Below are 72,089 nucleotides of genomic sequence, written 5' to 3' on the forward strand. Positions count from 1 at the left end.
CTCATTAAGTCAAACATAAAGTAACCTTATATATATAATCCTTTTTGATTAAAAAAAATGAAGGAACAAAATACAAAGATAAATTCTCTTCTACAATATTCCCATATATGTGTAAGGAGAATTCTTTCAACCAAAAGTTTGTCAAATCTTAGTTATATTCTTTTGACAATTCAAACTAAAAAGAAATTTCATCTATTTTTATTTATTGAGGCATGCTTAGTCGTCAGATTTAAGTTGTACATTAAGATTGTTTAATTTTTATACAGCCATTAAATTTTAACATATGATAACAGGTTAATTTTTATTTTTACCAGGTTATCCATTAATACTTATATATTCCATTGAGATTTACATATAATTACCGTATAAGTGATCGATTGTGGAAATATTTTTTACAGTAACAATTTACTCCCCAAAGCTTAAGTAATTTATATTTGTTTCCACAATAATACATAGCTTGATATAGTTACATAAAATCTTGAAATATTTAATTTTTAGATGGATTTTCTTTACTTCTTACGTACTAAGTGCACGTGAATATATTCTACTTTGTTTCTCCAAGTTGTTTTTAATGTGTGAAAGTATAATATAAGGTGTGGTAGAAAATAGAAAGAGAAGTGATGTAAAGCAAAAGTAAGAATCATTTGAAGGAGGAGGGATTCCATTTGGATGCATATATATTTCTTTTTCACTTTTTGCACTATATATATATATATATATATATATATATATATATATATATATATTTGATCTCACTTTTATGAGGTGGGTCATGTGGAAGAATAATATGAATCCATGGGCAGCCATCATTGGATTCTTTAAAGGAAACAAATGGGAGTTTGTCTTAGAAAGAACTAACTTCCAAGAAAGTACTATTATGGTGGAGTGGTAAGTACTATTCCTTTATTCTTAACCAGAGGTCTCGGGTTTGAGTCCCTGAATATAGAGTCGCTTTTGTTAGGGAACGCTTTACTCTCCCAATGTGGGATTTTTCGGCTCATTTCTGAATTTAGTCGGGCTCTAGTGTGATATCGGACACAGAGTGAGAAACCAAAAAAACCTAACCTCCAAGAGAAAAGTATGTGTAACCCTAGAAAAGGATAAAATAAAGAGAAATGAAAATAAATATGTAAAGAATCTAACTTGTATATATTGATAATGTGAAAGATTTTGAAGTTGGTTGCCGGAACAAAGCGAGGAGGAAGTGAAGCTGTCTACGAAGCTTTGATTCTCCCCTTGTAGTCGTAGTACTCGGCTCGTCGGCTGTCATATTTATCGATATATCTTCATACTGTCCTGGTTTCACGATGTGAATTTAAACCATTGCTTTTATTTATTGTCTTGAGTGGGTTAGTCATCCTCCTTAAGTCACATAAATAATAACTACAAATTAACTATTCATAAAAAGTAAGATTAATAACCTGAAAAAATAAAAATATATTATCTAATAAAATATAGTATAATATACTCATAATGTAAAAAAATTTATACATCGTCAGTGCATAAGCATTTAGTCCTTAAAAATAAGAATAAGAAAACTAGTACTCCACTATTTTAGTCACAAGTAGACCAAGGAGTTGTACCAGACAATGCTACCTGTTGTTTCTTTGTAATTTGCATATAATCATAAGCTGTCAAAATAGCTATAACTAATTTATTAATACATACTTATTTATACTTTGCCAAATTGGGATCTTATCTTAGGGGTAAAGGCAATTATGTGTAGTTCTATGAGAAGACAATTTCTCAAGAAGGTGCTAAATGATTGACACCTAAAAGTACAAAGCATGATTATATGTAATTCTTGAACTTTCATACCATGCTAAATATATATAATGTTCTACAATTAATAATTAATAAAGAAAAATATCTATCTGGAGCCAGATATAACAACGGGCTTCTACTTATCTGAATTATGTTTACATCATACCAATAAATATAATATATGTCTTTTATCAGAGGTAATGCAGTTTTTTGGTACCAAATTTATCTGCACCTGGTACTTTTTATGGGAAACATAAATCAGTGTAAAAATTCATTAAAAATAAAAGAAATAGTAGATATATAAATAATTTTAAAAATATAATGGGGTTCAATGTTGAAAACCTTAGGATTAAACCCATAAAATTTAAATCCTAGATTCACCTTTATCTTTTATATGCACATTTATCACTTAATCATGAATAAACAATATATTTGTTGAGAGAACATATTTCACTCTCATCAATTAATTAACAACCAAACATAAAAAAGCCTCAGAGTCAGAAAAAGATGCTACTCTTATTATCTATTTTTGAAGCTTTTCTAATATATAACAATGGGTTTTAAGTTGTCTAATTACCCCTTAAAAGACAAGAAGTAGTAGATGTCATAGAAATATTTATTTTTAAAAACTGTCTTTCAAGACATTGACATGTGTGATAAAAGCTTAGTCAGTTAATCATCAGTTGAAGTCATACACAATCATGTTTATGTTGAAGCTTTATGAGAATATATAGTAATTAATAATGTAATTAGTGCTGGCATAGTGTCTTATATTATACCTAAGATAACATTAAAGATAGGTAAACCAAAGCTGTCCAACCAAGCAAAATCCTTATCTTCACACTAGAGAAACTGAGAAAGGAGATAGTGGTAAGATAGATGGCTAAGATTAATAATCTTTTCTTCATTGTTTATTTTTATTATATTGGAGGACATTCTTGGCATAACGATAAGAGTTATCGTCATTTGATTAGAAGATTACAAATCTATGTCTTGAAAAAATATAAGGCAAACTTGTGTATAATAGACTGATCAATATGATCCGACCCCCCTCCCCGTATAGCGAGAGCTTATCACACCAATTACTGCCCTTCATTTATTTTTATTATTAATTTTAAAAGGTATCATCATCGTTTGATGACAGTATGAAAGCTCATTATATTGGAGGATAATCTTGGCGCAACGGTAAGGGTTGTCGTTTGATTAGAAGATTACAAATCTAAGTCGTGGAACTTCTTACAAGATATAAGGTAAGACTGCGTACAATAGACTAATTAATGTGATTCGACCCTTCACCGCACTTTGCTGCATAGCGAGAGCTTAGTACGCCAAATTGATCGTGTGTTATTTCTATTATTAATTTTTTAAAGGTATCATCGTTATTTGATGACAGTATGAAAGCTTATTATATTGGCGGGCAATGTTGGCGCAGCGGTAAGAGTTGTTATCGTTTGATTAGCAAGTTACAAATCTGAGTCGTGGAATCTCTTATAAAAAAAATAAGGTAAGACTGTGTACAATAGACTAATCAATATGATCTGACCCATGGCGACTCTTATAAAAATATAAGGTAAGGCTGTGTATAATAGACTAATCAATATGATCCAACTCACGACGACTCTTATAAAAATATAAGGTAAAATTGTGTACAATAGACTGATCAATATTATCCAACCCTTTGTCACACTTTGCTGCATAGCGAGAGCTTAGTAGACCAAACTGCCCTTGTGTTAGTTTTATTATTAATTTTTTAAAGGTATCATCATCATTTGATGAAAGTATTGAAGGCTTATTAAATTGTATGTCTTTTTTTTTGTTTGCCTAATTTTGTCTCTGATGTGCACATGATTTGTCATTTTACTGCTTGGTCAAGCTAAGCTACTTCCACTATTCCACATGTCTGAAAGCAGTGGTTATTGTACAGTAGTGGTTATTGTACAGTACAAGTCTGTTGTTTATTCTGATCTGTTTTCTTGTGTATTTTGAGGAATAAAAAATAATAATTTAAGTCATATACGCTCACAATGTATTTGTTTATAATTAATGCAATTTATCTTATATTATAGTAGGTTAGTTACTTTTTATTAGATCACCAATAACTAATATCTATTATAAAATATTATATGTTATCTAATAATTAGTTTGATCGCATACAAATATTTTAAATTGTCAGCGCATAAAACTTAAACTCTAAAAAAAATAAATGATAAGAAATGTTAAATAAAAACATAAGAAAGGGAAAAGCAACTTTAAAGAAAACATGGCTTCGTGTCTGCTGCTCTTTGTTCGTGACTTTTAATCAACTCATTCTTCCTAATTAATGTTAACCAAAAATTTCTATAATTGGACAATACCATGTGCTTCAGCTATTAAAATAACATTCACCAGATGACAAGGCCACAGCAAAACTACCAAAAAGAAAAAAGGAAAACTTGCTCTTTTTTAGAATTATTAATCTCTTTCTCTCTCTCTGTAAATTTGATTTTCAAATTGCAATGGTTAAGTTTGTCTAATTATTTTTTAGTAAGAATGGAACTGTGATATGCATTCACTTTCTTAACCTTTAGCCTAGGCACTCATCTTTTTTTTTTTTTTGGCTTTTTTTAAATAAAATATATATTTGGAGGTTGGTTAGGACCCTCCGCTTGTTTCAGTCAGAATGAGTCTTCGAGACCCCGATACATGAGATAACAAAGAAGGCCGATATACGAAGAATCAAATTATAGAGATAACAAATCTTAAGAAGTGGAAGCAAAAAAACCTCGACAATTTATTTCAACAAAGAAAGCCTTCTCTTTCCGACCAACCAAAATAACAAGTATTGGAAGTTAGAGGATTAGAAGCTAGATTAGGAGTTAGTTATCATTGGGGCCCAAATATAATTACTAGGAGTAAGGGGTTCTTTTATTATTTAATTTTCACAATTAGTTGTATATAACTGATTGAGTTAGCACAGTAAATACAGTTGAAAAATTTCCTAATTCCCTCTTCTTCTTCCTCACGTGTGCAGAGCTCTCTAATGGCGGTTTTTAACATGGTATCAGAGCCATAGAGATTGATCCGTGAGATTGTGGAATTTTCTCCAACTAATCGACAGTTTGATCCAATTCATCTTCTCATTTTTTATTTGAATCAATTTCTAGTTTTATATTCTACATAAGCGTCGATGGCGGCAGAAACACCAGTGAAAATCGACCACACTCATCCACTCTTCCTTCAATCTTTAGATACGCCTGGAATGATTCTAATTCCGATTCAATTCACAGGATCGGAGAACTATGGATTGTGGAGTAGATCGATGAGTCTTGCTCTCAAGGCCAAGCGGAAATTAGGGTTTGTAACAGGAGCATGTGCAAAAGAGTCATTCGAGAAAAATCTCCATGAGGAATGGGAGACTTGTAATGCGATAGTGCACAGATGGATTATGAACTATGTTTCGAAAGATCTGCTTAGTGGTATCATCTATGCATCAGATGCGCATGCAGTTTGGGAAGATCTACAGAAGCGATTTGATAAAGTAAATCGAGTTCAGATTTTTCAATTGCACAGATCGATTTTGAGGCTATCTCAAGGAGCAGATTATGTGGCTGTATACTTCACCAAATTGAAGGAGTTGTGGGCTGAGTATGATATTTTGGTGCCATATCCGGATTGTGGTTGTCCAAAATCTAAAGAACACATGACTCATTTACAACAACAAAGACTTATGCAGTTCTTAGATGGACTAAATGATACATATGATCAAGCTCGTAGACAAATTTTAATGAAGACAACTGAACCCACACTTAATCAGGCATATGCACTCATAACACAAGATGAGAGTCAGCAATGTACAGGAGGTGGAGTTCTAGGTCACAAGTCAGATCCCTTAGCCATGCAAGTAAGTAAAGGTCAAGGATTTCGTGGAAGGAAATAATTTCTGCAGTGGGAGCAGAAGGTGTGCAAGCTGAATAAGTCCCTATATGGTCTCAAGCAAGCATCTAGACAGTGGAATTTGAAACTCACAGAAGCATTGGTGGGAGCAGGCTTTGTACAAAGCACTCATGACTATTTTATGTTCACTAAGAGGTCATGCAAGGATATTGTCATCATCCTCATCTATGTTGATGACTTGCTGTTGACTGGAAGCAATAAGAATTTGATTGATGAAGCTAAAGCAGCTTTGTATCAGCAATTCAAACTCAAGGACGTAGGAGAACTGAGGTAATTTTTAGGGATTGAGGTGCTGAGATCTAATCATGGAATATTACTTAATCAAAGAAAATACAGTTTGTAGCTGATTTCTGAATTGGGCTTAAGTGGTGCCAAGCCAGCTTTAACACCACTTGAAGTCAATCAGAAGCTTACAAGTGTGGAATATGACAGAGCTATTGGGATACAAGATAAAGATCCCTTGGCAGATGCAAACATGTATCAAAAACTGATAGGGAAATTGCTCTACCTAATAGTTACTCGACCAGATATCAGCTATGCAATCCAGACTTTGAGTCAATTTATGCAACTACCTAAGAAGTCACACATGGAGGCTGCTTTTAGAGTAGTGAGATATCTGAAGGCTACACCAGGAATGGGAGTTTTATTGAAGCGATGGAATGTAGATACATTGACAGTCTTTTATGACTCCGACTGGGCAGCTTGCCCAATGACACAAAGTTCTGTTAGTGGATATGCAGTCAAACTTGGTGATTCATTATTTCATGGAAGTCTAAGAAACAACACACTGTTTCATGAAGCAATGCTGAAGCAGAATATCGCAGCATGGCATCAGCAGTCTCAGAAATAGTATGGCTGTTGGGGTTATTTTCAGAGTTGGGAGTGCAAGTCCTTAAGCAGGTTATACTATTCTGTGACAACAAAGCAGCAATGCAAATAGTTGTGAATCCCATTTTTCATGAACGTACCAAACACATCGAGATAGATTATCATTTTGTTCGTGAACGTATCAAGGATGGCACCTTGGTCACACAATATGTTTCTACAAAAAAACAACAGGCAGATCTCTTCACCAAAGGGCTTTCATTTGTGCAGCATAAGTTTCTACTCAACAAGCTAGGAGTATTGAACATCCTCCACCCTCCAGCTTGAGGGGGAGTATTGGAAGTTAGAGGATTAGAAGCTAGATTAGGAGTTAGTTATCATTGGGACCTAAATGTAATTACTAGGAGTAATGGGGTTCTTTTATTATTTAGTTTTCACAATTAGTTGTATATAACCGATTGAGTTAGCACAGTAAATACAGTTGGAAAATTTCCTAATTCCCTCTTCTTCTTCCTCGCGTGTGCAGAGCTCTCTAATGGCGGTTTTTAACAACAAGGAGGAGAAAAGACCTTGAAATAAAAATTCAAAATATTTCAAAAAATAAATAGTATAACTAAATGCTAATTACAGTTTACTGTAGCAAGAAAAGGGAGTTAGAAGAGGTAGATGAGTGAAAGCAAATTATATAACATAAACTTACCAATAGTATGAGTGACTACTAATCATTTGGAGCTAAAATATTTAATTTTAGATATATGGTTGGTAATTCAAAAGGAATGATGACCCCTTTATATATAACTAATAATATTAACCTTTTTGTTTCTTATTTGGACTGAATTGACGAGTTGGTAAAGTGTCTCAATGCTATTCTCAAAAGACACGTACAAAGATGCCCAAGTTAGAATTATTTCATTAGTATTAGATCTATAAAGACAGCCATGATTTCCTCCTACAACTTATGCAGAAAAACTAAACCTCATATTACCTCCTATAATTTGGAGGTAATGATTAGGCTAATCTTGGTTAAGGTACATATTATATGAGTCAAAAGAGAATAACTAGAAGATACATGCCTAATTAACCTATGGTTAGTTACTAAGTTAAAATATAGGCTAAAGGAAACTATAAAACTAATATTTGAAGAGAAACATCAAAAGGGCACTTCGAAGCACAAGGTATATTACATTTACATAGAATCCGGGGAAGGGCCGCACTCAGAGGCGGACTCAGGATTTGAAGGTGGAGGGGGGCACATGAGCGGACTGCTCAATCAATGTCCCCATCGGTTTTGATCTAAAGGGTTCCAAGCAAAAGATATGACCATTTTTAACATATATACACATATATATATATATTCAAAATTTGTGCCAAGGTTAACGTGGTCTGGTGACCCCTAAAATATATACATAGATCTGCCTCTGGCCATACCGCAAGAGGTGTGATGCAGACAGCGTATCCCCAATACAAGTATCAATGATTGATTTCATAGTTAAAATCCGTGACTTATAGGTCACACGAAGAGAACTTGTTTGTTGTTCCAAGACTCCCTTCCAACTTGAAGAGAAGCATCATTTTTGTTAAAAAGAGAGTTTAGATACCATTTTGGGTACTCAAAAAAAAAAGTGAAAAGAGAAATTGGTCATGTGCTTGTTAATGAAAATCACATGATCATTTGCTAATAAAACCAAGAAATAATGCCAAAAGAATAAAGTAAATTAAAGCAAAGGGTTTTTGAGGTTCTTTTATGTAGTCACTATCATGGAAGAATATGCATCCCTCCTGTTAAACCTTAGAAGACAGGTAACACTACAACTCATGAGCTGTCACATTTGGATTGGTTTATCAGACAGAATATTTGAGAATGGGATGCACGAATGATGTTTGTATGAGCTCTTCAAGCCAAATGTAGCAGATCTACATTTTGAAACCTATTTTTTATTTATTTAAGTATTTAAAACTTACTGGTCTGACTAATCCAAATTTAGACGGGTCCGACTAACTGAATATGCATCGTGTAGAGGCCCCTAAAGGGGAAGCGTGCTTGCTACTAGAGTTTTCTTCATTTTCAAGGTTCGAAATCGAGACATTTAGTTAAGAGTGGAGGGATTTAATTTATCTCACAACACCCCCTTGTTGATCGTCCTATTATTCATTCGGAACATACTGGTATGATTAATCTGAATTTATACTGATCCGACTAATTCAAATTTACAGTGTGTATTGTATACTAGAGGTTTCTCTGTTTCTGGGGTTCGAACCTAAGCTTCTGGTTAAAAGTGAAGGGACTTAATCCATCCCACCATACTCCTTGTTAAATGCCCTATTATGCGTTCGGAACATACTGGTCTGACGAATTCAAATTTACACTGGTTTGACTAATCCGAATTTGCAACGTTTATTGTCTATTAAAAGGAGAAACGCTTTCTATAAGGAATTTTTCCATTTTTAGGCTCGAACCGACTCCTCTAATTATACGTAAAGGACCTAACCCATCCCACCGTAATCCTTGTTGGTGGTCCTATTTTTCTATTAACCCTTTAAAGTGCCTTTAGTACATAGTATAATCTTGCTTGAAAATTAATATATATACCACAATGTCTACATTTTGTGTCATTTAATTCTATCTCTCATTTCCTCTTCCCCCATACCAATCTAGCTAAAACACCTTTACTGGATTTCTAATGGAGAATCAGTCTCTTAAATCAGAATCCTTAATCCAAAAAGAATTGCCAACTTGTTATAAAGAAGTGGCCATAGAATCATTATCAAGATATTTCAAGAATCCTCACATTCTGGAAGGTCTAAATGATGAGAGTTCTATAACTTCTTTTCCCAATATGAAAGAAAGATTGGTTTCAAGTTCAGATTCAACTTCTTCAACAAAATTCTCTGAGTTTTTTCCTCTTAATTTCCTTCAAAATGATCAAGGGAATAATAATAGTATTATCCCTTTGAATAATTTTCTTGAATCTTTTCATCATCATAATCAAGTGTCTGATCATCAAACATGTTCTTCACCAAATTCATTATCAAGTAATTACCCAACTTTAGGATTGTTTCTTAAGGAGCCTTCCATTTTAGAGATTTCAAAAAGAGCAGAAGAATCTCTAAACAACAAGAGCCACAAGTATGACTCTAATTCTTCTTTATTTCCATTTTCTTCACTAATTTTTCCTTTATTCCTCAATCTTTTTGGTAGTGTGTATATATTTCACTGCTATATAATGTCAAATATAAAAGGTCAGTCCGGTGCATCTAGTTCCCGCTTTGTGCGGGGTCCACCAAAGAGCCGGACCACAAGGGTCTATTGTACGCAGTCTTACCCTGCATTTTTGCACGATGCTGTTTCCACGGCTCGAGCCCATGACCTCCTAGTCACATGGCAGTAACTTTACCAGTTACGCCAAGGCTCGCCTTCATTATATCAAACAGCGTTCTGTACATATTTAACAGTCATTAACAAAAGAAGAGATTGCATAAGTTAGGTGCGATTATGATTATGATATACATTCAAATAACTTTATAACAGTCATTTTGTATAACAACATGTCACGATAATGACCAAGTTTTTCTGGAACTGATTTTTTATGTTATCTTATATTATATGTTCTCTGTAATACCATTTCGCTATTTTGACCAAGTAAATGTCGGGATAAAAAATACTGTTATAAAGAGGTTTGACTGTATGTTCAAGCTCTCAAAATGTTTGTTTTTCTTTTTGGTCAGGACATCAGCTGCCATATTCCCAATGTCTTCACTAGATGAAAGCCAAATTTATCAGCAGCAACAGGCTGCAGCTACAACAAGTACAACAAATTGGCTGAAAATGAATCAAACTTTAACAAATTGTACTACCACAAAAGGTTTTAGTGACTATTGGCTTAGTACTACAAAAACTCAGCCAATGAAATTCACAACAGGGTCAAGAAAATCATCACTTCATTATAATCAAGGTAATCAAAAGTCATCGTCATCATCTTCTTCTTCTTCTTTGATCGCGACGTCTCAAGGGAAGTTATTTAGAGGAGTAAGACAAAGACATTGGGGAAAATGGGTAGCAGAAATAAGGTTACCAAGAAACAGGACAAGAGTTTGGTTAGGTACATTTGATACAGCTGAAGAAGCTGCTATTGCTTATGATACTGCTGCTTATATTTTAAGAGGAGATTATGCACATTTGAATTTCCCACATTTAAAGAATCAGTTAAAGGCAAATTCTATAAATGGTAATACAGCAGCCCTGCTCGAGGCGAAAATTCGAGCAATTTCATCACAAACAAAGAAGGCTAATGATCATGATCAAGCTACAAAAGTAGTAGTATTGGCTACTGATGATTCAACATTGAAAATCAAGAATGTGATGAGTCAGAATCAAGAAATGGAAAATTCTGAGAAAAAGGTGAAGAATATTAATCAAGAAAGGTTATTATCAGAAAATAATATTGATGGAGTTCAATTAAGTAGAATGCCATCTTTGGATATGGACATGATTTGGGATGCACTTTTGGTTTCTGATTCATCTTGACCTTCAACAGATGTATTGTTTTCTTTTTTCTTCATTTTGACCAACATTATATTTGAGAAGGGAAGCTTGGATAACGGTAAAGTTGTCTCCGTGTAATCTATAGGTCACGAGTTCGAGCTGTGGAAGTAATCATTAATGCTTGCATTACGGTAGGCTGTCTACATCACATCTCTAGGGGTGCAGCCCTTCCCGAATCCCGTATGAATACGCGACGCTTTGTGCGCTGAACTACCCTTTTTATTATATTTTAAGATCAAGAGCATACTTAGGTGTTTTTTATTTTTTGGAAGATTTATATGACACTGGTTGGATTTCTGTACATGTTCAAGAGGGTGTTCAGCATCTTTTTTCATCATGTAATTTTTGTTTTTAATGATTCTATGTTTGTTTTGTGTGTGATTTATCAGACTGGTGCTTTCGGTTGTTAATGTTGGTTGTAAAAGACAGACGAATTAGGATTTAAAGTTTACGGTTCCGACCTCAAATTAATATTATAATCATATTTTTATCGGTTTTATTTTATATAATACTTTTTACTTTTCAAAAGTTAATTTGACTAATTTTTGAAGTTAAATTAGATTAAATTAACTTAATTTTTATGAAAGTTAAAATTTAGATACTAAAAAATTATATGAAAAGTACTACAAGTTGCAATCATTCTCACACCACGTTCGAAAAAGATATTTTAAACTTTTTCGAGCACTATAGTTTTTTTTTAAAACAATAAAAAGAAGATTCAATTATACGAGAAAAAAAGTATACGTGTTGTTAAGAAAAAAGAGGAGGCCTCCTATTTTCAAGACAAATTTGTAACTTTTTATATTTTTTGTTATGAGCCCGCACAAACTTATGCGTACCTCAACTAATTTCATTATTATATACTATACCTTCCACCTATACATATACCAGGTAACTCTATACCATTAAGACTTGGACAAATATAAAAATATTACCTAGTATTTTTTTTTTGTGCCTCCGCTCGGGTTTTAACATGAGATCTGAGGTTCTCCTATACTCCATTGATCACTAGGCTTTTACTTACGAGTTTTTTAAATTTTTTTACTAATATATAGGTGGGAGGAAAAGGATGTCAATTAGAACCAATTTCGACGGAAGGGGTTCAATTATTATAAATGGTTTGCTAGGTCAGTATTTCATTAATGTACCATAATGTTTTTCACATAACATCACAAATACAAGCTTTGGTTGATGTCGTTAACCTATTTGTTACCCATTTTTCAACAAATTTCTTATTAATGTGTTCTTAGAAGTAAAAGTGAAACTACGATCGACCATCAAGGATTGTGGTGGACGAATACGATCCTTTCACCCTTAATTCGAGGTTTTGAGTTTGAGTCCTAAAAATAAAATAAAAAATCTTGATAGGGAGCGCTTCCCCTTTAATGGACCTTACGCGACATAAATCTTAATACTTAGTCAGAATATTATTTTAAAAAAAATTCCCTAGCCCCTATTTCTAAAAGAGGGAAAAGACTTCATGCGTTGAAAGAGAAACTAAAGTGTTTAATTTGCTGTAGGATTGTCATGAGCCATGATATTCCAACTTATAACTTATTCATCATTATCATAGTGGGCTAAATTCGTTTACTTTGGAATTTTACTTATTTAAATAAAAGTATAAAAATCGAAGTCAAATACTTATTGTTTTTTCAACCCATCTCAAGGGGTTGACTTTATCATTTTCTAATAATAGAGTGCAATTTAATTTTTTTTTTCCTTTCCTTGGTCATAAGACTTTTGACTTTTCTTGATTATAATATCACTAAGACTATTAAGGCCAAATAAATTAATTAAAATCAAATAATTTGTTATTGTTGAGTAATGGCTCTTACACTATCACTTAGCCTCGAGAGAATAGCTTTGACAACGTACAAACTTGCTGGTTAAGCTAAATAAGAAAAGTCTTTTAATTATTCAAAAGAAAATAGTTGACAAATTGTGATATATTGAAACAAAGCTTTAACTTTAATTAAATCATGTCGAAATGCACAAGCAAATGATATCAACATCAGTAGTTACTATAGTATAAACTTTTTAAAAAAAAAAAAAAGGATTGGTTGGTCGGTATTTTTATGACATAGAATAATTGATAAAATTCCTTATCACAATGATATCACAATAGAAAAGCCACGAGAATAGAAGAAAAAAAAAACATTGTGGGATTAGTGGCAGAGGCGGATCCAGGATTCGACGGTTGCAGAGGCAACATTCAATATAAATTTATTACTGCTCATAAAGATTGGTACGTGAGACATTTGCAAGTACATATATAAAGTTTTTGCCGTAATTTTCAGGTGTCAGTGACCCCTCAACCTATAATCACTGCTCATAAAGATTAGTACGGGGAACATTTGCAAGTATATATAGATTTTTTTTGAAATTTTCGAATGTCGATGACCCCTCAAACCTATAGTGTAGGTCCGCCTGTAGTTGGGAGACATGGAAAAAACTTTCATCATGCACATTTTTTAAACAAGTTAAGAACATAGATAAATGAGTGAAAAAATAATAATAATAATAATAATAATAATAATAATAATAATAATAATAATAATAATAATTCTTTGACACCAAAATCATGTCCACAAGGCCAGAAAAAGATATTTTCATGTGTTATATAACCTGTTCGTCCAAGCTTTTAAAATCAGCTTGAAAAATATTTTTTTTTAAAGTGCTTTCGGTGAAAAACACTTTGGCACAACAGTGTTTCGCCAAGCTTTTAGAAACTGTTTGTCAATGTATTTTTTTTCAAAAGCGCTTTTGCAAAAAACCTATCTTTTTCTGCTTCTCGAAAACTACTTCTGTTTCTAGTCGAAAGCACTTTTTCCTTCCTAGAAGCTTGGCCAAACACCTTGAACTTTGTAAAAAAAAACCACTTATTTGTTATTTAGAAAAAAATATTTTTCGCCGTGGAGAAGCTTGGCCAAACAGGCTATTAGTCTCCTATTTAACCATACATAGAGCACTTGACGAACAAAAGACAGTTATCTTTAAAGTAAGCCCATGCCATTAACATCAAAATGGTTCATACTTCCAAATTGTGTCCCACCTATGCTAAAAACTTGACAATGGAACAACAAAATAATCACTAAGTCAAAAGGTAACTATAGTTAAGATAGGTGTTATCTCTAGGAAGTTAACTTAAGCTATGCCATGTTATATTTTCTCCACAGTTGGTAATAAAGTTTTATCTTCTAGGAAAAACAAAACTTTCTCCTTACTATGTTGAAGTTCTTGTTTATCAGCTTCTTCTTCTTCTTCCTGCATTTCTTTATCCTCACATTCAACCATGTCGACTCTCTTAAGTAACTCGAATTCCTCTTCATCGCCCAATGCTTCCACGCCCACGTTGTTGGTTGCCTTTGGAGCCTTTGCATCTAAATTCGGGTTTGTGCCTTCGCTGTTCTCCAAGTTGCTTTTCGCACATTTATCGGAACTTGGTCTGTACTCTGGACTCCAAGAAACGTTTCCGTTTTCACTTGGTAGTTCACTCTGCACATCAATCATATCGACATTGTGTTCAATAGGAAGTTGTTGTATTTGCAGCGGATTATTAACCACTTGCCCTGTTCTTAATCTCTCGCGATAGCCTTCCATCTCCAATCTGTATCGTTCTTTGTCTTGCAAGGCTCTCTCCTGATAAACCTGATAACCATAGGATGTCGTTAGCATGAAACAAACACGAACAAGCATACATCTTGAAATATATAAATGAGAAAAAGGGTCATATATGACCTTGCACCGTACGAAATACCTTAATTTTACTCTCAGTTATATACTTTGGTGCCATTCATAACTAAACGTAGAGGGTCATATTAGAACCATATCCCCAAAGTATTTTGACATGTTGACTCCACTTAGTCCATGCTGGAGCTCCGTCAAAATCAAGGACGTATACGAGACAATTTGTCGACGGCAAGAGTATGAATGGCCCAAAGTACAACGGAGGGTAAAGAGATAATTCGTATAATAGAGGGGTAAATTTGGACCTTTTCCGTATATAAATTATTGAGTATATCATTTGGTTCTTACCATTTTCTCGGGTACGTTTAGGTTGTTCCACAATTCACCTATCATCCGACTAATCTCCCTATCCTTCCCAGGATAGAGAGGTTTCAGCCTGGCGTGTTGCTCTGCGAAGAAAAAGTTATAACCACTTCGGTTAGGCTTAGGATGAGCAGGATCGCGCTTCTTAATTTCACATTTCTTCCTACGCTTTCTTCGAACTACTCCAGTTGCCGTCGATGCTGCTTTCCCCGTGTTATAAACAGGTAGATTCTGATTTTGCAACTCTTGATGCATTGTGTTCATTGGAACCTGATATAGAACACCTTTAAAATCTTCAGAACCGATCTTCACTGTGATAAGATATCCACTCTCAAACTTGCCATCAATGACACCACACAATGGCGAACCTGTTGATGGTGCTGCAGTTTCTGCAAGCACAAAAGAAATATTTCGATCTTAATATTTCATTACTTCAACAACAGGAACTTCATTTCCAAAAATTTATATTTATGAAAATAATCAAAAGCAACGAACCGCTCAAACAGAAATCCACAAAAAAGGGCCCCAATTCTGTTACCACACACCTTTAATACTTTTTAGCTTTTGCAATTAGCCTGCAGTATAAAATCTAATAACTCATGAACCAACAGGCAATAGCGCAACGCCACAAGACATGTCAAAAAAATTTACTTGTTGCTATTTGTATCATTTATATATAAAGCCTACGTCCATGGTGGAGATTATACACATTATTTGTTAGCTATAGTAGGAGCTTTATTGAACTTCCAACCCCGTCGAACAGTTAAAAGCATTCTCAAGTTATTTTTACTTCAATATGAAACAGAATTATCAATATAGATGAGCACTCATCTTATCATATGAATCTGTAGATACAATTTTTTTGAGACGCTAACATTCCCACCTACCCCAACCTCCCATCCCCTGGCTCTTGCATCAATCATCTTTAGATTTGTCAGGCAGGATTATTCAAATTCGTTGACAGTTCTAGTAATTTTTGTTTCCTGTCCAGTAATTGTAACAAACTTTTTCTTCTAATTTGAAACTTTAGTTTGACTAGCACAGTGTTACTATACATTTAGAAGAAAACATTTGCTTTCTAAGTCCGCTTCATAATGGCAATGACTTTTTCTTAGAGTTGATCATATCCCTTCACTCCATACATCTCCTATACTCCACTGTCCGTACTGACGATAGTATCATAGAAACTGACTAAGAAGTTAGTCAACGCCATAACAAACGGAGTAGAATATCTATACGATATGATAGCATATAAGGCAAGAATTTGGGAGAAGAAACAAGTATGTTGATGATGTTTACCAAATAACTAAGTCCAAAGATTTGACAACCTCACTCCCAAAATGGATTAGTTCTACGTTATGCTATCTTTTGAGAAATTCTACTTTATTCTATCTGAAAATGGAAATTCCATATAAATAGATTTTGTTTAAAACGTACAGAAGTTTATATGTAAGAGATTTAAGCCTCACCAAATTCTTGGAACTAGCCACTATTTTCTTTCTTTTCTTTAGCTAAGGGACTGTCGGAAACAGCCTTTCCGCCCTCCCAGGGCAGGGGTAAGGCTGCGTACATCCTACCCTCCCTTCCCCAGACCCCACTTGTGGGAATCCACTAGGTTGTTGTTGTAGCCACTATTTTCCTTTTTCTCCTGAGGATCATCTTGATGATCTCGAAAGAGGACGTCAGAAATTTCTTTATACATGGACTACAAGGTTTCCGAAAGACATGAACGATGGACTATGAGTATGACATAAAGATTCGGAATAGCTCTTACCAACATGTTTAGGAAGCAAAGACAAAAAAGAGGAGTGAGAACAAGTGCAAGGACAAGTAGGCAACCTTCAGGAAATGTTGTTTCTATCATCTGCAACTTGGGCGTGGCAGCTTCTATTTCTGGTGATGGAAGCACATATCCGGCCAAGCCATGTGGTGGAGCTGCAGCATGTGAAACTTGCTGCAACACATCTGCAGGATATCTATGTTTTATAATTGAGATAGCCTCGACGCAACTAAGTAATTAATGCAAGAGTTTACACAAACCAGGAGAAGGGGTCCAGTGCTTCGCCTTGAAATAGTAGACTCTTTCGTAGTGATAGATCAATGAAATATAATACTTCCGGAGGATAAATGAAGCATTCGTGGCTGAAGAAGGAAAGCTAAAAACTGTTGTTACTTCTTTCCATCTTTTCCCCCCTAGAACCTGCAATTTCATTTGAAAAATCCAACTTGTAAGAAGAGCAAAACAGATACAGATTCAACAAAGATTTCAACTCAATGAATCCAAGGCGTTTATGACAAAATATAAATGAAAAGAGCACCAAAAGTTTGAACACAATGAGTTATATCAAGCTCTATTACCTTTGCGATACCACCACGAGTAGTTACCTCGACAAAGAGGCGATGCAAATCCAACGGTTTCCCCCCTATAACAGGGATCCTGAAAAATCACAACCAACAGAAGCATTAGTGAATGAACCGAGTGAACTATACAAACTTGAGTAATGATGAGAACAGAGAAGCCTATGGCATTATATTTCATGTTTGAAACATTTGATACTTAGCAAGGAAAGTCTGAAAGATTGGTAGAGTATTTTGCATAAGGAAAGCATAAAGGTTAGCAGACCGTTTAGCACTTATAAAATTCCTGATCGAGCATTTTACACTGGAAACTAGGTGAAATGCCTACTAAATGGGATGTTATGACCACTCATTGGAGCTCAAAGAAAACCCAGGGCTAACTGATCAATAGAAGCAGTGGTGGAGCCAGAAATTCAAACAAGCACGACACTTACAAATTTCTTTATACAAGGGGATTCGACAAGTTATATATACATGCCTTTTGTTTTACCTATACACAGAACAATTTTCCAGTATAGGGGGTTCAATTGAAGCCCTTCACCATAAATAGCTCCGCCACAGAATAGAAGCTCCGACGAGCTTTGCTTTGAGCAAAAAAGAATCTCTATTTAAGCATGATCAGGATGAATCAGAGAATAACTTAAAGCATATCTACCATTTTCGAGTAGGCAATATGATCACATCACACCTCAGGATTAGGCCGGAAAACAACTTAAAAAAGATATTTCCAGTTATTTTTTTATATTTAAACAACATATGGCAGGGAGGCACAGCATGTGACAGGAAAGAGAAACAGGGTTGGGGGCACCCAAGGGTGTCACCTCACCTTTAATAAAATGGGCAAAATCATGGGAAAGCAAGTTCAAACAGGGGCAAAATATGTTTGGTGATTTCTTTCAATATGCCTAAGTGGTGCAAAGTTGCTCTATAATTGTATTGGTGGAAGGTATATATACTAGTGAAATTATCCACATGCGCGCAATCTGCTCCTACATTACCATTATTTAAAAATAAATAGATACAGGCCGGGTGGGGTAAGATAGGAGAGTTTAAAGGGCAGCCCGGGTTCGGGGAAGGGCCGGACCACAAAGGTCTATTATATGCAGCCTACGTCACATGGCAACAACTTTACCAATTACGCATTGGTTCCAATAAGCCAAGAAGAAGAAGAAAAAACTCACATGAACTTGGTTCTCATAGCAGCATGGAACTTCTGCAAAGTATCCATAAAAAGTTGAGGAGAGGCCACAACATTTTCATATGAAGCCAATGGAGGTGGATATGGATGATAATTTGGGGGTGCTACTCTGAGTGGCACTGGACTATTTTCAGCAGAAGAGGATGCCATTTTCAACTTCTTTTATAACATACTTACAAAATCAACCCTCAAACTTCAATCACTCCAATGCTTGTTTTCCCAAGATTCTTCTCTATGCTGCAGATTACACAAATATAATTAAGAAAACAGCTAAAATGCCAGCAAAAGTATCAAGAAAACAACAAAAAGAGTTCAATTTTTTAATCTCATATAACCTTAAGGTAAAAATTAAACATGTAAAAGGTTTGTGATAGCAAACAGACAAAAACTAGTCAGATGAAATTTCCAGAAAATAAGACTAATGAATCCAAAACCAGTTAAGAATAGTCATATACAATCCAATAGTAGATGCAAGAAGATCCAAAAAGATTATAAGAAACAGACAAAACCAGAAACACAAAGGGGAGGTGTGGGGTGGGGTTTGGGGGTTAGTGTAACAACAATAGCAAACCAACTGCAATCACACAAACGGGGGTGAGGAGTTCAGTGTGTACGCAAGCCTTAGGCACCTTTCGGAGAGTCTGTTCCCGATAGACCCGACACACGAAAAGACAAGCACTAACAACAACACATAGTAAGAAAAAGAAGGGAAAGGAACAAGTAATACTAAATCCAACAACAATTTGGGGGGGGGGGGGGGGTTAGTGTATACCATGAAAATGCCACTGGAAAGAAGTGAATAACAACAACCCCTTTAACTCCAAGTAGCAGAGGAAAATACTCAAAGCCCAAGAAAAGCATATAATAGTACACAACCATAGCTGTAACAGCCATGAATATTGTTTCAGAGCACCAAATATAGGAACACAAGAAGACCTATACAAAGCTTCAGAAATCTCAAAAGCAGAGATACCCTTTTAGGCTCAGGTCATAAATATCTCAGATACATACATAAACAACCCTCTTCTCTAGGTCTATTATATATCTATATACATATGCTATAAAATTACTATAAAATCTTTATTTCTGACATTCTAAAGATATGACATGTAATTGATTATTAGTACTCTTTTTCAAGAACCCCATATATCTGCATATATAACAAAGTCCAAAGCTCTATTCTTTCCTCTTTTTCTGACACAGTTCTCAGAAAGTAAGATTTATGACCTAAACTAAAAGGGGTTGGTGGGACATAACCTACCCCACCACCCCCACCCCCACCCCCACCACCCCCAAATAAAATATGCCCTTTTGCAGAATGAACAATACATAAAATCCCACCTTGAGATTTCAACATCAACACTGTTCTCTTCTCCACCTTGCATGGAACAAACACAAAAGTATTTTATTATAATCTAAAAAGAAATCATTTTTATGAAATAATACACCTTACTGAGTAATAAAAATCAAGTCTTTATTATTATAACAAAGAAAACTTACCAGCAAACAGTAAGAGAGATTTGATATGTTACTAGCAAATGAGACAGAATAAAAGGAAAGTGGTTTTTTAATATAAAGCCTTATAAAAAAAATATGAAAAGGACTGGTTTTTTTCTATTGTTTAATATTTTCTTCTTGTAACCTTGTTGGTTTAATATTAATGGAGACTAAGAAAATGTGAGGTAGTTTTATAATGATGAGAGGATGATGCAGAAATGTATGAATCTTGAAAAGCCATGAAAATTTATATGACTATTTTGCCCTCATTGGTTTACATATAGGACAAAGAAATAAAAGGGTATTTAAGGAAATTTACTTCAAAAATCCTAAACATCATAGAATTGCAGTTATGGTTCTTGTATATGCCCCGTTTGGAGCGGCACGTTTTTTTATTATCTCTCTACGTGCATAGCCACATATTTATATGAAAACATTTTTTTTAAGGCACATATTAGATCACGGATTTAATTCATATAGTACTTTTTTGGTACATTAAATTCATATAAAATGACTTAATGTTTTCTCTATATATAGTGGCTAAGAAAATACACTAAACTAATTTGCTTTTTATCTGCTTAAATTTTAGTGGACATATCCGTTATGGAGGTCAGTAATAGGCAGCAGGTACTCGGTGAAATAGATGAGATGCACCTAAACTGGTTCGAACATCACCATCTTCAATATATATATATATATATATATATATATATATATATATATATATATATATATATATTAATACATAAATTTAATATATAATATCAGTATCGATTATAACAAGTTATTTAATGAATTTTATAAATTATTACATATGTTAATTGTTGTTACAGGTCATCTTAACGTGATGATATAAAAACTGTTATATTGTTAGTGCCCCCAAAAAATTAAAGCCATGATATCACGTAATGTTATTCAAGTAGTTAAAGAAAATGGTTTCTTAAAAAAAATAGTAATAAAATTAAAGATAATAACCAAAGGATATAAGAGAGAGATGAGTGTCGTAATAACAGGTAATATATTAATTATATGCATTTAAACAATTGAATAAGTCTTATAGCCCGTTTGGCCAAGCTGCAAAAATTAGCTTATTTTGAGAAGTGTTTTTTTCAAAAGTGTTTTTCTCAAAAGTACTTTTGGTGAGAAGCAGTTTGTGTTTGGCTAATTAGTTTGAAAAGCACTTCTGAGCAGCAATTAGTGTTTGACCAAGCTTTAAAAAACTGCTTCTAAGTGTATTTTTCTCAAAAGTGCTTCTCAAAAAAGTGTTTTTGGAGAGAAACTACTTTTTTCTGCTTCTCCAAAACTGTTTCTGCTTCTCCTCAAAAACACCTTTTTTACTTCAAGAAGCTTGGTCAAACACCTTAAATTGAGGCCAAAAGTGCTTTTGGCCAAAAATAAGCACTTTTGGCCAAAAATAAGCACTTTTGGCCAAAAATAAGTTTGGCCAAACAGGCTATTACTATAACTTTGGAAAAAGGGGTTGTCATTTTCTCTTTTTCTGGACCTCTCACTTAATATTCTGACAAAGTTTCAAGAAAAACAGAACCACATATTAATGAGGTATCAATTCATTCAACCGTGGCAACTCAACTAATTAATTTTTTTTAGAAATATTGAAATATTTTTTTCCTAGAAAATTTCATTAAAGCATACAAATAAGGACCCAGAATTTTACAAAAGATCTTCAAAAATTACTAAAATATCATAATTTAAAATTTGAACTTAAGTCGTAAAATAACTTTTGAATCCTTTGTACAAATATACTAAACTCTTTCCTTATATTAAAGGGATTCAACAGTTTATATCAAATTCTCAAAAAGCAAGCCTACATAGGTGACATTTAGTTCGGAGCGGTGAAAAGAATAATCTACATATTAAAATATAACATTCTTAATACAATATTTGACTTTATTTTTTGTTTCCACATAATCAATTATAATGCTTGATTCCTTATTATAATCCCTATATTATAACACTGAATAACAAATATCTGTTTTACAATCTCTACATTATTTGCTTCATAACCAAACGACCCCTTAGACCATAAAAAAATGTAGTACATTCACAGTTTTAATTTAAAATATTCACAGTTTACAATATTTTAAAAAATTAGCCAATTCGCTCAAACTTAACCTTCAGAAAATCGTGTCCAAAAGTTCGAAAATTGTGTCCAAAAACTGGAATCTTATCTCCTGAATTTTAAATTAGCAATTCAGAAATTTAGGACACTTAATCCTAAAAGTCCTAAAGTTCAAATTAGCAGCTCAAAAATTTAGGACACTAAATACTGAATTTCAATTTAGTAGCTCAAAAAATTCACAATACATAAAATCAGGATATTTAGTCCTGAAGTTTGAGTGAACTGGTTAAAAACTAAATAATTGTAAATTATGAATATATTTTAAATACCAGGCTTAAAAGTGGCTATTGGTGCAGTTTTAAATGGCTTAGATTAGGATGGGCTTTGAAGTTACTATGGTCGATAATTGGGCTAGGGGCTGCCCATATTGCAATGAGACTGCAACCACATGATGCTGCAGAAAGCCCAAAATTTTCAAAAAGTAGATATAGAATGATAATATCCAGAAAAAATAGATAATCAAGAAATCACTATTCAAACTACAGTGTCACGAGTTCGAATCTTACAATTAAAATACTTACCTTCTAATAAGAAAGAAAAAAAACAGAGAAAACATTAATTGGACAGTTGGAAAAGAGATCCAATCCAATGATATTTATCATGTTCTACAAAATTTGGGAATATGTATAACAGGTGTAAGAATTTCCATAAAATTTAAGCTCTTTCTAAATGTTAAAAGTAACATTTTTAAATCTGCAGCCGTTCGCTGTTCTTGAGCCGAGGGTCTATAGAAAACAACATATCTACTTTCATAAGGTAGGGGTAAAGTCTGCGTACACATTACCCTCCTCAAACCCCACTTATGAGATTCTACTAATTTTTTGTTGTTGTTGCATCTGCCCCCCCCCCCCTCCCCACCCCAAACCCCAAGGAAAGAAAATAGAAACAGTGAGAACCATCTAGTTGACGCATGGCTCGGATAGCATTTGTCGGAAAAACCCGAAGGCACAACCATTCTCATCCAACAACTTCAAAGCAATATGGTCTTCTCCCTTTCGGACTAGGAGGAAGAAACACATGTCATGCATTTATTGATTTGATACAAATGTTCTCCCAACTAGGAGTCCTGCTTGAACATAATCACATCTCATGAATAGTTGAATCCAATGTGTTGTCTAAAATTTCCTGCTGCTTTAAGGGGAGAAGCAACTCATTAAGCAATGTGGAGTACATAGATGCATCACTTAATCAAGTGATTGATGACTAAACTTTTCAACAGGCCAGACCTCAGTTTCTACAACTTGGGAAAAAAAAATGTGTACCAAAATTGGGTATTATAACGGAAAAAGGCGGTCTAATGTGGTCTCTTTGGCAGTTGGCGACAAAGTAGCACACGTTACCTATTTAATCAGAAGATTCAGTTTACATGCTGTGGTGGCAATGGGAATTCTCTCCACAATGTGTGTGTTCATTATACTCATGGTTCTCATCGCCTGTAGCAGCCATGGAACCATAGGGTTGTGGTTCTGAGCGCGGAAATAATAGCTTCAGCCGGAAAGCATCTACACCGTTCAAATAATAACGAAAGAGTCTCTTTGCTCTAATGAATCCAAGACGACCATACAAAGCGAGTGCTCCTTTATTTGTAACTTCTGCTTCCAAAGTCACCTACAAAATATACGAAAAAATTAAGTGGAAAAATAATTGCTAGATGCTAACTCATGATAGTATGGTGCTTTATCATTTCATTTCTTTTTGAAAAAACGTAGGAAAAAGCTTAAGAGGTCAGATTTAGGTCCAACAGCAGAAATTCACCGAACACATAGTTATGGTTGAACTGCAACTCAGAGAATACCAAGCTATTGTGCATGCTCTAATCATGTGCGGCAAGTCACAAAGAATGGCTTACTCAAGCTCGTAATATAAAAAATGGATAGATCATCTCTGATACCATGGCTGCAATTACTTATGCTTCCCACAACATAATTCTTAAAGTCGCTGATATGAAAGTTTTCCTTGAGCCGAGGGCTATCGGAAACCGCCTATCTACCTTCACAAGGTAGGGTTAAGGTAGGAGTACACATTAACCTTCCCAGATTCCACTTGTGGGATTACACTGGGTTTGTTGTTGCTAATATGAAAGTTTTCAGCACGTTGTAACATACCTCTTCACAACCAGATTCCATCATCACCTTGATAGATCTTGTGACAAGTTCTGTAGCTGGAAGATGAAATACTACGGCTCAGTAGCTGATCGGATGTTATATCAAAAGCTCATATGCATGTATGAAGTCACAATGTCAATGGCATCATAATTATCATATTTCTTTTTTTTTTTTTTTAGTTCCCTTCCCCTTTGATCCCCCTTTGTTGGAGCTATATTGCTCTTTGGTGACTCGAACCCACAACTTTGGGGTTGCAGGTGGGGGCTGCTGACCATGGGGAGTGCTGACCATCTGAGTAACCCCTCTTGTCATAATTATGATATTTCTTACATAGTAAAAGCCACAATCAAGTTCCTAAAATTCTACCAGGACTATCAAGGGCATCCTCATGGGAAAATCATTTTGGAAAACTTAATGGAAAAGGGTACACCAAAAAAAGTGCTATAAAATGTTCAATTGACAAAAAGAACAATATCATGTGCACGGTAAACAAAAAACAAGTGGTGAAATTACCCAGAAAACCAGCTTAACAAGGATTACTAGTAGGAACTTCTCCTTTGATTGTTTTTCCTATATTAGCTCTTTAATATACTGAATATAGTGATAGGTGCATACACATATTCTGTTTCTTTTCCCTCTTTTTCAGATTCTGTAACAACACCAGATGAAGGAAAGTCAAACTAATCAATCAAGACTCAGTCTCGACCAATGTAACCTCACTGCCACATCCAATTTCACAGTAAGAATTTGCTTTTCGATGTGGAAACTGGAAAGGGGAATCAAAGAGAGTGTCTCAGGAAGAGGAGGCAGTAAAGGAAATAGGGAGATTTCTTGTGTTAAATTTTCAAAGAAATAACCGAAGGATTAGAAAAATAAGAGCTACTCAACAAGACTTGAGCAGTCTCTGCTCTATAGTTGCTGGAGATTAGGAGTGAGGAAGTTTGCACCCTCAGAACACATTTAAAAACCTTATTTTCTAATTTTCCTTCTCCGTGGCCGACAGGAAATACATTTGAGAACATATCCAGCTCATTTCTTAATGCTGAAAGAATACCCAAAAAAAGCCTAGACATCTACCCTTGTATTTTTTATCTGATTAAATGTCGACCCAATCAAACAAATACAATCTGCTTCTTCACATTGGCCCCTCAAAGAAACACAATAGGCTTAATCAGGTACATGATTCGGACGCGTGTCATATTAAAGACATCATCCGTAGTTCGAAGAGACTGCAGCAATATGAATGAAAGGTCCTTATCAATTTATCTAACAAAAAAGTGAAAAAATACTGACCGATTCCTTTGCCTCTGTAAGGCTTAAGAACCACAAGCATTGCAATGTAACCTCTGAAAGTACCGCGATGCTCTCCCATCTTGCAGACCACCGTCCCTATACATTTCCCCTTATGGAAAGCCTGCAAATATCTCAATAACAAAGAAAGAGTTATGCTCCTGGTGGAATATAACACAACTATGATAACAAAGGAGTGTGAGGAGTACCATAAAAGACAGTTGCGGCCAAAGATAGACAAAGTAGCGGTAAGTGAAGATGGAGTAGGGCTCACTAAGCTCTTCATCAACAAGGTTCATGATAAGAGGTAGATGATGTTCACCCCCATAGCTAACATACTCTATTTCCGATGCCTTGATGTCCAATTGTGGTTCATTTTCGCTCATTGTCTCCATAAGTCAGTGGTAGACCTGGCGGTGATCCAAAATAAAGACCGTGTGTAGGGTGCCTTTGAGAGAAACATAGCAGGAGTGTCACAGGAATCCAGTGTAATTTACGCGATAGCATCAAGTTTTTCATAGGAAAGATTGTTCACTAGCCAAATCACAAATTAAACTCTTGTGCAGCATTAACAACCATTGGAATTGGAAGATTCATATCTACAAGATGACTACACTTGGTACTTTCAACAAACATCAACCTTTTCTCTTTCCAGATAAGCAAGAAAAGCAAACATCAATTTTCTTGCCATCCGGTTACAAAAGTTTTATAATGCAATTTTAGTTCAACCTCAAGCAACCATAATAAGGAGCTTCCTTCTCTTATTACTTACCATTTCTTAAATTTTTCATTGGCTCAATGTGACGCCCATGACGGAGGGTGGGCCGACAAGGGGCAAGACTGGCAAGTTTCTAGGCTGGCAAGCTTCCGATGAAGAGGTGCACATGTCACACCTTAGGCGAATCCCACATCAGAATGGGAGGAAAGTGAAGAGCTTTACAAGTCGCAACACAAGTCACAAGGTATGCACGCTTTTAGGCTCAATGATAGCATTAGACCAAGGGATAAATCTGTGAGGTCTATTGGGTCAAAGCGGACAATAAGTATCATGGACTTGGGTCGTGACACTCAAATTTCTAAACATGAGAATTTCATTTACCTGACACACTACCAATTATAGCAGTTTTTAGTTGAACCCCACCTCATGGTCCTCTATCTCTATAGCTCTCTCCATAGGACATAATATTATTTGGGAACAGACCACACAAGAAACCATAGTATAAAGTATATACACACATTTCACGTGTCTTCTAGACTTAAGAAACATATTCGCTAGCTATCCAACATAGTGAGGGTCTTATGAAGACAAAGGGAGTCCCTATGTTTTTTTGAACGGTAAAATTCATAGCAAATCATTAAAATTAAGGCAAAAATCAAACTATTTTTTTCTTTTTATAATAGTGGCGTCAGAACCAACTTGCGCGCACATGTATTAATTCAATCGGTGGCCAGCCTACAAGCAAAGGTACCTCATAAACCTGCCCGCCTATTACAACTATGCTATTCAAACATATAAAAAAACTCAGGCACCTATACAACCCTCTTTAAATATATTTCAGACTAATCTAACCGCTTTGCTTTCTCAATGTTTACTCAATTTCAACCAGAGGTGGACCTTTGTATTATATTGAGGGGTCACCGGACCCCGTAAACTTCGTCAAAAGTCTTGTATATGTATATGTATATACCTTAAAAATGATTAAATTAAATCACTTGGCACCCTGAACACTAAAAGTATTTAGAGGGCACTGATTGAACAAAAATTGTGCCCCGTCGCCTTAAAATCTTGGGTACGCCTCTGATTTCAACTATGCTATTCAAACACAAAAAAACAACACAAGATACAAATTAAACTACATATCAAAGATTTCCTAAGCAATGCATTCTAACACCACAAATGAACTAAAAATGATCATTTTATATATGAAAGTTACATTTTTTTTTTCTTCCTCATTACTGAAAACCACTAATTATAGCTTCACTCATTTGAATTAAGTGCAAAAAATCTACAAATTTTCATTCTTTAAAAGAAAAACCATAGAACAAAATGAAAACTCGATTTTTTTTTCATTTTAAAGAATCTACTTCTCAATTCAAAAGACATAAACAAACAAAAAAAACTGTTTCAAGAACCCAATTTTTTGTGTGTGTGTGTGTGTGGAGGGGGGGGGGGTTCTAATAGGAAAATATACATAATTATGCAAGAAAAGAAAAGGGGATTAAAAAGGAGCTTACTTTACTTCAATGATGAAAAGCTAAGCTCATAAGCTCATTGGAAACTGATGGGAGAGACAATAGAAGAAGAAAGAGCTCTGCAAATTCTTCGATTTTTTTTTTTTTAAATTTTTGTTTCAATTTTTGATTGCATTTGGGGCATTCTTAAAAGCCTTTATAACTGGGCTTGGTTTTGTCCTGGCCCTCTTGAGGAACGTTTTAACTCGAGATACTCTTTTTTCGGAGGCATTTGCAGAAATGTCCCTTTATGGCTATATCTGTCTAAAAAAATAAGGACAAGTTACACATTTGATCAATCCACCAAAAATAAGTTTATTCGCTTGCCAATATACTAATAAATATATACACAAAATATACATGTTATAGTATGTATATTATATATCAATATACAAAAAATATAGTATATTTTACTGGCTACTATTTTTTTGAGCGGCTATATAATTATACTTCAATTACTTCTAGGCAAAATTTAGTCAACTGGATTAATGGGGATAGATTTTAAAGAGTGACCTTGAGAAAAGGTCACACTGTGCAAATAATTCCTTTTTTTTCTACAAAAAGCATGGCCATATTATTTTAACAACTAGCAGCCCTTTTGGATTAACTGAATGAAAGCCGCTTTATGCACTAAGCTTTATACGTGCTGAATATGATTTTATCATTAAACAATTACGTATTTAGATTGACTGCCAGTATAGAATGTACCAGTTCATGATAAATCCTCATAATATCGATATTATTTCTGTTCATATGAATCTGGAAATTGATTTCTTTTATGTGGTGCTAGAGTTACCTATTTTTTGTAGAGATGACGAATTTTAATTTTTCAGTTCAAAATTTTAGGACAAAAATATCTTGAATTTTTCTGAAGTTAAGATTTTTAGTTTAGAATTTTAGAACAAAATAAATACTGACTAATCTCTAAATAACATCCCTGATAATGGCTATCTATGCACTTTGCCCCCTATTTCTTTAAGGCTTACTGTTCTGTTTGTTGGGTGGATATGTAAGCAAGTGCAAATTTTGTTTGTTGGGCTTTTGACAGATAAGGTTGAAAGAAATTTAGAGAGTTGTATCTCACATTTGAAATGCAAAAGACTGTTTTAGAGCTTTCTTAACAGCTTGTTGGAGAGTTGTTACATGCTATTTCATAATGTATTATATTGTATTATATTGTATTGTATTGTATTGTTTGATGAATATCACGTTTGGATAGATTGTATCATTTATTATCGTTTCATGATGTCACGCACAAAAAATTTGAAAAATAAACTTGCAACATTACTAAGAAAAAATAGACATACACATAAGGCGTTCTGCCAACGAGCGAAGCCGATCATTCAAGAAATGGTATTCAATCTCGGCAAATGCGATACAGTGAAAGACGTTGTGGACTACATGGTTGGTGACGCCAAATATATAACGACAGCTAGCCAACTTTCACTTTCTAACGAGGTTGATGCGTGAAAACGAAAATAGCAAGACCATTCTAGTAATTTTAACTAATATAGTTATTTTAACTAATTTTGACTCTTTTACATTATTTTTATCACAAAATTGAAAAATACAAAAATAATTTTATTTTTTTCTATTTAATTAAGGTATTAGGTATTTTTAGAAGAATATTATTTTTTACCCATTTTTATTATAATTTTAAAAATACCAAAAATAGTTTCAACTTTAATTTTTAGTTTTATTTTAAATATAATAGTTTATTAAAATCAATCAAGAGTTATTTTATACCTTGTTATAAGTATTTTTAAAAGTAAATTAAATTTTCAGCATTTTTCTAGCCCAATTTGGTAGATTTAGAGCCCAATTCAACCCTAGCCCATGTTTTTATCTTACCCTAGTACATAAAAGACTAAAACTTTCTTCATCTTCTCCGGGAACCTAAAAATAAATACACACAAGACCAAACCTAACCAGCAACAGCGCCCACCACCCCTGAAAAGTCCATCGTCGGACTTCTTCTTCTTGTTATACCAAAAACCAACAGCCACTGCTGCTTACTGACCTCACTCGAAACGTCCACCACAACACAAGCCAACATCTCCAACCCTAGACAGTAGCAACAGCCGCCGACCCCTCACCCTTGGCACCCTTAAGAGACCAAGAACAAACTACCAAAAACCCTTACACACCCTTCTTTTTCTTGATCCCCAAAACGCCATAGCAGACCCCTCCTAGCCGTCCCTCCATTTCAGCCCCAACCCGCCGAACATCTCTTCTTCTTCTTCACCAAAAAATCACCAACCCACCCTAAGCAGAAGAAGCTAACAGCTGCTGTAAATCTGCCAAGGTCGGACCAGCCAGCGGTAAAACAAAAAAATTGTTCCCTCTCACAACCCCGCCGGCCAACCCTCACCAACCAAAAAAACAAAAACACATACGTATAGATACAGTAAAGAAGGCACGAATAGAGAGGAAAAATGGAGAGGCACTGGGAGTTTTGATTGTCTTTCTTAGTCCAAATTTCAGAAAAGCAAAAATACAAAAATAGTCCTTTTAAAAAAAATTCAGAAACATATAGAAAATAGCCTCTTTCCATTTTAAATTTTTTTATGCGGATTGGTTTTTGAAATGATGGGAATCCATTGAGTGATTATAGAGTCGGATTTGTTGCTATTTGAAGTTGTCGTCCGAGTTTCTGTCGCCGGATCGAGGTTCCCATCAATTGTCTGTCGGAATATTATTTGTTTTGGAACTTGGCTTTTGTTTTACATAACAAGGAGTGAATATTCATCCTTCAAGGTCCGTTTCTGCTTCGCTTACTTCTCCAGTCCGCAATTTAGTTAGTTCTTGTGAATATTTGATTAGTTGCTTTGTTTATCCACCTTAAATTAACGTGAAGATGTCTTGTTGAATTGATTCTTCGTGTTTGCTCTTAAAATTGAAGTTACCGGTATGAAATTTGAATAGTAAATTAAAGCAACATGATTTGGATGTCTGAAGTGTGTGATACTTAATTAGTTGTGGAATTGGTCTCTAAAGGAAACAAGCATGGGGGTTTGGACAAAAGTTTGAGTTGTTGGGTTTTAGATAATTCTCTAACTTTGATTTCTATTTTTATCTATGTGGGGTCGATAGTTGCATGCTTAGGCCGACAACACTCGGGTAGGCAAGCCTTAGGAGTTTGTTAGTTTCAAGGCGAGAGGTCGTTCCCTTAGTTAAATTTATTCGGGGAATGCCCCGAGAGATTTGTATATATTTTATTTCAGAGGTATGCCCCGAAGTGAATGTAATTGGAGGCTGTGGCGAATACCGTAGAAGAAATAGCATATGATAATTTAGAACTTTAATTTTTCTTCTTTTGATTTTCTTTCATTTAAGGGAGGGGGGACGACCTTGAGCCTCTTTTGATTGTTTATTTTCTTTTTGTGTGTTATTACCTCAACTCGAATATTTTAAAAGCCGATTAGATCAAGTACGCAACCGTACTAGTTATGGGACTTGGGGAGTGCTTAACACCTTCTCCCCGAGTCAAATGAACCCCCTTACTCGAATCTCTGGTGCAGACTTATTTTTGGAGTCCAAAGTGTTTTAAAAGGAAAATCATTTTAAAAACGTTGACCTGGCACACCAAAAATATTGTCAGGTGGCGACTCTGGGTTATTTCCTTTTGAATACAATTTTTTTCACGTTCTAATTGGAACCCTTTTAAGCTTCAAATCTTTTTATTTATTTAAGAGGGTTTAGTGAAGTTTGTTGTAAAAAAGAGGGTGTGATATCTCTGGCGACTTTGCTGGGGAGTTGCACGTTCGAGCTAGTACTTGATCTTGTTGGCTTTTTAGGATATTCGATTGAGGTTTCTTATGTGTTTTGTTTGCTTTATTTGATTTTTATTTTGTTTATGTCGTTTTATTTTTTGCTAGCTGCTTATTTATTTACAGTTTTTCCTTTATGTGTTACTGCTTTATAAATTGTCATCATTTGCATAACCATGAGTCTTCTTTTGCAACAATTCTTCCGGAGTACGTTTGAGCGTACACGACCTTTTTGTGAGTCACCTGTGTCTTTAGGGGGTGGCGTGAGAGCGTGGAGTGGGTGTACAGCTAGAGCAGCCGCCATCGACCGCGTGCCACCCCGAATTTCCTTGTTATTGGACCCCAAACTTAGGTCAGCCTTTAGGTCACTTTTATTTGCATCATGTCATTTACATCTAGTAGGGCTTGGTCCCAAACACCGTGTCCCTTTGTAGGAAGCCTATCCAAATTTTGTCAAAAATGGGCCCGTGGCCTAAAAAGACATTCAATCTTCCCTATGTGATACATGTTGCATCTTTGAGGGTAAAAAGGTCATTTGGCGGACCGATGTTTGGGAAAGAAGGGTGAAATATGAAGCAAGTAGGGCCTAGTTATATTTTTATTTCACAACTTTTTCAATAAAAAGGGACCAAAAAAAGATGAAAATGAAAAAAAAAAGGATTAACACCTTCCCAATCATTTTCCAAAAAATCAAAAAAAAAATAAAAAAGAAAAAGAAAATCCAAAAAGATTTTACACTTTCCCATCATTTTCCAAAATTCAAAAAATAAAAAGAAAATCCAAAAAGATTTTACATTTTCCATCATTTTTCAAAAAGACAAAAAATATATATTTTTCAAATTAGCGTCATTTTTTAAGTTTTCTCCCATATCCAATCTTCCCGAACTATGCGAACCTGATTCTCATCTTTTAGGACGTGATACGTAAGCAACCCACATAGGGTCCGATCTTCCTAGTGAATCTTAGGTTCTTGGCTTTGTGGGGTCTTAGCTAAATCTTGCATGTCTAGCCACTTTTGGCCAAACTAGCCATTCTTGCAAAATGGGATCATTTTCGTAAAGTGGTTCAATTACCCATGTCTTAGGATCTTGAGTTCGCAACTAGGTGTCATATTACTTTAAGGTCCGTCCTTTTTAAGTTTGCATCTTTGGCCACTTCTGGCCATATCAGCCAGTTTTTGCAAAATGGGTCATTTTTGCAAATTAATTCTGGGCCATGATTATTGAGAGTTTGAATTCATATAAGCCTTAGGGAGGTATGTCCATGTTTTTGAGGTCATCTTTCTTGAGTTTGCGCTAGTAGCCACATTTTGGCTACGTAGGTCATTTTGCAAAAATAGCCTTAATCATACCTTGCATGTATCCAATAGAAAGTGTCGTGGCGTCACATGTGTCTTGAGTCACTAACTCTATTTGATCTTATTTTTTCCATTCAGGTATGGAGCAATTTGCTAGAGTTTGAGCATGACAAATAACCCAGGACCATTCTAGTCAAGACCATTGCATACACAAGTTGCTTGAGGAAATTTTTTATTTTTTTAATCTATCTTATATTGTCTTTTAATTTTTAGTCTTGTACAGTAGTATCGAGTCTGTCAGTCTAGTTAAGATTGTCGAGTCTTTTGTCATAGTACTTCTTGTTTTGTATTTGAAAATCCAAAAAAAAAGTATTAAATGAAAAATCCCAAAAAGATTTTTCTTTCTTAGTTTATTTTGTCCATTACTTCTCAAGAACTACGCTTGATCTGATTCATGAGGGACATGATACGTAGGCAACCTATATAGGGTTCGATCGATCTATTTTCTTTTGAAAAAAAAGAGAGAGAAAAAAGAGATGAAATTGTGGATGTGAGAAATGAGAGGAAAGAAAAGAGTGACAATTAAAAAGAAAAAGAGAGGAAGGAAAATGAGCAAGCCAAGTAGTGCCAAAAAAGAAAGAAAAGAGAAGGTTGAAATGAACAAAATTGGGATGATGCCAAGTGACCTTGTGACCCTCGAAGTCATTCTAGAACTATTAATTGTTGCTAGGTGCATTGCACGCAATGTGATATTTCTATTTGATAAATGCCCTCACACTAACATGTTGGCTTTGTTTTGCCCTCTTCGGTACTTTAATTATTATCATAAAAGAAGGTGGTTAGTTTATGGCATTCTGGCGAGTCACCCGTACAACACAAGGTCAACGAGTAAGGTAGCCATGGCTAACACAGACTTGGACTCAGGAGTTGTTGACCTGTCGAGGGAGTTTGTGGAGTCGGAATATGAATTGAAAGAGGAGGTCCAAAGGTTGAAACAACAGATGGTAGAAATGTATCAGTCTTGGATCAGGGAGGGCATCCTCCACCTTCACTCCCTACCAACTATATAGAAAACCATGCCTCCATTCCACCGTTGTCCTAAGCCCAGATGCCCAATACCGTTGATCTTTCCCTTCAACACGCCCCAGGATTCACCCCTTACAACTCCTAGCCCGGCACTCCGTCCCAATTTTTTCATGCCTCACCAGCCAAAACAACCTCATACCCTGCTCAAGTTTAGGAAGCCAAATTTACCTGGGTCAGCACACTTTGTGGGGAAGATGCGTGGTAACACAGAGTATAAGAATCCTCTTGGAAACTTGCTGACTGAAGTTAATAATATTGAAATTGGTGAAGGTCCCAATAATTTCGATGTGCAACCTAGTGGCTAAGATGTATAACTTGGTGATTGGAAAGACACTCCCTTCCTGGCTAGCCAGGGAGGAGTTTTGGTGGTTTATTTTGTTGTCATTTATATTTGTCCGGGTTATTCCAGGGTTGTAATCCGGACATTGTCTTGTTGGCTCAAACCATTCTGCTTCTTATTTTCCTAGTTCGTTTAGTGGTAGTAACTCGTCTAGTGTTATTTAGGATTGTTCCAGAGTTGTAACACATGTCTATTTTGCTTGTTTTGTTCAAACCCTCTCCACCATCCGTCTAATGCAATCTCATGTTTTCTATTAGTTCCAGTCAGTTTTTGTTTAGGTTACTTTTCCTTTTATAGTTCTTTTCATCCTGATTCTAGTGACATGACATGCATACATAATTCTAAGCCTGGTCTTGAAAGTTAGTTTAATCATGAAGCAATGACACAGTTTTAAACATGATAAAAGAGGTATTTGAGGAAACAAGTGGAGATTCATGCATTCTGAGATGACCTGAAGCTTAAATTGAGTGAAACTAAGGCAGTTAGTCTGAAAAATCAAGAGGTTGATGAGAGCATACAATAAGGAAATGTCTCTCAAGCAGTTTGAGGAAAATCAGTTAGTGCTGAAATGCATTCTTCCACATCAATATAAGGTTGAGTCAAGTCTGCTTCGAACTGGCAAGGATCATTCATTGGTACAAAGGTATTGCCTGTCTGCACTTTCTATTTGTGATGATGCCATCAATAGATATTTTGCATAATTTCTTTGCTTATCTTCAATTGCACGTTTGTACTTGGCATTTTAAAAGTTTGGTATGACGAAGACATTTTATTCTGCTACCCAAACACTTTAATCTTTTGCTACCTCTTTTGAACCTTAATTTATTTTATTTTATACCCCTCTTTTAGAATCAGAAGCAAAGTTGGGAACTAGAAAAGAAAAAGAGAAAAAGGATAAAGGGAAAGAAAAAAGAGAAAAGAAAAAAATAAGAAAAAAAGGAAAGAAAAAAAGGAAATAAAGAAAAGGAAAGAAAGAAAAGGAAAAGAAAACAATAAAATAGTCTAACTTTGTGTTTGAACTACGTTCGACCTGATTCTTGTCACCTCAAGATACGTAGGTAGCCTTACAGTTCGGTCACACTAAATAAAATAATTTATAATCCCCAAAGTCAAGAGTGGGGTAGTTTTTCTTTAAAATCCCATCAAAGCAAAAATTCAAAAAAAAATTCTCAGACTCCAAGAAACTGGGGCAGAAGTTTTGGTTTTGCCAAAAGGCCTGATTCCAAAAGTTGTAAATTTGAATCCTTTCATCTTAAATTATTTTGAGCCTTCATGCTACCTTTTCTTTCCAACCCTGTCCAAAAGCCTACATTACGGTCCGAAGAAAGATCTTCCGACCAATCTTTAAGGATGTCAAATCAAGTGTGTGGTGAAAGTATGATCTTCTTGCATCATGGGTAATACTTTGTTCTTAGCACAAGGAGAGAAAATGATAAAATGAGAGAGTCTTATCGGTGAAAACCCTCATGGGCACCGATGGCGACTGTGAGTTGAGAAAAAAAGCAAAAAATGAGAGAGGCTTGATGGCGAAAACCCTTTAGGGCACCACAAGTCAACTGAGGATTGTGGATCAAATAGGACAGTTGAAGCGTTGAAGCCCAGTTTCACAGCGAAGAGGTACAACAAGAGTTGAATATTAGACTTGCTTGAAAGATTAGGCCACTTAATCCAAAAATGCATGTCATGGTCATTAGAGTTGGTATCCACATCTGATAAGTTTCTACTTTGTAATTTTCTTGTTAGGTATCATCTTTTTCCCTTGTCCCTTATTTTATTCCTCTTATTTTGTTTGAATCCCTTCTTGAGTTTGTTTGGTCAGAACAAGTGAGAAATGACTTCAAAATTTGATGTCAGCTTTTCAATTGCGCAAAACGAATTTGGCCAGCACATCAAAGTGGCATGAGTCAGGGAAAAATGGTATGCGCATTGAGTTGGTAACAATCAACATGCTTTGGGATTCATGTGAAGTGCAAGGGTTCAGTAAATGTCAACTCATGAGCAAAATACAACAAATAGAGGATATTGGGATCGAATGGAGCAAAGGTGTTTTCTGTGATAAGGATTGAAAGAAAATGGGAGTCGATAACAGGCAAAGTCTTCCAAGGTGAAATCAAAGTTATATTGGCAAGTGCAGAAGTAGTCGCCTTCAAGGTCAAGGCCACAAACTAACCACCACATTTAAACTCACAAGTTTTCTTTGTTTGAAGCAGGAACAAAGCAGTGCAAGCAAGTTGGTTCAAAAACAAGGAAAAAAAAAAGAAGAAAAGAAAAGAACGAAAAAAAAAGAAGAGAAGAGACGACAAAGGGAAGTTTCTCAAATCTTTTCCCTTACCTGTGTTGCTGGTGTGCATAAAATGTTGCCATTGCTCTTCACATTTTCTTCCTAGGATAGAAAGTCCTAGTCTGATGGATTTTTCCCCCAATCAAAAATCTTAGTCTGATGAATCTTTCTCCTAAGATACAAGACCTAGTCTGATGAACTTTCTCCTAGGATCAAAATCTTTGTCTGATAAATCTTTCTCCTAAGATAAGAGACCTAGTCTGACGAATTTTCTCCTAGGATCGAAATCTTAGTTTTATGAATCTTTCTATTAAGATAGAAGACCTAGTCTGATGAACTTTCTCCTAGGATCAAAATCTTAGTCTGACGAATCTTTCTCCTAAGATAAGAGACTTAGTCTGACGAATTTTCTCCTAGGATCAAAATCTTAGTCTAATAAATCTTTTTCCTAAGATAGAAGACCTAGTCTAATAAACTTTTTCCTAGGATCAAAATCTTAGTTTTATGAATCTTTCTATTAAGATAGAAGACCTAGTCTGATGAACTTTCTCCTAGGATCAAAATCTTAGTTTGATTAATCTTTCTCCTAAGATAAGAGACCTAGTCTGACGAATTTTCTCCTAAGATCGAAATCTTAGTTTGATGAATTTTCTCCCTAAGATAACAAAAAGGGACCTATCTGATGAACTTTCTCCTAGGATCGAAATCTCAGTCTGACAAATCTTTCTCCTAAGATAAGAGACCTAGTCTGACGAATTTTCTCCTAGGATCAAAATCTTAGTCTGATGAATTTTTCTCCTAAGATAGAAGACCTAGTCTGATGAATTTTCTCCTAGGATAGATTTTTAGTTTTCTTAAGTTATTAATCTTTAGTTTTCTTGAAATCAGGGGTCCCACCTGGAGAATAGGGTTAGTTTTTACTTTAGTCAAGCTTAGTTTATAGTTTTCCTCAAGCTCAATCTTAAATCTAGGAGATGCACTTCCTAGTCTGGGTCATTCAGGTTTTATTCTTAGCAGACGCACTTGCTAGTCAAATATTCTTGGTTTTATTCACCGGAGATGCACATCCCAGTCAAGTCTTTAGTTTTACTCTCATCATTGCATCAATAGCATAGGTGATTTATAGTTTTGCTAACAACTCACAAATCTTTCTAGTGCAAACTGGGGCAGAAAATTTTGTTTGTTTTGTTGTTTTTATTGCAGACACCCACCTAGAGAATAAGGGAAGACATTTCAGAGTTCATTTCAGAGTCATTTCAAGTTTCAAGTCAATAGCAGACACCCACTTGGAGAACAAGGGAAGTCATTTCAGAATCCAATTCAAGTTAGAAGTAGCAGAAGCTCTCGATAAGAATGCGAGTCAACAGTCCGAGATGATCAACAGAAGTAATCTCAATCCAGAATAAAAAAGAAAAACAAAACAAAAAGAAAAAGAAAAACAAAAGAAAAGGTAAGTGAATCCAAAATGCAGCAGCTGAGACAAGTGGATTGCTCAAGACATGACTAAATTCACAAGCATGGTGTGCCTGGTTTTGATCCGAAAAGCTGAATGTGATGATCCAAAATGTCATCTTTAAATTAAATAATTATCTCGGTATTTTAAGACCATGAAAAGCGCTATCAATAATTTCTCGACTTGCGTGCGCATTCCGTATAATTTTTTGGAAGGTTTTTATATAAAAATGGATTAAATTGTGAACTAGAGCTTTAAATCTCAACTGAGTTGACTTCGATCAATATTTTGAGCAAACCTGGATAAAAGTTTTGACCATTTCAGTAGTTCCGTATCGTGATTTGGGACTTGGTCATATGCCCCAAATCGAATTCGGAGGTCCCTAGATCAAATTATCGCCATTTAACGGAATCTAGAAATCTAAGACTAAAGATTTCTTAAGTTTGACTAGAGATTTGACTTTTTGATATTGGGGTTGAAATCTAGTTCTTAAAATTTTCATAGCTTCGTCATGTCATTTATGACTTGTGTGCAAAATTTGAAGTCAATCAGATTTGATTTGATAGGTTTTTGCATCGAATATAGAAATTGGACGTTCCTATTTCATTAGGCTTGAATTGGGGTGTGATTCGCGGTTTTAGCGTGATTTGATATGATTTGAGGTTTCGACTAAGTTCGTACGATGTTTTAGGACTGGTTGATGCATTTTGTCGAGGTTCCGAGGGCTTCGGGCGAATTTTAGAAAGTTAACGGATATAAAAAGGCTGTTGAAATTTTTTGGGCAGTTTCTGCATTTTTTGCATGTGTGAATAGTGACCACACCTGCGTGAACAGTAGCCGCGTATGGTAGCCTGTACAGTATCGTGAATAGTAAATGCGTGAATAGTAACCACGGAAATTCTGGACAGAATGTTAAGTTCTGATTTTCCATTTTTACCAAATTGGAGCTCGGGGAGAGACGATTTTTGGGAAATTTTTAGAGAAAACAATGGGGTAAGTGTTCTTAACTTAATTTTGGTTAGATTACCCGAAACTATTACTAGTTTTGGCATTAAATATGTGAATTTAGTTGGAAGAGTTTGAAAACCCTCTCGGATATATTTGAGGATTTGAGGGCCGAAATATTATCGAAATTTAGTAATTTTGGTATGGTTAGACTCGTGGTTGGATGGGGTTTCATATTCTGTAATTTTTGCCGGATTCCGAGACGTGGGCCCCACAGGCGAATTTTTAGTGCAATTTCAGATTTTTAGTGGAAAATGTAGAATTCCATATGGAATTAATTCCTATAATTTTTATTGATTGAATCAAATTATTGTGGTTAGATTCGAGGCATTCAGAGGTCGATTTGAGAGGAAAAGGCATTGCGAGTAGGATTTTGCTCGAATTGAGGTAAGTAACGGTTATAAATCTGGTCCTGAGGGTATGAAACCCCGGACATTGTGTCGGATGACTATTTTGGAGGTGACGCACATGCTAGGTGACGGGCGTGTGGGCGTGCACCGTAGGGATTATGACTTGGTCCGTCCTGCGAGACTATGGAATAATACATGTTCCCTCTGTTTTCATAGAAATTGACTGTACTTCATGTTAGAAATCATGTTTAGGCCTTATGTGATCACTGTTGAGACCTGCGAGGTCGTATACTTGCTGAATTAGCTGCTAATTGTTGTTTTGTACTCAGTCATAACATTCTTGCTTATTAAGCCTCCGTCTGTTACTGTTCATTGTTGATATATGATATTACTTATGTTTGGGCCGTTTAAATGATTTCTGAGAGCCCAAGAGACGGGAGAGATTGATGACTGAGTGAGGCCGAAGGCTTAAGTGTGAGGTTATTGATACTATAGCACGTGAGTTGTCAGTGCAGATCCAGATATTATATTATAGCACGTGAGTTGTCCATGCAACACGTGAGTTGTCGGTGCGGATCTAGATATTATTATAGCACGTGAGTTGTTCGTGTAACACGTGAGTTATTCGTGCAGCACGTGAGTTGTCCATGCGGATCCAAATATTATATTATAGCACTTGAGTTGTCTGTGCGGGTCCAGATATTATTATAGCGCGTGAGTTTTCCGTGCAACATGTGAGTTGTCCGTGCTGATCCAGATATTATTATAGCACGTGAGTTGTCTGTGCAGCACGTGAGTTGTCCGTGCGGATCCAGATATTATTATAGCACGTGAGTTTTTTGTGCAGCACGTGAGTTGTCCGTGCAGCACGTGAGTTGTCCGTACAGTTTATAGCGCTTGGCCTGAAGGAGCCCCTCCGGAGTCTGCACACCCCCAGTGAGCTCAGTCGATTATATATATATGGATCAGGCTGCACGCCGCAATGGTTATTATGAGGTACCTGCTGAGTGTGAGTGCTGATTGATGAGAGTTAAGTCATGAGGGACTGAGAGGCTTGCCCGAGGGTTGCCCGAGGGGCTTGTTTTGTGAAATTTCTGTCTTCACTCTTCTTTATACTGAGCCTCCATTAAAAAAGTTTAACAAATGTTTTGAACAACTTTCACTGGAACTAGAGTTTTTTTTCCGAGATGTTTGGAATTAAATTACTGATATGGTTTTGTTATTTCCACTAAGATTTTTAAGTTATGAGATGAGCTGAGTAATTGTTGCCTTGAGAGGCTATATTTGTTTTCAGTTAATTGCTGCACTTAGTTGCTATTTATCCTTGTAGTACATACTTATGGAATATTTGATATCTGGGTCATTTGAGTACACACTGATGAGACTTAAACTGTTAAATTGAAAGTATGGCTATTCTTATTGAAAGTTATTGAGATAACTATATTTGCATAGCTCGTCACTATTTCTCAGTTCCTTATTTATTTCTGTTATTTACTGAGTTGGTGTACTCACATTACCCTCTGTACCTCGTGTACAGATCTAGACACTTCTGGTCACGGTGGTTGCTGATTGAGGAGTCAGACTCAGGAGACTATTGAGGTAGCTGCATGGCGTTTGCTGACCTTGACTCTCCTTTCCTTTCATATTCTACTATTCTATCTTTTCAAATAGTGTTTTATCAGTCACATGTTGTTATCATTTAGATACTCATGCACTCAGTGACAGCGGGTTTTGGGGATGGATTGTATAGTAATTTTGAAGTTATATTCTATTTTTTTTAAAAGGATTTCTTTAATATTAACTGTTTTAGCCTTTATTTAAAAGTTCTATTGTATTGAGATGTTGAGTTGAGGCTTGCCTAGTTTCACGATAGGCGCCATCACGATAGGTGAGATTTTGGGTCGTGAAAAGTTGGTATCAGAGCACTAGGTTACATAGGTCTCACGAGTCATGAGCAGGTTTAGTAAAGTCTTGCGGATCGGTACGGAGACGTCTGTACTTATCTTCGAGAGGCTGCAGAACCCTTTAGGAAATTCCATATTCTTGAATTCTTATCGTGCGATATTGATTAAACTTAAAGCGTAATTCCTTAAATTCCTTCCACGCATTCGTGTGCGCACATGAGCGCTCGGTATCTGTTATGCATTGACAGCTTGTGATTCTCTGGATAAGGTGCGAGATGTGATTTCTGTGTGTGATGTTGAGCCAGTTTGGAGGACTTGAGGCCAGGTTTTGTCTATGACTTGAGTATTGAGATTTCGATTGTGTGAGCACGTGTATTTGGGACTTATATGTCCATTTGTGTCCTTACTGGTAGGATTTGTGACTGGATGACTAGGGGTGAGTATGATTTAATTGCGAGATATGTTCAAATTGTTCGAATGTGACGGGAAGAGTTTGCTGAGGATGAAGCAAGGATTATTAGGTGGTTGACTTCTGTATTGAGTTGGCATATGGCTTCGAGCTATGGGTGTATTGAAGGACCTCTCGTGTAGTTTAGTTGTGGAGCGGAGTAAATCTTCATGTTGTGTTATGAGTTCAGACTCGGAGGGGGGTTAAGTGATTGTGTAATAGTTATGATTATGGAAAAGTATAGAGAGATACCAGTTTGAGGCTAAGCAAGTGGATTATCTCCTACGAGATGTTCTGAAGTTTGTGTGATCCTTATGTTGTTGGTTGGCAGTCCTCTTTTACCAGTGAAATATATGTGTTGCAATTTGAGTTTGGATTGCTTATGAGAGTGGGCTTGACTGTTACGAAAGTGAATGCGAGATTTGCAAATGGTTTGAGGAATTAGATGGGTTGTGTTGCATTAGCTTATGAAGGATTTAGCTTAATCTCATCCAGTTGGGGCAGCTCAACCAGTTATTGTGGAATGGGCCGATGACAGACCTGCCTTGTCTTTTGAGGCTTTGTTGAGATTGGATAAGTTTACCTAGCTATTTCCAGTCCATTTCAGTGGTACACCTTCTAAGGACCTACAGGATTTTCTGAACCGCTGCCATGAAGTATTGCAGAATATGGGGATAATTGAAAGAAATAGGGGTTAATTTTACTGTGTTTCGGATGACGGGTTTCGCCAAGAGGTGGTGGAAAGATTAGGTATTTACTAGACCCGTTATAGTTCCGTCTGAAGATGCGGATGTATTGAGAAGATCATCCAGTGAATTATGCAGGGGTGCAATGGACCTTGACGTCTGGTTGATTTATATGAGTTAAAAGGTCAGCATTGTGGATTATCGGACGTTGTGACCCATGACTTCGCGCAAAATATAGATGTCCACTATCAATGAATAGATCGAATAATCATGTGATATATCAGTTTTGACCTGAAATGTATATATATATGGTACTGAAAGGCTCCCCAATAATTTACGCATAATTAAGGCCTGAGACATGCAGGGGATAAGGTTGGGACTTACGGTATGTCTGCCTCTTTAATTATCCAATACTTCAGTATCAAAGGAGTTAGAAAAACAACTATAAATTTATAGAAGGTCTGCTTAGTATGGAAGTCAAGGTTGCAGATTTTGGGTGCTTCAAAGGAAGTACAGTGGTTGACGATCTTCTGGACTATGTAGTTCGTGCCAAGATTTATCTTGATGGAGCTATACTTTTGTGATTGTTGTGCATAATTGGGGGAAAGAGTTACCCCAAATAAGAATTGAAGAGTATACGAATAAATATGTTAGCTCAGCAGTGTTGAGTCAACATAGCAAAAAAAAATAAAAAATTAGCCGCCGATGTTTTTGGCAAGCCTATGAAGAGGGCAGACTAGCCAATGTAACACCACCTACACTACTCAGTTCTCAGAAATATTTTGAAGAAGTTTGTCTCCCAGATTCTCTGTAATATATGGTATATGTGGTTTGAACGGTTGTGTCAGGTCACCATGACAGTGTCACAGTATGTCATCAGGTTCAATAAGTTAGCCGTCATACTCCTACTTTGGTTTCTAAGCCAGAGAGCGAGTCCACAGACTCATTAAAGGAATCAATTATAATATTGAAATTTAGTAAAACCCGGGAAGCTACAGGTTGATGCTTCATTTCGGATAGTGGTAGAAATTGCCAAAATGTTAGAATGTGTTCTGGATGAGGGAAAAAAACGAAAGACCAAGAGGTCTCGAGGTTTTAAAGGATTTAGCGGATTCTACTCTACAACTACAAATCATTATGACAGGGGCACGGGTAGCCGGCCAGCCCAGTCAATATATCTAATTACTCAGGATGCTCCAGTAAGTTCTTTTAATGCATTACCGACACAAGCTTCGTATAATGGTTATTCCAGTTATCTAGCATAGACTCAGTATGAGCAGCTGAACCCTCAAAGGGATTGTTATGAATGTGATAGTACTACACACATTATGGGAAAATTGTCCTAGACTTGGGAGAAACATATTTTATCAAAACACTCAGGCTACGTGCCCCATTACAGTTACTACTCCACTTAAATGACCAGCCAGAGGTAGGGGTCAGGATGTTAGAGGTGGAGACCCAGCCCGTTGATATATTTTCTATGGTATGGCTGAGGTCGCAACACCAGATGGTGTCGTTACAAGTACGGTCTCGAATTATTATAAAGTAACAATTTTCTTAACTTGATTCGGTTCTGAGTATCGAGGCAAGTCCTCTTATTGTGCTCCACTTATGAGTGAACTTCGTAATTATGAAATCTACTTATGTGAATACTCCTGTTGGGAGATTCGATGGAGATAGCTATGTCTATCATTATGTGTTGTGATTTTGTTAAGCGGAAAATTATTCAAAGGAAGAAAATGGAATGTTCCAATTTGGCACGATGTGCATATTACTTGTGGTACAGAGTTGAGGATGAGATCCTTGTGTTTTATATTATGTGAAATATTTAAACAGGGCTACAAGCTGTGGTAGATGTTATATAAGGACGAGGTCCTTGTGGTGAAAGAAAAAAAAAATTATGTGTTTAAATGCCCCCTTTGTGAAATAAAAAATTTGTACTATAGTACTTATAGAGAGTCATGCCTATTAGACTTATTTGGAAAAAAAAATAAAAAATTCTTGTATGAATATCTTTGTGCATAATTGCCATATTTGTATTGTAATTATTGAGTTTTAGACTACGAGGTGAGTACCGGGGGGATGTAAATTGTTACTCGTTAATTCGGGTAAGTATTTATGAGATCTTCATGCCTCGTTGTTAGTAAATTGGAGGTTTGAAACGAGATTTTGTTAACATGAGGTTAATTGGTGATGTTGTAATCTTTCATGAACAACTATTAAGACCAGAGACGTGGTTATGGTCATACATATGATGTGTTTCATGTCAAAATATCATTGTGATAATGTCGTGCTTGTAATGCGGAGATTAGTGTTATTAATATATACTTTGTGGTGCTTTATTGCGTTGTGGACATGTTGTTAGGAGTTGTTTTGGTGTTACTCTGGCAGGTGGATATGCCCAATTACAGGGGAGACTCTGCCGAAATTTCTGAAAAATTTGGGAGTTAGAAAAATTGGGATATTGAGATGTGCAAAGAAAGAGATAAGTTACATTATGTGTTTAAGGACATTCTCTACTTCTCATTTGAGGACGAATGGCCCTAAGTGGGGGAGAATGTAATACCCCGTATTTGATAGGTGCGTAAGCACGAGTTGCTATAGCCAGTCGAGACTAATATCGTGTGTTCCCGTGAAAATCGGACCTTTCTGGAAATGATTGGAGTGTAAGAAATTTGGTCTTCAAGTTTACAAATATATTCAAAGGAAATAATCTCAATTGAAATGGTGTTTTCAGACTTATGTCGAATGCGGTAATGTGGGATCAATCGCGAATATTTGTATAGAAGTAAAATCATCAATTTGGTAACCTGAGAATAATTCTTAGTACGTTCGAGAACGAACGTTTGTTTTAGAGGCGTAGAATGTGATGACCCAAAATGTCATCTTTAAATTAAATAATCATCTCGGTGTTTTAAGACCATGAAAAACACTATCAATATTTTTTCAACTTGTGTGCGCAGTCCGTATAATATTTTGGAGTTTTTATATGAAAAATGGATTAAATTGTGAACTAGAGCTTTAAAACTCAACCGAGTTGACTTCGGTCAATATTTTGAGCAAACGAACCCGGATAAAAGTTTTGATCATTCCGGTAGTTCCATATCGTGATTTGAGACTTGATCATATGCCCGAAATCGAATTCGGAGGTCCCTAGATCAAATTATCGCCATTTAAGGGAATTTAAAAAAATCTAAGGCTAAAGATTTCTTAAGTTTGACAGGAGATTTGACTTTTTTATATCGGGGTCAAAATCCAGTTTTGAAAATTTTCATAGCTTCGTTATGTCATTTATGACTTGTGTGCAAAATTTGGAGTCAATCGGATTTGATTTGATAGGTTTTTGCATCGAATATAGAAGTTGGACGTTCCTAGTTTCATTAGGCTTGAATTGGGGTGTTATTCGCGGTTTTAGCGTTATTTGATGTGATTTGAGATTTCGACTAAGTTCGTATGATGTTTTAGGACTGGTTGATGCATTTTGTCGAGGTTTCGAGGGCCTCGGGTGGATTTCGGAAGGTTAACGGATATAAAAAGGCTGCTGAAATATTTTGGGCAGTTTCTACATTTTTCGCATGTCTGAACAGTGATCGCACCTGCGTGAACAGTAGTCGTGAACAGTAACCATGTACAGTAACCGTAAACAGTAACGTGTACAGTCCCATGAACAGTAAATGCATGAATAGTAACTACGGAAATTCTGGACAGAATGTTAAGTTCTGAAAATGGGACTTCATCCCATTTTCCATATTTACCAAATTGAAGCTCGGGGAGAGATGATTTTTGGGAGATTTTTAGAGAAAATAACGGGATAAGTGTTCTTAACTTAATTTTGGTTAGATTACCCGAAACTATTACTAGTTTTGGCATTAAATATGTGAATTTAGTTGGAAGAGTTTGAAAATCCTCTCGGATATATTTAAGGATTTGGGGGCCGAAATATTATCGAAATTTAATAATTTTGGTATGGTTAGACTCGTGGTTGGATGAGGGTTCATATTCCGTAATTTTTGCCGGGTTCCGAGACGTGGTCCCCACAGACGAATTTTTAATGCAATTTCGGATTTTTAGTGGAAAATGTAGAATTTCATATGGAATTAATTCCTATAATTTTTATTGATTGAATCGAATTATTGTGGCTAGATTCGAGGCACTCGGAGTTCGATTTGAGAGGAAAAGGCATTGCGGAGTAGGATTTTGCTCGAATTGAGGTAAGTAACGGTTATAAATCTGGTCCTGAGGGTATGAAACCCCGGACATTATGTCGGATGACTATTTTGGAGGTGACGCACATGATAGGTGATGGACGTGTGGGCGTGCACCGTAGGGATTGTGACTTGGTCTGTCCCACGAGATTGTAGAATTAATTGGCCTGCTATTTAATACATATTCCCTCTGTTTTCATAGAAATTGACTACGCTTCATGTTAGAAATCATGTTTAGGCCTTATGTGATCACTGTTGAAACCTGCGAGGTCATGTACTTGCTGAATTAACTGTTAATTTACTCAGTCATAACTTTTCTTGCTTATTATGCCTCCGTTTGTTACTGTTCATTGTTGATATATATTACTTATGTTTGGGCCGTTTAAATGATTTCTGAGAGCCCAAGAGACTGGAGAGATTGATGACTGAGTGAGGCCGAGGGATTAAGTGTGAGGTTATTGATACTATAGCACGTGAGTTGTCAGTGCGAATCCAGATATTATATTATAGCACGTGAGTTGTCCATGTAGATCTAGATATTATTATAGCACGTGAGTTATCCGTGCAACACGTGAGTTGTCCTTGCAGATCCAGATATTATATTATAGCACGTGAGTTGTCCGTGTAGATTCAGATATTATTATAGCACGTGAGTTGTCCGTGCGGATCGAGATATTATTATAGCACGTGAGTTGTCCGTGCAGCATGTGAGTTGTCCGTGCGGATCCATATATTATTATAGCACGTGAGTTGTCTGTGCAGTTTATAGCGCTTGGGATGAAGGAGCCCCTTCGGAGTCTGTACACCCCCGGTGAGCGCAGTCGACTATATATATATATGGATCAGGCTGCACGCCGCAGCGGTTATTATGAGGTACCTGCTGAGTGTGAGTGCTAATTGATGAGATTTAAGTCATGAGGGACTGAGAGGCTTGCCCGAGGGGCTATATATACATACATACGTGTGATGTTTTACCCGAGGGGCTTGTTTTCTGAAATTTCTGTCTTCACTCATCTTTATACCGAGCCTCCATTAAAAATATTAAACAAATATTTTGAACTTTCATTGGAACTGGAGTTTTTTTTACGAAATGTTTGGAATAAATTACTGATTTGGTTTTGTTATTTCCACTGAGATTTTTAAGTTATGAGATGAGCTGAGTAACTGTTGCCTTGAGAGGCTATATTTGTTTTCAGTTAATTGCTGCTCTTAGTTGTTATTTATCCTTGTAGTATATACTTATGGAATATTTGATATCTGGGTTATTTGAGTACGCACTGATGAGACTTAAACTGTTAAATTGAAAGTACGGCTATTCTTATTGAAAGTTAATGAGATAACTGTATTTGCATAGCTCGTCACTACCTCTCAGTTCCTTATTTATTTCTGTTACTGTTGCGACCAAAACACTCACGCAAGTGCACGCGATCGACAAGTAATATAGTAGTAAGTAAAGTATCGTTCCCACGAGGAATTGTGATCAACTTATCGACTGATGTAGACTCAAACAATTATCAATTCAAGCTAAATTATCACAAAATATATAAAGAACCAATTTACAACTTACTTAATAATTGCACAATAATTCAACACAAAATTACTACACCAATTACACAATATTTTGATAACAATTTTGGTAAAGATATTCCAGGGTCATGGACTTGCTAGAGATCATGCTACTATTTTAGCTTAAGATTGATTTATTGAATTATCCGGGTTATTGATTATAGGGTTAATAATATTCATAAGAATCTTTCGAGTTCTTATGCATCTATTCAAGTTAAACTAATACCTATATGTCTATGGTATTAATATTAGCAAGAATGCATTTACAACTCCTATTTTTCAACCAAGCAAGGCAATTAAGTATAGTTCTATCTTAATTGCGAATCTTTCACCCGATGCCCAGGATCCGGATCTTGCTCTATTTGATTCTATATGCAATCAAGAATTTCCTTTTTCAAGTTTAACTCAAGATTCGTAAATAATATTTCACTGTTAGCTACGCAGTAAAATAATTAGAAGCAGAATCAAATAAACAACCCATAACGATAGATTCAAGATCTTCAATCTAAGCTTCAAACAACAAGATCATCTAACATCCATGACCCAAGAATACTAGAGTTTTTAGCTACTCATATTCACATAAAAATCAACAATAAAAGTCTTAAACATAATATAAACAAACAAATAGAAGAAAGTTTAGAAGAACTCTTTGAATCCTTGCTCCAAGATGTTGTTCTTCTTCTCCTTTCTTAGCTCCAAGATGAAGCTCCTCCTTCTTCTATGGCTTTTTCTCCCTCAAAATCCGATCTCCTATCTCAATAATGGAGCTTTACTTTATGTAAGTTGAGTGGATCCTCTCAAATTTCCCATTTTGCCCCCAAATAATTGATTTTCCGGACTGGACTAGCGCGCCCGCGCATCTGGGCGCGCTAGTTTGCCCAGTATTCTGTCTTGGACGCGCACAACTAGCGCGGCTGCACGTCTAGGCACACTACTGACCGCGCTAGTGGGAACTCTATAAAATTCAAAACATGAAAGTTGTAGCCCTTTTAAATGGCTTTCCATCAATATATTATGGAGCCCAAACGGAGTTCTGAGAAAAGAGTTACGGCCATTTTACTCAACTTGATTCCAACTTAATTTATTTAGCTTTTACTCAGACTTCAAAGCCTCAAATTACTCAAATTCATCCCGAATTAATTCTTAAGTTGGAAACTCTTCCTGCAAGGCATAAATCATGAATTTAGTATAATTCATAATCATTTAAGCTCAAATATTTGTAAAATATAATAATTAAAGTGTTGTTACTACGACTAAAACACGAGTTTTTAGCCTATGATCAATTACTTACTGAGTTGGTGTACTCACGTTACCCCCTGTGCCTCGTGTACAGATCTAGACACTTCTGGTCATGGTGGTTGCTGATTGAGGAGTCAGACTCAGGAGACTATTGAGGTAGCTGCATGGCGTTCGCTGACCTTAACTCTTCTTTCCTTTCATATTCTACTGTTCTATATTTTCAGACAGTGTTTTATCAGTCAAATGTTGTTATCATTTAGATGCTCATGCACTCAGTGACACCGGGTTTTGGGGATGGATTGTATAGTAATTTTGGAGTTATATTCTATTTTTTTTTAAAAAAGAATTTCTTTAATATTAACTGCTTCAGCCTTTATTTAAGTGTTCTACTATGTTGAGATGTTGAGTTGAGGCTTGCCTAGTTCCACGATAGGCGCCATCACGGCAGGTGAGATTTTGGGTCGTGACACTGAAGAAGAATGAACTAGCACCTGCAACTAGTAAGCGTCAAGGTTCAAATCTAAAGTCTGCATGAAGAACCATTCAAGACTCAAGATCAAGCTTCAGAAGACTTATAGATAGGAATCTTGTAACTCATAGTTGACAGGCTTAGTTAGTCTTTTTCATTTTTTGATTTTGATGTAATAACAGGACCGCGGACCGGAACCTCAACAGAACGGCACCTCAACTGGCTCTCCACCTCAGTATACTCCATCCCCTCATTCATATCTGAGCTACACGTGGTCTGATTCCTTTATAGCCAAGGATATGTAGGCAGCTCAGATACCAAAGCTCGGTCACATCCCCCTTTCTCTTAGTTTTTGGTCTCCAAATGGGTCAAAAAACTTGTCTAGTCGTTCTTTGTCTGAAAATACTTTGTATTTCCAGTCAAAGAGGGGCAGCTGTAGACATGTGATTTTTGACCCTCCCAAAGATTTTACATATTTTAGCATTTAAATACTTAGTTTAGGTCTAATATAGTTATTTTAACTAATTTTGACTCTTTTACATTATTTTTATCACAAAATTGAAAAATACAAAAATAATTTCATTTTTCTCTATTTAATTAAGGTATTAAGTATTTTTAGAAGAATATTATTTTTTACCCATTTTTATTATAATTTTAAAAATACCAAAAATAGTTTCAACTTTAATTTTTAGTTTTATTTTAAATATAATAGTTTATTAAAATCAATTAAGAGTTATTTTATACCTTGTTATAAGCATTCTTAAAAGTAAATTAAGTTTTCAGCATTTTCCTAGCTCAATTTGGTAGATTTAGAGCTCAATTTAACCTTAGCCCATGTTTTTATCTTACTTTAGTACATAAAAGACTAAAACCTTCTTCATCTTCTCCGAGAACCTAAAACAAATACACACAAGACCAACCCTAACTAGCAACAGTGCCCACCACCCCTGAAAAGTCCATCGACGGACTTCTTCTTCTTCTTCTTGTTACGCCAAAAACCAGCAGCCACTGCTGCTTACTGACCTCACTCCAAGCGCCCACCACAACACAAGCCAACATCACCACATCTCCAACCCTAGACAGCAGCAACATCCGCCCACCCCTCACCCATGGCACCCTTAAGAGACCCAGAACATACCACCAAAAACCCTTACACACCCTTCTTATTCTTGATCCCAAAAACGCCATAGCAGACCCCTCCTAGCCGTCCCTCCATTTCAGCCTCAACCCGCCGAACATCTCTTCTTCTTCTTCACCAAAAAATCAACCAACCCACCCTAAGTAGAAGAAGCCAACATCTGTTGTAAATCTGCCAAGGTCGGACCAGCCAGTGTCAAAACAAAAAAATCGATCCCCCTCACAACGCCGCCGGCCAACCCTCACCAACCAAAAAACCAAAAAAAAAAAACACGTATAGATACAGTAGAGAAGGCACGAACAGAGAGGAAAATGGAGAGGCAGTGGGAGTTTTGATTGTCTTTCTTAGTCCAAAATTCAGAAAAGCAAAAATACAAAAATAGTCCTTTTTTTAAAAAAAAAATCAGAAAACATATAGAAAATAGCCTCTTTCCATTTTTAATTTTTGGATGCGGATTTGGTTTTTGAAATGATGGGATTCCAGTGAGTCATTATAGAGTCAGATTTGTTGCTATTTGAAGTTGCAGTCCAAGTTTCTGTCACCGGATCGAGGTTCCCATTAATTGTCTGTCGGAATATTGTTTGTTTTGGAACTTGGCTTTTGTTTTACATAACAAGGAGTGAATATTCATCCTTCAAGGTCCGTTTCTGCTTCGCTTACTTCTCCAGTCCGCAATTTAGTTAGTTCTTGTGAATATTTGATTAGTTGCTTTGTTTATCCACCTTAAATTAACGTGAAGATGTCTTGTTGAATTGATTCTTCGTGTTTGCTCTTAAAATCGAAGTTACCGGTATGAAATTTGAATAGTAAATTAAAGCAACATGATTTGGATGTCTGAAGTGTGCGATACTTAGTTGCGGAATTGGTCTCTAAAGGAAACAAGCATGGGGGTTTGGACAAAAGTTTGAGTTGTTGGGTTTTAGATAATTCTCTAACTTTGATTTCTATTTTTATCTATGTGGGGTTGATAGTTGCATGCTTAGGCCGACAACACTCGGGTAGGCAAGCCTTAGGAGTTTGTTAGTTTCGAGGCGAGAGGTCGTTCCCTTAGTTAAATTTATCCGGGGAATGCCCCGAGGGATTAGTATATATTTTATTTCAGGGGTATGGCCCGAAGTGAATATAATTGGAGGCCGTGACGAACACCGTAGAAGAAATAGCGTAGGATAATTTAGATTTTTATTTTTTCTTCTTTTGATTTTCTTTCATTTAGGGGGGGGGGGGGGACGACCTCCAGCCTCTTTTGATTGTTTATTTTCTTTTTGTGTATTATTACCTCAACTCGAATATTTTAAAATCTGATTAGATCAAGTACGCAACCGTACTAGTTACGGGACTTGGGGAGTGCTCCCTGAGTCAAATGAACCCCCTTACCCAAATCGCTGGTGCAGACTTAGTTTTGGAGTCCAAAGTGTTTTAAAAGGAAAATTATTTTAGAAATGGTGACCTGGCACACCGAAAACATTGTTATGTGGTGACTCTGAGTTATTTCCTTTTGAACACAATTTTTTGTCACGTTCTAATTGGAACCCTTTTGAGCTTCAAATCTTTTTATTTATTTAAGAGGGTTTAGTGAAATTAGTTGTAAAAAAGGGGTGTGACAGGTTGGATGGCCCCGTTTGTCCATTAAATTGTTTTCCTTTTTTTAGATATTTTAAAAAAATGCGTTTGTCCATGAAATTTTGTATATTTTTGGAATTTTTTTGAAAAAGAGTTTTTCAAAAACCACTTTTTCAAAATATTCAGGAAAACATTTTTCCCCACTCACAAAACGATAACATTTTTCAAGTAAAATACACGTCCAAACATAATTTCAAATTTCAAATATCATTTTTCAACTTAATTCCACATACTATTTATTTTTCAAAAAATATAAATTTTATGTCCATATGCCTACTTAATGTGTGCAACTCATTTCAATTTCCTCAATAATATTGAGCTGTTATCGGTCGAACTTTCAAGTAGAAATTAGTGTAACCTCTCATACAACTCAAACCCCCAAAATCTTCTCATTTAATGACTCTTTCTTCACTTCTTTTTGAATTTTCTTTGTGTTTAAAAGTTGCGACGAAGAAAAGACCATATTTACTTGGAATTATCCCGCTGATTTGAGGTTGATTTGGACCTACCTCAATGGGCTGGAAGCAAATCAAGAATCAATAACTACTTTCTATTGCATGGACATCCTTCACAAAAATTTTAAGAATTCTACTTTTGAAGCTTCCACTTCCTAAAGTTTACGTAACAGTTCAACTCGTTAGTGATATTATCCGCTTTAAGTCTAGGTCCTCTCGGATTTAAAACGCATCACTGGAGTCTAAAACTTATTAACTTATATACCTCGCATCCCTATTGTGTTTTGTCGATGTGGTACTCTGTCTAACGTCTGAGGTGTTACAGTTCCATGACTATAATATCGTATGTACGTTGATAGTGTAAAAAACTTATTAGTGTAATTTCAAATACTTTGATATATGTATTGAGGCTCCGACTAATTCAGATTCGTGCCGCATAAGGTCATTAAAGGGGGAATCACTTTCTATCATTATTTTTTTTCAAAGGTTCAAACATAAGATTTCCGGTTAAATATAAAGGGATTATATCCATCCCACCACAATCTTTGATAATTTATAACACACTGTTAGTATATAAAAGTTAACTCGTCTTTAATATCACATTTTAGGAAGGAAGGGGTGGTTGTGACTATTTAACAAAGTAGAGGGGTGAATTGCAAGGACCACTTTTAAACTTTTCCGATACTTGCCTAAACTAGCCAAACAAATGTGCAATCAAAACAGATGGCAAATGACATTTGTATACCTAAAAACAAGGCAAAAACATGAATTGTGGGCTCCCCTATGTTAATAATTTAATAGTGATTGATTTTAATGATCAAAGTTTTTGAAGTTGTTAAGCACTAGCTAGGAAAGGGATAAGGTAATGACTTGTTGGAATTTATTGGATTAAATTGACAACTTTAATAGTTGGAAATGACTTCTTAAGTTCTAATCAAGAAATTTCAATCAATTGAATTATTCATTCCACAAGAATGTCTGGAAAATTATGTCTTATCTATAGAAGTACTATTTGTAAGTAGTACTGTAGAGAGAAATATAAGATAACCTTCTCAAAATGTTGAAGAATTCCACTTTCGAAAAATTAAAATCTACTACTCCTATCATTGTTTGCCTAATTTTGTTTTCAGTGATGTCTGTGCTAGTTTGCATGTACGTCAACAATTTTATCGGATTACAAATTACTTCTCACCAATATATATATATATATATATATATATATATATATATATATATATATATATATATATATATATATATATATAAGATAACGCTATCTACCTGTTACATTAAGGTTCTCTTTCAGTAGCTATATTATATAGTTCTCTTTTAGTATTGGGAATGTGATTTAATTGTCCTCTCAAATCTCACCTAAAAAAGAATTCGATTACAACTGATATTTCATTTGTCCAACTGCGATGACAAATATATTTAGAATTAATTAGTCGAATTAATTTGACTAATTACTATTTTGTTAGTAGTAGTAGATAAAATAATAAGATACCCTTCTCAAAATGTTGAAGAATTCCACTTTTGAAAAGTTAGAGTTATTTTCGTTTACGGTGTGTTTGTGCTAATTTACGTGCACTTCGAATGTTTCATCAGGTACAACGTAACTCTCACCATCATATATATCAGATAACTTTATTCACCAAACTTTTACATGATGCAACAATAGCAACAACAATAACAAACCCAGCAATTTTTCACAAGTGGGGTTTGGGGAGGGTAAGATGTACGCACCTACCCCTGGAAAGACAGAGAGACTGTTTCTGAACGACTGAAAAAGAAAAGGTAATTGCAAAAAGTAGGAATAACAACAAGATGAAATAAGTTTGAATCCAAGAATGCAGTCAAACTCTAGGTAGTAATAGCCATCAATGGATAAAAGATAACATACTAACTATAATGCTAGCGAACTGAGTAAAACAAAGAGAAATACTCGACCATCTACGAACCTTCTACCCTAATCTTTGACCCCCGCACCCTCCTGTCTAGGGTCATGTCCTCAGTCAGCTCCAGCTGCGCCATGTCCCGCCTTATAACCTCTCCCCAAGACTTCTTAGGCCTATCTCTACCCCTCCTGCTACCCATTAAGGCTAACCGCTCACACCTTCTAACTGGGGCTTCTATACTTCTCCTCTTAACATTCCCGAATCATCTCAACCTCGCCTCTCGCATCTTATCCTCCACAGGGTCCACTCCCATCTTTTCCCGAATAACTTCATTCCTAATCTTATCCAACCGGGTATGCCCACACATCCATCTCAACATCCTCATCTCAACTACTTTTAGCTTCTGAGTATGAGAGTTCTTAACCGGCCAACATCTGCTCCTTACAACATAGTCGGTCTAACTACAACCTTGTAGAACTTACCTTTAAGTCACATCGACACACGCTTATCACACAAGATACTGGAAGCGAACCTCCACTTCATCCACAGAACAGTCGCCTAGATGGCAAGGGAAGTTCTAAAATATTCAGAAGATATAAGTTATAAAAATGATAAGTGCATCTGTCAACATTCGAGGACGAATGTTCCAAAGGGGGGAATAATGTGACACCCCGCAACATTACGTCGATGTTATGCTCTACAGTAATATATTACGATTGATGTTACGTCCTGCAGTATTAAGTTACGACGATGTTGCACCCTGCAGTATTTTACGTTGAATTTGTCGTAAGGAAATTAACATCAGTCCAAGGAAAATATTATTTGGGGATTATAAGGATTATGTTATTTCACAAGTGATTAGTAAATTCATGAAGGTGAAAGGGGGAGCAAGTCTAAGAAAACGAATTTTGTCAGAATTTGGCATTTTGGAATAAAATACAAGTCGAGCGATAATACACGATAATTATGAACCAGTACAATGCAAGGTACCATATGACCACGATAATATATATATAAAGTATATGTGAAGTATTTTAAAAATAAATAGAATTTAAAGTAATTTGGGGCAATTTATAAATTATGCGGGTAATTAGTTAATTATCGGATAACAAATATTCCTAGTTAATTAATAAGTGGGTAAAGATTATTAATCTTCACCCACTTTCCATGTGGCACAAGGCCACCAATCTATAAAAATGACTCATGACATTTGTAAATAGGTGTCTACACCTAAGAAATAAACAAAGTTAAATAACAATTTAATATAACAATAAGACTTCTAAGCCTTATTTCTTTGGAGGAATCTATACAAACCACAAATGAGATATTACAACTTAGTATCAATCTATCCAAAAAGGCTAGAAACAAAACTTGAAGCCAACTTCAAAAACGTTGGAACAAAATTTTACCCTTTAACTTAAATTCATACTTGGTTCATAAAAACGTTAGAAGCCTTCTATCCATAGCAAAATTCGTTCCAATTTCAGAAAAGCAGAAGCTCCATTTTCTCGTTCCAACGTATTTCACGGAAGCAGAAGCTTCACTTCGATCAAATAATTCAAGGAACGGGTATGTTAAGGCTATCCCTTCTTTCTTTTGGCATGATCCATACGATACGAACAAAACGTGCAAATGCACAAATTCCATAAGTGACTCTACTCATAGAAGTAATAGAAATATCTATGTTCTTTAATTCCCATGTGTCATAATATTTTATCATCTGTTCATGGGTCTCAGAAAAATACGAAAGTTGAAAAGATGTTACTTTATGATATTGCTCAAGAGGCAAAGTAGTCTTATGACCTTCCGAATGATTTTATTGACGTACTTTTCATGCATTGCATTCATGTGCGTTGACCCATGACCATATGACGTTATATACACGTATATATGTAAATATATGTATATGGGATATGGAAAAAGGTTATGACGTTATATACGCACCAACACCTGATCAACTAGTATATGATGATGATGTTGCCTACAGTGGCTGAAATATGATTCAAACGACGTTATATACGCATATATATATATATATATATATATATATATATATATATATATATATATATATATATATATATATATTCAAACGGCGTTATATATGCGTATATATGTATGTATAAATATGTATATGGGATATGGGAAAGGTTATGGCATTATATATGCACCACCACCTAATCAGCTGGTATACGATGATGATTTTGCCCACAATGGCCGATACGATATGATGGGATGCCCTCAGAGACTGATGATGTTATGAAACATGTACCTATGCAAGACATGACATTCATACGCATATGCATGACGTTAAAAGTAATTTATGATTTACAAAGTTATTTAGACTTACAGGTTGAGTCATGTACTCTATATGTCTTCCATGTCTCTTATGTATTTATTTATGTGCCTTACATACTCGGTACATTATTCGTACTGACGTCCCTTTTGCCTGGGGACGCTGCGTTCATGCCCGCAGGTCCCAATAGACAGGTCGAGAGCCCTCCAAGTAGGCTATCAGCTCGGCGGAAGATGTTGGTGCGCTCCATTTGCTTTGGAGTTGCTTGTTTGGTTAGTATGATTTAGACGTATATTGTTTAGTATGGCGGGACTCTATCCCGACCTCTATGACATTTATGTATTCTTAGAGGCTTTTAGACATATGTCGTATACGTGAAAGATTGTACGGCCGTGTCGGCCTATGTTTGAGTTTATAAATGATTATGTTGGCCTACTAGGACCGTATGTCACATGTATATAATGATGTAACAAGAAAGATACGTTACGTTGGTACTCGGTTGAGTAAGGTACCGGGTGCCCGTCGCGGCCCATCGGTTTGGGTCGTGACATGAATAATACTATTTATCATTTATCCTACCTTTTTATATAATAATTCTACCTCGTACCTTACCTTTTTTTTATTATATTGTAAATTTATTTTTCATATTTGTTGGTACATGATTTTATGAAACGATGAAAAAACAATACAATCTATCCAAACATTATATACATCAAAACGATACAGTACAATACAATACTATACGATACATAACAACTGTCCAAACAAGTCGTTAGGGATTTGAATCCTATTATCAAGAGGATGAGGGGTATTTGCAAGTTAAAAATATAAAGGGTGGATTGCTCGAATGCAAAGAAATTGCAATTTGTTTTTTTTTTTTAAATTTGCAAATTATGAAGATAAACAGCTTTGCAATCAAACAGATGTAAGGCACAACTGTACTCTTGAATCATGACACAAGGCAAAATATGACGTTTGGGTTCCACCATGTTAACAATTTGAAGGGTTTAATGTTTGATGGCAAAGTTTGATTGTTTATCTATTAGTAAGGAGACAATATTCAAACCTAAGTAATTGTCCAACAAATTTGTTGAATTTACCTCTTGGCTTTGTATTTTTTTGTTTCTCATCCAGTGTCCGATATATGTATTAAAACTTGATTAAATGTGGATTCGCGCAGCAAAGTCTTACATTGGGGGATAATGCGCTTCAAAACAAAGGCGCACGACTCTATATCCAGTACTCGAATTCGAGACATCTGATTAAGGATGAATATGTATTTACCACTCCACCACAACCTTTGTTGGTGCTTTGTATTTCATTTTAGTGCCACATGAGTCAAGAGTTAGAGAAATTAAATTTTCTTTGAAAAGGAAAAATGCAATTTGTGAAGTCATTTTCTCCTAACTTTCCATTTCCCTTTGAAAAAGTAATTAGTTTTAGTTGATAAAGTATAATCTCACTTCATAAAACTACTAACCCCACTTAACTCTGTTGAAATTCTTGTCATTTGTTTTAATTTTTTCCTTTTTCTTTCCCAAACGTCTTTTTCGCAGAGCTGCCTGATGGGCTTTTCAATAAATTAATCAAACTTTATTTGTTTTTTACGTTATTAGCTTTGGTGGTTGTTGAAGCTGAGGATAGTCCAAGCTCTAACAATATCAACAATATTAAAGCTAGTTACTTTTTCATTTTTTAATCTGATATCAAGTAATTGCGATTAAAAAAAAAACTGATGTCAAGGTGATCAATTTTCAAAGTACTTTTCTCCTAGTATACAATATTGGCTAATCGAAATCATTTTATTTTTTTAAATTTTTGTAGAAACTTGGTGGTTGTTTTAGTTGAGAAATGACCGTCAAATTCTTTAATTTATTTATATCAAGAAAATAGACGATGAAGCTAGTGTTACTCTTAATTTTTAATCTTTTTCTTTTTTCTTTTTCTTGTTTTATTTTTTGTATACTTAATAGTCTCGTGTGGAGCCCTATTATAACTTATAAGAGAATATTTCGTAATTAAGTTTCACAGCGAGTTCAAGATTTAAAACTCGGGATTCGTAGAGTATGGGTTCATCACTAGTTTGATAGTATAAAAAAATAGAATAAATGAGCTCAACAGAAATTGATACTTGGTCCAACAACAACAACAACCTGGTATAATTCTACGTGTGGGGGTTTAGGGAAGGTAGAGTGTATGCAGACCTTACCCCTACCCCGGAGGATAGAAAGACTGTTTCCGAAAGATCCTCGACACAAAGAGATGAAAAAGAGGCAATGGAACAATAACAACCACATACGTCAAGAAGACAATGCCGACAACCTAAGAATCAGAAAAATAAATGGAAAGAGAAATATGAATAATCAGCATAATGGAAAGACACTAGGCAGCAATCACTGCAGAAAACAATACAAACACAAGTACCACTAACAATCTAAAGCAAGACACTACAAACTAGCCTAATACTCTCAACGTGGAAGAAAAACGCTTCACTATCTACTAACCTACGGCCCTAATGCTCGCCTTCCAAGCCTTCCTATCTAAGGTCATATCCTCGGTGAGCTGGAGTCGCGTCATGTCCTGCCTGATCACCTCTCCCCAATATTTCTTAGGCCGCCCTCTACCTCTTCTCATTCTTGACAAAGCCAACCGCTCGCACCTCCTAACCATCAAGGCTTCTCCTCCGCACGTACCCGAACCATCTAAGCCTCGCTTCCCGCATTTTGTCATCTATGGGTGCCACCCCCACCTTAGCCTGAATATCCTCATTCCTAATCTTATCCAACCTATTATGCCCGCAAATCCATCTCAACATCCTTATTTCTGCTACTTTCATCTTTTGGATATGAGAGTTCTTGATTGGCCAACATTCTGCTCCATACAACATAGCCGGTATAACCGCCGCTCTATAAAACTTGCCGTTAAGTTCTGGTGGCACCTTTTTCTCACACAAGACGCTAGATGCTAACATTCATTTCATCCATCCCGCCCTTATACAGTATGTGACATCCTCGTCAATCTCCCCATTACCTTGAATAATAGACTCAAGATACTTAAAACTCTCTTTCTTGGGGATTGATCCCTGGTCCTAGGGGAAATTTTTAGCTACTTAAACCAATGAACCAACACAACAAATCTAACCATGGGTTCACAAAGGTAGTATTTAGATAAATTATATGAATTATACACATAATATACACATTTTTTATTGAAGACCACGGGTTCATGTGAACCCTTCGGTATACTGTAAATCCGTTCTTGCTTGAGCTATTACATACCCGATGTTTGTATCAATACAATAAATGAAATACAAATATTTTATATATATACTTTTATTACTAACTACAAGTTCACAATTAATTGAAATGTATTTTCGCTTTAATTTGTGCATAATAAAACCTAAGTACCTCGGTTTAGTAAAGTATTTATTGCTTGACTTGTGAAGTTGTGATGAAAAAAAGGTCCAAAATATCAACAATAGGAAAAAAAAAGAAAAAAAAAAGGGAAATTGTTTGGTCGGTATCTAGAAAACTAATGGACGAAGCTTGAATCGCGTGAAAACGATGAATATGAAACCGCTTTCGACCGGTAGTGGGTAAACCTACTTTAGCCTAACATCATATTTCCAATATTGTCTTTTCCTATAGTCTATTTTTGGGTGGTAAGATTCCAATCTCCCCTTGCAGTACAACATAAAGTCACATAGGCAGATTCACGCCGATTTCTATGACAATTTTAAGTTAATATATAATAATAACTATGCTTATATAAGCGGTGGAGCATATGATTTAATTCGATACAACGTACAAAACCTTATCAGTCCATGACGTATGAACAAGAAAATATGTCCTTATCGTGATGATACTTATTTTTATACAAGTATTGTATGGATGTCGTCAGCTCGTGTCGTATAATGTTTGATCAAGTCCTATAATGAGTGAAATCCTAGTTCTGTGTTGCAGAGACATGCACCAAAAGAGGAAGTCTTTGCGATCGAAGTGAGCTGAGGAGCAAGTGACGTGTCAACGCTACTAATTGAGCAATATTTTTTAATATAATTATATGTTTAAGCAAAAGTTATTGAATTTACGTATACGCATATCTAAAAATATCGATCCGCCCTTAGACATGGACACACATATTTTACCACTTTATTATAAGCATACTTCATCTCGATGGTTTTTTGCCCTAGCATTCTTATATTACTATCATTTTGTTTATTTATTTTTTTATTTTATATTTTTAACATGGAATAAGCGGATCTAATCAAAATATGATTTGTAAGAAATCGTTGAAAATAAATTTCTTCCTTAGTAAATTAATTAGGCAATTGTGACTTTTAACGAGCTAACTAGTATTATTACGGAAGTTTAGTCTATTAATCGAGTTTTCCTCAAACGAAATGCAAGCACAACATTGTCCAGGATCATTTCTCCATAAGCGGAAAAAAAAAACCTCTATCTAAGCACGAACTTTATGAATCTAGAGATGAAGTTAAGATTTGAACTTTATAGATTCGAAATTTAACAGAGTGTAATCTAGGAGAGCATGTTATACAATTATTATTCATTGTTGTTTGCCAATCTCGAGACCATAAAATTTATTTTTATATAATAAGCAATTAGTATACCACAAAACTAGAAGAAGAAAGAAAAGAAACAAAGAAAATGGAACAAAGAAAGTAAAATGTAACACTTCAATTTTTTATTTGGTTTGGCCTACGTACATCTTTGTTGTTTGTTTTCAAATTTGAAAGAAACATCTCCTATACTTTCGCCATTGATTCTTGTCAATCTGTTATTTTTATATATTTATTTAAATAAATGGCTAAATTTTGTAGGGTCCCATTCTTAGGGTCTTATAGTCATCACATCCTCTAACTTCCATTGACTTTGTAAACTAATAACGACAAAAACAATCTTTTGATTTTTTTCAATTTGAGAAATCAATTAAATACTACTATGTATTACTTGATAAAAATCGTCATAATCAACTTTCATTGAAAATTTGATTTGATAACACCATTTAAAATTCTTCCAGAAGATCTAATCTAAGCCAAGTTGTAACTCAAAAATTAATAATAATATTTAAGTATTAGTCAGACAAAATAACTTAAAGTTAAAAGTTAAGATTATTGTAATAAAATGAGTTGCACCACAAATGAAAAAAATTATTTTCCGCCTTTTGGTTGAAACATTTCGGTTTTTCTTAAATGCGCTATTCTTCTAAAAAAAAACGCCTTCCATCGTTGTTTGACCCAAAAGATATTGAAATCCATTTGATTAAATCAATTAAAGAAGATGAAAAGGTAAATCTTAGTCAAACGTAATAAACTTCAGATCTATAAACTAATTTGAAAATAATGCATAAGACGAAATAGAGGTGATCAATCTTATTGATGCTTTTCATTTTGCCTCCCATTGATCGGTGGAGAAAACCCCATTTTACATATTCCCTTGGAGATTGCTTTTTTCTTCCTTCTACTATGAAAGTTACAGAGGCGAGGAAAGAGAAAGAGAAGAAGCCCCCTTTTGAGAAGATTTCCCCCCATACATATAGTTATGGAATCTTTGCTATGTGCTTGGTTCGATATACTTTCATACTACGTCCGCCTTCGTCGTCCCCTGAGCGTTGTTTTTTGACTTGGCAGGTATTGTGAGTACGAGATTTGGAGTAAACCATGTCGTCCTCCACTGTCTTGTCGCTTGGACGGAATTTCGTTTGGATCGACCGTAGCGGTCAGATTTTGACTAATATAGTTAGTCCCTCCGTCGGCCAGGGTCGTCCCTTATCGGGCCTGGCAGACGGACTATGATTGTTACATATCTGAGAGAAATCTGACTACCTACTCCTTGGGTATGATCCTTAGGCTCAAGTAAGGTAATGATTGCCTTTTGATATCCTTGGACCGTTGCGGCTGTTTCGGAACTGAAACATCGTTTGGATTGAAGCATTTTTCGTTGTTGCCGCCATTATGACACATGTTCCTAGGGAATTGAAACATTTTGTCCCCTATCAGATTCGATTGGCGACTCTTGGGTTTCGTGCTTGGGGGATTTATGTCTCTTATAAATAGAAGGAATACATCCTTCGATTGACACACTTCTTTGCCCTTTACTTGAAAGAACTTTACGAATATTATTTCCTCATGATACTTTGGGATTTTAATTTTCTCCAGTTAGCCGAAAACTTTCATCTTTCCTTTTCTTTATCCATTTGCTTTACCAAATTGACACAGATGGCTGGTGATTCTTCTCGCACTGACCTCCCTGTCACAATTTCAGCACCGAAAAACGATGTTCTGGCCACCGGAGGAGAAAAAGTGGTAGAGGATGAGGAGGTCCCGTCGGTGGCCGAGATCTTAACTCGCCCTGGGAATGCATGGACTGACTTCTACAGTCCCGCCGGGGAGAAGCCAGAACCTGTTCCCTCTATTATAAATGAAGAGGGGATCGCAGAATTGAAGCCTAGGTGGGGAATTCCTTGTTACGTCGAAATACTACCGGCGGTGGGGGACGACATAGTCCATTTTGACCGCCCAGGGTATTGCGTGTTCTACGCTTATCCCTTTATTGTTGGATACACATTTCCTCTCCCTCTCCTGATGGTAGATTTATGTCGCTTTTAGGAGGTATGCCCCGCTCAACTTTCGTCATACCTATATAAACTGTTCCTTATGCTGCTCAAGTTTGCAGAGCTCGTCGGTTGTGAGATCACTTTGAGGCACATGCTCAATATCTTCGCCCCTCAGCTCATTCGCAGCACGATGATTCACATGTGCCATCGAGGGTCGAAGAGTCTGGTGGTGAAGATAGATGACAGGGCTAACCGTCGCTTCTACGAAAATTACTTCTATGTACGGACTGAGCACCATATGGAGGATCCTACGGGGTTCCGTGAGAAGTGGAACTTCGCACGTGAGTTTCTATACTTTTAGTCGGAGAGATGTCCGACCGCTTTCCGTTGTGTAGTACTAAATTGTTTTATGTTTTTACAGCTGCGAACCTACCCTCTGCACCTGTTGAAGGTATCCGCGAGTGGGTGAGTACCATCTTTCCTCATATGGCAAGGGTCCGCACATGGTCGACCTTCTATGAGAAATATGGACGCAGGCCCCTTACAGGTGAGTGATGTTGTTTTTGTTTGCTAATTTTCCCCTTTCCCTTTTTATTGGTTTCTTATGTGCTATTCATCGATGTCAGGGAGAGTGCGGAGAGCGAGGGCTCCTCCACTAGCTTTTCACCATCCTGCATCGTCTGCTCGCCCTGCTGCAGTGTTTACTGCTCGACCTTGCTTCAGTCGAGTCTACGGCTATGGTCATACCTATGGAGGCCACCCCTGAAACTGAGGCTCCAACCATGCCGCTTATCCAGTTGGGGAATCTTCCCGTGTCGAGGAAGGAGAGGAGCCATCCAAGAGGCGGCGAGTGGATTCCGGGACAACACCTCCCGATTGTGATACATTTGGAGGAAGACTCTCCCTTGACGGGATTTGGGACGGGGGTTGATACCATTCCACCTGTAGAGACGGATCCAGCCGTTGTATCTGCCCCGTCGACGGAGATTCCTGCCACTGTCATTGATCAGCAACCTGCCGCGACGGGGGATCAGATTTCTGAGGCCACTGTTGTTGTTTCGGATGGGCCTTCGTCCTCAATACCTGGTCGTGCTTCCTCCTCGGCCACTGGAAGGGGAAAAGGCATCGTTATCCATGACTATGAATCTGAGTCCGACCTCGATCCTGATGATGTTAGGATGTTTGAAGAGGGTCTTACCCGTTCGGTAGTTCGTGCGGGAGGCCCATCCCATATTCTTGAGATCTTATCGGATATTAATCTCCTGGGGGACACGGAGGACCCGGTGCCGCAGTTCGACATTTTATGTTCTGCTGTCGAGAACGAGGCTCTTCAAAACGTTCCTGATATTGATCTGATGCACGAAGTGACCGCTATGGGCTTGAGGGTACGTTTCGCCTTTCATTCCTGTTCCTTTTATTTTTCTGGATGTTATGGTCTTGACCTATTTTTTCATTTTTCAGACGTACATGGTGGAAATTGAGAGTTCTCGTAGGGCCGACATTCGGGCCAAGATTTTCCTGAAGATGTTGGAGAAGTATCGGCGCTGTTGATACCCAATTTTTCCCTATATTTTTTATATATGCATAAATACTTTCAAAATAGCATATATATGCATATATAAGCATTCACAAGGTTTTTATAATTTTTCCCATAATTTTAAGGATTTAAACTGATTTATTTCCTTCCCTTTTATTAATAAATCCCTAATAATTATCCCCCAAATTATTGTTGTGATAATTTAGTCATTTAATTTCTATATTTATGCCAAAATATCGTTAAAATATTTTTATGCATTTTTATAATTGCATTTTGTATTTTTTAAGCTAAATTGCATGTAATTGCAATATTAGCCCCATTAGAAAATAATTACATTTATATGCGTAAGATTGATCTCCTATATTTTTAAAATGTTAAATATCTATTTCAAATTATTGTGGTACATAAAATTATTTTCCAAAAATTATTTATTATTTATTATAAATAATATAGGGAAAATTGGCTATTTAAAATAAGGCCAGATTTACATTTCAATTGTAATCTAAATTGAACCCAATCCCAGCCTAATTTCATATTTAAACTACTCGACCCAGACCCTAAACCCGCCTATCTGACCCAGGACCTGTCAAATCCTGACCGTTGATCTTTTAGATCCACGACCCTTATTCGTTACTTCCTTTTTTTTATCACAAACGATCCCCTGACCCTATCTCATTTCCAAATTCCGCCGCCTATGTATTCTATCATCTCTCAATCATCCAACCTAACCCTAGCTCCCCTCAACCGCTGATTCCCTTCTCCGGTCTTCTTCGGTGATCTCCCAAGCCTCCAATAGCTCCTCTATTGTCATGCTCACCTTCTCTGAGGCCTTCAAGGGCCCTGGGCCACGCCGACTTGTATCTAGGGTTTGCTATTTGGCTGTTCTTGGCTACTCAGGTGTGATTTCGAGCAAAATCACACTATATTTGTTACGATCTTTGGGTTTCTAAACAGGTTCTTTCATCTCTACTTGGGTTTCTTTTGAAACCCTAATTTTTGCTTACATCTCCTAGATCTGTACGATTTTTAAACGATTTGAGTCTGTTCCTTTGATGTTTTACACTGTTCTTGAATCTCTTTTACAAGAATCATCGATTTCAAGTTGCTTTCACCTTCTTCTAAAATTAGGGTTTTCAGAACTTCTTCTAAAAAACCTTGTTTAAACTGACTCTTTATGTTTAAACTTCTATCTCTTGCATATTTCGACTGATTCTATGATTTTACTACTTTTTCAACTCACCTATGTTAAAATTCCTAATTTTTCAGATTTTCTTTGTTTGGTTCTCTGTGTTAGCATGACTACTCGATTCTTGTTTAAGTTTCTATGGTTACCTTGCCTCGAATATGTTCTTACTGAGTTCTTAGCCTAACTTATACCACCTCTATGTGATTATGTTCATCTTGATTGTTCAAGACTTGCCTCTTTCTATCGATACTGTTTAACCTGCATGTTTGCTATGTCTGGTTGCTCTTACTCTATTTATATGCTGAGTACTGAATCATGACTTCCTCTTGATTGATTCTGGATTTCTTATTTTATGGTTTGATTGAAAGATCTTCCTTTAAACCCTAAATTGTTGCGTCGTCTGTTCAAATTAACTGATTCACCTACCTTGTTTGTGGTGGTACTTTATTCTTACCGAACTATTTCCTTACTGGGAGTTTTCTGAACTTAGCCCTAATTGTCTACCCTATACTTACTGAATTTGAATATTTCTTTATTAGTCATACACTGATTTCTTTCCTTATTTATCACTTGTTCTTACCGTTTGAGTTAATTCCCTTAATTAAAGGGAGTACTTACCTTGATTTCATGACTGATTGATTCTGAGTCCCCATAATTACTGCTTGATTTTGATTCATACCTTATTTGCTGCATGCTGTCAAACTATATATACTCACTCTCTTATTAGCACAAACACACGAACACTCTTGGTTCAAAACTCTCTCTCTCACACACACACACATACACACTTAAAACTTTCTGCTCCTTTTTTGTGCTACTTGCTACTACTCTAAGTTAGTTGGGTCCAAGATAAGGCTAACCATTGTGTTCTCCTGCTCTTTCACTTTGCTTACTTTCTTCTTTACTGGTATGTTCTATTTCAATTCAAAGTTCCAACAATAATATGATTCTTTTATTACTTCAGTTCATTCTATTTCTAGTTTGCTTCTATCTATGGTTTTGCTGTGAAACTTGTAGTTGATATGTTATTAGCATGTTATGTACATCCCTTCTTTAGGATCAGTGTATTACCCCTCTGTGTTGTCTCTGAGCATGTCCATACCAATTATCTCTACCTGTTATGTGCTTACCATCATATGCTCCATGAATTTCCAAATCCCTATCACCCCTGTATGTAAGTTTGTTCTTCATGTCTGGTTTCGTGACTATGTCTGGCCAGCTGTTTCTGAGCATGTTTGTACCAATTCCCAAGACTTTTACTTGTTATACAATCAAGTGTTTTATGTATCCCCAAATCCCTTGACCCCTGTTTGTGACTACTGAACTTATTTTGGTTCTGTGACTCTTGGCTGTGTATAAACCTATCTTAAAGGTGTTGTACTGTTGTTCACTACTCCAATCTCTTTTCAAACTATCTTTATTGTTTTTTTACTGATTTATTTTCAAATAAACTTCCTTTTAATACAGTTTTCCCACTAAAACTTTTCAACTTGTGTCAAACACTTTCACTTTACTCCTAAGTCAATAAGTTCTGCCCCCTCCAGTATGTGTACTGCCTTGGGATCCTCTTGACAACCCTCCAAACTCTGGCATACTGAGGCTGGCCTTTCCGCACTGCACTTATTTAATTTTGGTTACCAAGTCTAGGTTTAAGCACTGTCCGAGATCTTTGAGATCCTTAGGGAACTTTGATGCACCTAGACTATGATTTTGTCTATGGAATTGGGGAATTTGAGGCTATTGGAGGCTTTGGAAACCTGGGACTAATTGAAGGCTCCCTATAGAACAACTTCTTCTTTTCTTATTGACTTATGTAATTTATTCATATGTTCTGTAATAACTTGTAAACAAATATTGGGGTAATTAGTAAAAGGGATAAGTAGCTACATGTTTATGGGGTAATACGGGTAGAAATCATGCTTATAGGACTTTACATTCTAATCTGATTGCCTTACCAAGTAGAAATCATGCTTATAGGACTTTACATTCTAATCTGATTGCCTTACCAAGTAGAAATCATGCTTATAGGACTTTACATCTTGCCACCATGTTAGAAATCATGCCTATAGGTTTCAAATAATTCCATAATAGAAATCATGTATGCAGGTCTTGAAATCAGCCTAACAAATAGATGTCATACCTATAGGATTTAACCCGGATTCTATTTTAACAAGTGTTTATGTGTGTTTCCATGCCTGCAAGTCTTTAAAATCAGTATTAAACTTAGATATCATGCCTATAGGGATCAATATCAAGTCTTGCCTATGGATTTCGCCTAAGTTTAGTTTACATAACTCAATCCAGTTCATGTTTAGTTCACTTTTGAATTGGTTTAATTAAGTGGTATATTTCCTGAAACAAGTTCTTTCAAAATTGCCTCATTTTGTCATTAAACAGCATGCCTATAGGTATTAAAAGTCTGTCTTAAAACTCGCCTCGTTTCAGTATAAAACGTAGTTATCAGTGTTCCGCGTAGGCAAGCCTGTAGGGAATTTTTTCGAAACTCACAATTCTGAAGCTGTTTCTGTGACTTATGTCTTTCTGATCTTAACAGGCTTTAAAAAACCAATAGGCAATTGTTAGGGTTCTTACTTCTGAGTTTAAAAATAAGTTGCTTGTTTTCTGCATATTCACCTAGATATCCTGCCTTAGGATACTGTTTAATAAAAAGCCCTTAATTATGCTTGAGTCGTGTTGTTTATGTGCCTTGTTTGAGGAAGAAATCTTGATCCTCTATTTGCTCCCTTTTAACTTATGTGTTAAAGTCCTAGTTGTTTTGCCTGTCCCCTTAGAATTTTCACCTTTAAAATCTTAGGGTTTTGTCTAGAACCACATATAGGTAGAAGTCCTAAATCCCTCCAGGACCATTAAGAATGGACGGGTAACAGCACGCAAAAGAGATTGCTGACCAAATACTCGCTTTACGTGACCACTAAGGGGATGGGAAGGGTAAATATGGGATATGATGACTACGCGCTAATGTCACGTGTAGTCCCTCATCGAGAAGTGTTTACCGGACATTGTGTGGGGTGATCCTATAGGCTAACCAACCTAGGGCTCCTCTTTTTTTCCAAAATTCCTTTTTTTTAAAACCTTTGTTTTATACAAGTTGTTCAAAAATCATTATCTTATTACTCGAGTTATCCAATATGATTTAATTACAACCTATTTGATTAAACTGTTTATTTGTAATGGACTAATTTATAAATATAAGTTCGGCCGGGACCCACAGTTGTGGACCAAGAGGGGTGCCTAACACCTTCCCTTCAAGGTTATTTCGAGCCCTTACCCTAAATCTCTGGTAATGCAAACCAATCCATGAGTTAATTACTCTAGGTGCCCTAACACACCATAACTCGTTAGGTGGAGACTCTTCAATACCCAATTCCCAAAAGAAAATGAGTTATCACACCCCATGGAATGTCGAAACCCAGACCTCTCTCCGCGGAGGGAAAAAAGGGGGCACGACAGGCGCTATCGCAATAAGTTCCAGGAGATACACGAGTGGCTGAAGGCAAACCCTGGTGCTCGATCCCTCGGCGAGGAACTGGAGAAGAGGGACCAGCAATTGATGGAGGCTATTCACAGAAGTAGCGTGCTTGAGGAGCAACTTCGTGCGAAGGACGAATAGCTTGAGTTAGGCAAAGAGGTTGTTGCAGAGTGTGAATATCTTCAGGAGAAGCTGAGGTCGATGTAGTCTGAGATGGATCAGAATCTTATCAGGCTCGAGGCAATAAGTGCGGAGTGGATGGAAAAATTGGCAGAGTTGGAGAGAAAGGTTGCCGGGTTGGAGAACATCAAGAGTGCCTGGTCATCGGCTTCGACAAGGGTGGCAGCTTTGGAGAACACTATCCGCGTCCTCCAATCCGAGCAGGAATCAGAGAGGGCGACAACCACGCTAAGGGAGGCGAGGCTCGAAGAATGTATCAGAGAGATCGACCGGGAAGCGTCAACCTTAGGGGACCGGGTCGCTACTCTGGAGGTCGAAAAGGAGCAACTATTGGCTCAAGTTGAATCTTCCTCCGCCGCTGTTCCCCGCCACTTGCACGGACTTTGGGTTCATGCTGAAGCCCAGCGAGACATATATAAGAGTTTGTGGGAGGCAAGCAATGTACTGAGGCCGCATATGAAGGAGCACATGCAAAGGCACGAGAGGCTCGCATTAACTGTGGATATGAATTTGCGACGCCGGAAGATGATGAGGGCGCGGATGATGAGGGAGGACTTCTTGGAGATGGTGCCGAGTGAAAGAATTGCTATCTTTGTCAGTTTTTTGTTGTTGTTGTTGTTTATTGTTTTTTCCCTGGACTCCGTTGATTTTAGCCGTATGTAATCTGCAGTTGTTTGCGTAGTAACCTTGTGTAAAGAGGTATTTTCCATTGTCATATGCTTTCTGTATTTCTTTTCCCATTTTGCTCTTCATAATTTTTGTGCAAAGAAGTAGATTCCCGTGTGATGAGTTCTTGACTCTTAGGAAATTTAATGTCACATGGGTTGAGTAGGACTTTGATAGCGGCTTTGACCGACGGGACGATGCTTTTGGGCTTGTGTCGAGGTACTATCTCGTCATAGCCCGAAAGATATCCAATTTTATTTCCAATAACGACCTTAGATGCAAGGATGTTACTTTCGAGCCTACACCGAAGTAATATCCTGTCGTGACTCCCAGTTTTCTTCGACGATGGCCTTTGGCCTTAAGGGTGTTATTTCGAACTTTTATCGAAATATTAACCCGTCGTTGTTCGATCGAGGTCAAACTCTTCTTTTTGGCAAAGGCCCTTGGCCTTAAGTGTAATGTTATTTCGAACTTTCATCGAAATATTAACCCGTTGTTGTTCGATTGAGGTCGAACTCTTCTTTTTTACGAAGGCCCTTGGCCTTAAGGGTGTTATTTCGAACTTTCGTCGAAATATTAACCCGTCGTTGTTCGATCGAGGTCAAACTCTTCTTTTTGGCGAAGGCCCTTGGCCTTAAGGGTGTTATTTTGAACGTTCATAGAAATATTAACCCGTTGTTGTTCGATCGAGGTCGAACTCTTCTTTTTGGCGAAGGCCCTTGCCTTTAAGGGTGTTATTTCGAACTTTCATCGAAATATTAACCCGTTGTAGTTCGATCGAGGTTGAAATCTTCTTTTTGGCGAAGGCCCTTGGCCTTAAAGTTGTTATTAGAACTTTTATCAAAATATTAACCTGTTGTTGTTTGATCGAGGTCGAACTCTTCTTTTTGGCGAAGGCCCTTGGCCTTAAGGGTGTTATTTCAAACTTTCGTCGAAATATTAACCCGTCGTTGTTCGATCGAGGTCGAACTCTTCCTTTTTGGAGAAGGCCCTTGGCCTTAAGGGTGTTATTTCAA

At 36.2% G+C, this 72,089-nt stretch overlaps 3 protein-coding genes across 6 annotated transcripts; 1 reads left to right on the forward strand and 2 right to left on the reverse strand.

Annotated features, from left to right (window-relative positions):
• The first annotated feature begins 9,151 nt into the window (after positions 1-9,151).
• On the forward strand, positions 9,152-11,475 carry LOC104230390 (ethylene-responsive transcription factor ERF062). The gene is made up of 2 exons (XM_009783183.2): positions 9,152-9,649; positions 10,249-11,475. Exons 1-2 carry the CDS (start codon positions 9,204-9,206, stop codon positions 11,045-11,047), a joined length of 1,245 nt encoding a protein of 414 aa, XP_009781485.1. The 5' UTR covers positions 9,152-9,203; the 3' UTR covers positions 11,048-11,475.
• A 2,577-nt stretch (positions 11,476-14,052) lies between these two features.
• On the reverse strand, positions 14,053-20,318 carry LOC104230389 (high mobility group B protein 15). Of its 3 annotated transcripts, XM_009783179.2 has the most exons (8): positions 20,172-20,318; positions 20,013-20,049; positions 18,655-18,908; positions 17,474-17,552; positions 17,156-17,315; positions 16,955-17,080; positions 15,101-15,504; positions 14,053-14,713 (listed from the first exon to the last, which is right to left on the reverse strand). In XM_009783179.2, exons 3-8 carry the CDS (start codon positions 18,819-18,821, stop codon positions 14,225-14,227), a joined length of 1,425 nt encoding a protein of 474 aa, XP_009781481.1. In that variant the 5' UTR covers positions 18,822-18,908; positions 20,013-20,049; positions 20,172-20,318; the 3' UTR covers positions 14,053-14,224. The 3 variants fall into 3 exon arrangements, with proteins under 3 accessions (XP_009781481.1, XP_009781483.1, XP_009781482.1); XM_009783181.2 differs by lacking the exon at positions 20,013-20,049 and having other exon boundaries at positions 20,172-20,312; XM_009783180.2 differs by lacking the exons at positions 20,013-20,049; positions 20,172-20,318 and adding an exon at positions 19,444-19,937.
• A 2,996-nt stretch (positions 20,319-23,314) lies between these two features.
• On the reverse strand, positions 23,315-28,067 carry LOC104230388 (N-alpha-acetyltransferase MAK3). 2 transcript variants are annotated; one of them, XM_009783178.2, is made up of 5 exons: positions 27,939-28,067; positions 25,913-26,113; positions 25,707-25,827; positions 24,414-24,469; positions 23,315-23,916 (listed from the first exon to the last, which is right to left on the reverse strand). In XM_009783178.2, the coding sequence occupies exons 2-5, from the start codon at positions 26,096-26,098 to the stop codon at positions 23,671-23,673; spliced, it is 609 nt and encodes a 202-aa protein (XP_009781480.1). In that variant the 5' UTR covers positions 26,099-26,113; positions 27,939-28,067; the 3' UTR covers positions 23,315-23,670. The 2 variants fall into 2 exon arrangements, with proteins under 2 accessions (XP_009781480.1, XP_009781479.1); XM_009783177.2 differs by having other exon boundaries at positions 25,913-26,151.
• Between the last annotated feature and the right edge of the window lie 44,022 nt (positions 28,068-72,089).

The sequence above is a fragment of the Nicotiana sylvestris genome, chromosome 1 (genome assembly GCF_000393655.2).
Source record: "Nicotiana sylvestris chromosome 1, ASM39365v2, whole genome shotgun sequence".
NCBI lineage: Eukaryota > Viridiplantae > Streptophyta > Magnoliopsida > Solanales > Solanaceae > Nicotiana > Nicotiana sylvestris.

Bases quoted from the DNA above. Each gene is read 5' to 3' on its own strand.
- LOC104230390 (XM_009783183.2), top strand. From the start codon at position 9,204: ATGGAGAATCAGTCTCTTAAATCAGAATCCTTAATCCAAAAAGAATTG. The intron at 9,650-10,248 runs GTATGACTCTAA...CTTTTTGGTCAG, and splicing joins CTAAACAACAAGAGCCACAA to GACATCAGCTGCCATATTCC.
- LOC104230389 (XM_009783179.2), bottom strand. From the start codon at position 18,821: ATGGCATCCTCTTCTGCTGAAAATAGTCCAGTGCCACTCAGAGTAGCA. The intron at 17,553-18,654 runs GTGAGTTTTTTC...GTGATTTTTCAG, and splicing joins GCTATGAGAACCAAGTTCAT to GATCCCTGTTATAGGGGGGA. The intron at 14,714-15,100 runs GTAAGAACCAAA...TATGGTTATCAG, and splicing joins TAAACGTACCCGAGAAAATG to GTTTATCAGGAGAGAGCCTT.
- LOC104230388 (XM_009783178.2), bottom strand. From the start codon at position 26,098: ATGGAGACAATGAGCGAAAATGAACCACAATTGGACATCAAGGCATCG. The intron at 24,470-25,706 runs GTCAGTATTTTT...TTCATCTTCCAG, and splicing joins TTACAGAGGCAAAGGAATCG to CTACAGAACTTGTCACAAGA. The intron at 23,917-24,413 runs GTATGTTACAAC...TATATTTTGTAG, and splicing joins TGGAATCTGGTTGTGAAGAG to GTGACTTTGGAAGCAGAAGT.